This window comes from Malania oleifera, chromosome 8, assembly GCF_029873635.1.
Source record: "Malania oleifera isolate guangnan ecotype guangnan chromosome 8, ASM2987363v1, whole genome shotgun sequence".
In the NCBI taxonomy this organism is placed as follows: domain Eukaryota; kingdom Viridiplantae; phylum Streptophyta; class Magnoliopsida; order Santalales; family Ximeniaceae; genus Malania; species Malania oleifera.
Window position 1 is genome coordinate 102,448,295 of NC_080424.1, and position 72,089 is coordinate 102,520,383.

Below are 72,089 nucleotides of genomic sequence, written 5' to 3' on the forward strand. Positions count from 1 at the left end.
TTCTTAAATACAACAAAAAGGAGTGAACATCATATACTTCTGAAAATTTTTATCTCCATCCAACACCGTCAAGAGCTCTTGCCTTTCTCTGGAGAAAGAAGATACGATGTTAGTCTGAAATGCTGGACACATCCAACTACTGAATACCAATGCACATCTGCTCCAAGTCTTAGTTTACCAACCTTATGCAATCATCAAGCCTGCATTCTTCGGCACATAAACGTTCAACTTCAGCCTGTCATGAAACAATAACACTGTAGGCAGTTGAAGAACTAAAATAAATATTACTCTGTTAGGCACAAGTTTCCTGCCCTCTAGTCCAACAAATTCTAGATATAAGAACGCAGTTACATAATTTAACATGCCAAAATGGTGTAGAGCAGGACAATCATACGCTGACCATATAACCTATTGACAGGGAACAGATACAACAGTGAATTTAATCTTGTTAAATAGTAAAGTTATATGGTGAAATTGAGCTTTGAATCGTGGATTGAAATCCAATTTCAGGAATTGAATCTAAGATTTGATGCAAATTTGAAAATGAATAATAATAAATTTGAACTTTATGATGTTTAATAAAAAAATTCATGTTTCGTGCACAGCCTTTTTCTAACTAAAAAATAAGAAGTGTACGAAAAACATAAACAAGGCTGATAAAACTCAAAAAAACTAATAAAAACTAGCATTTGAATCTTGAGAAGAGAACCACAAGCTAACCAATAAATTATCTGCCGCTTCTTCTCAATGGCAGAAGAGTGCGGAACACTATACATTGGGTTTTCTTCTCCCAAAACTCAGGTTTTCCTTTTAATGGCAGAAATGCAAAACAGCAGAAGGCCAAAGAACTGGAATTAGTACTTCATTCTTTCATGCAGGACAAGTTACAGAGCGAGGCAAAAGTCGGTAACTGTGCAAACAAGAATTTTAAAAGTTTTTTCTTTTGGATTTTAAATTATTCAGGTCTGACTGAATCTGAAAGTGACCAAATAGAACAATTGTGCGATCCAGTTCGATTCTGACTTCAGAGATTTGGGTGGTAAATAATTTGATTCACCTGCAATTCAAGCAATTTCTGATTCTCTCATGCGATTAGAATCTATTTTGGAGCAGAATTGATTCATCATATGATTTGTATGGCCAATTGTATGATTCTAACGACTCTTCTGCATAGCCAGCTCAATGCATACATCATAATCCATATGATAACAACATGGCTGATGGTGCACAAAATATACCACAAGGTGAAAAATTCTGATAAACATTTTATGTACTGTAAATGTTCTCTAGAAATGCCAGCTGTCAACAAAATATGAGTAAATAATATGTAAACAAAATTCATCAGACAAGGCCAATACCAGCCTTTCATTGCTATTTTTCACACGCACCTTCAATCTAGTAACTTGTTCATCAAGCTCCCTTGACCCTAACAAGTCAAATCCCCTGTCCAAAAGAAATGGCTTATTGAACATTAGCAACCAGTGAAATGCAAGAAAGTACTCAAGAAGAGATCAGTACTTTACGTCCAGTGTATATGGTTCTTTGAAGTTTTCTCTATTAATCCTATTCCTTCAAGAACATTTGTTATATCATATATTCTCCTTTTTTGAACCTGTATAACAATGAAAAGTAAATAAATATCAATGTGATAGTGACTCAACAAAAATACAAGTATATGCAGTAAGATCAAATACATGACAGAAAAATTCAGGATAAACAGACCCACTGGAGAAGTTCAAAGTAGGCATTTTTATGGGACAACCTTGCAGCTCTGATGTTCAATCTCATTTAAAGTTCTTAGATTAAGCTACAACTGCAAGGAACTTATTTGGTCCAAATCCTTTTAAGCATTCTTGAAGAGATGCAATTTCTACACTGGAAAACTGAAAAATTTTCAGAGAATTTTCAGACCTTCAACACAGCTGCTGTATTGTTTAGATTAAGGCTACCATCCTTAGATATGTGGATCAAATCAATAAACTTCTTTGTTAACAAGCCTGCCAGAAACAGATCAAAAAATTTTATCACCTCAACAGAAAAGTAAAATATTCGAAAGGAAGCTGCCATATAAAAAACATAAATCAAATGCATGCATGCACATACACCTACAGTTGTGTGTGCACACCAGGGGGGATGGTGGCGTTAGATAGTAAATTAAATTTCTCACCTAAGGAACTGTCATAACGACAACTGCTGGCTTCACCCATATTGTTAGGAGACTCTGCAAGCGAACATCAGTCAACATAAAAAAAGGCAATGGCTTAACAAAAATGGCTCAATGCAAAGAGTAGAAACAATGTTGTATGTGCAAAGGAGTAAAAGAACATACCAGCATTTGATCTCTGAGCACCAAATTTGACATGTTTTGAAGCCTTCAGTTTATTGTAATGCTTACCACTTGGGCAATATTCTGGTCCAACTGAATGGTCATCAATTGCTTCGCCATTCCCATTGATGATTCCCTGTCTAGCAGTCTGACTCTCAAAGTTTTTTATTTCATGCGTTTGCTTCAACTGCAAAGTTAACTTTTAGCATTTACAGATGTGACAGAAGTGCAAAATAATTGACTTTATGTTTGACCAAAGCCACCTAAGAACTGGTTGGTAATAATCTCAGAAATTGAGTTTTGGAAATTTAAAACTGTGGGAAAAAAAATCTTAAGAATAATAATAATTTTAATTTTAATATTATTTTCCAATCACAAGTCAAACAGTACATGTACAGTCTCACACTCTGAAACCAAGTGTGAGTGTTTTTGGGGGGGGAGGAGTGCAATCTATTGAACTTTAAAGCCAGACTCCTGCCAATAATTTTCGTTAGGTTTTAGTGATTGAATATGCATGTCTACAATTCTATACCTACAGTTTAAAACAACATTTACAATTCTCAATTGATATTTTTGAAAACAACATCAATGTACAGACACAGCCAGTTTGCCAAGTTAGAGTGAGTTACAAGAAGAAGAAGAAGAAGAAAACCAAGCTTGAAGTTCCACTGGGTGGGGTCGGCTACATGAATCCTTGTTTGCCAATTCACACAGTTGAGGTTGTTTTCTTTAGACAGCTTAAGAGCTATTAATCTTCTTAAAAGATAAATAACTTTTGTAGTCAATCTCCCAGGATTAAAACCAAATTGACTCTCTAAGATCTTCATTTTTAACCTTATTCTTCGTCCAATACCCTTTCCCACAGTTTCAATGTATGACTCATAAGTTTAATTTTGCGATAGTTATTACAATTTTAAATATCAGCTTTGTTTTTGTATATAGGTATTGATGAGTGTTTCCTCTTCATCTGGCCTTTTCTTGGCTTTTATATTTGTGTTGAATAAATTAGTTAACCATATATATCCAAACCTCAATTGGGATGTCATCTAGTCCTATAGGTTTCCAGCTTTTCACCTTTTTTAAAGTCATCTTAACTTCAATGACTCTAATTTTGCAAATAAATCTCAAATTTTTATCCTTTTCCTCATTTGTCATTTTTAAGTTCAGCTTTTACTTTGGTTTTCATTAAACAACCTTTTTTTTTTAAATATATAAATAAAAGAGGGTGTCACCTCCTTTCTTTTCAGAAAACCCCTCACTTATGGTGGAGGAATACCATGGTTCCAGAAAATCAAGCTACAAATAGATGAAATGAAACGTAACGAAAACGAAACAAAGACAAAACAACACATTAGACTCTTAAATTAGGAAGACCAATTTTTTCAAAAGAAAGAATTGGAAAACAGCTTATTAAAGTAGATTCGCCACCCTTCTTTTTTATATCTTCTTCATTAACCAAGACATATCATCCTCATTTTTATACATTTTACATTACATAAATCCTTGCACATTGTTGCTCCAGCTCTAGCAAATTTATAAATGTCTTTTCTCCCTTTTTTGTATCTAGTCTAGCATAGAAATTATCATGAGCTCTATGTATAGCTTCACTCATGAATTTTTTTGCATCTTTTCTTGCCTCTATGTTTTTCAAAGTTTTCAATATTTCTACAATTTTGCCGTGTTTTATACCCAATTTTTTTTTGTCTTTATGGCTTTTTGTACATCTTGATCTTACCATCAACTTCCTTTATTGGCTGAGAATTTTCCTCTAGATTTTGCTATCCTTCTAATAGAGTTAGCCATCTTACCCCCAAATCCAATGTGCCCGTTTAGATAAGATCCTATGAATATTCTCTCAAACGCTAGTATCCTTGTATTATACTATCCATATCTTCCCAAATTTGTTTAGAATGAATTACAAAACAAATAAAAAACCAAACCATAACAACAACAATAACAAACCAAACTTAAAGTTCCACTAGATGGGATCGGCTACTTAACCCTTTTCTGCCAACTTAAATGATCGAAATAAACAAAACAAAAGACAAAAAAACAAAAAATGTGTTTTACACTAAAACTAGAAACCTTCATATAAAAAACTATTCAACTGAGAATCAATTACCTACTTTGAGTTTTCTAAGCACTCATGAATTTCACAGCTTAACTATTTATTACAAATTTGAGATTTATTGATGGTTTGCTAGTCTCCAAAAGATCAAATGCTCTCTCAACAAATATTGCCCTTTTATGAGTGGAATAATGGGGGTAGATGAGCCTAAATTAGTGGGCGACTTCAACATTCATGCAAGATGCTTCCTACAGCAGACTTCCTTTTGGCTGGACCAATGCATAAAATTTATGGGCTGAGAAAATTTCACATGAACCCAAAGAAAATAACACAATGATAGTCTAAAAACAAGTTAACAACGCAGCTCGGTGAGCTCAGCAGTATCTCTCAAGAATCTGCATAGTGTTGAAAGATTGAATCTTTGAACATGCACTCTTTATCTTTGCGCACAAGAAGGAAATTTGAAGACTCACTGATGGGATAGTAAAAAAAGGAGCTATGGGACTCCATTTATAGGCTTGCAAAGAGCCATTGAATTTAATAATAAAATAATAAATAAAATGGAAATAAAATATGAAAATTAAAACAATGCAATGGACTTTTTTTTAAAAAAAAAAAAAAACATTGCAGAATACTTGAAAAGAATTAAGAAGAAAAACAAAAATACTAGACACAGTTGAACCTTCCATATAGCCGCCATATGCATCCTAACTTGTGAAGCATAATAAAAAACTTTAATGTTATTTGCGCGCATCATGCATAGGTGAGCAACATTAGAAATTCAAATAGTCAGAATTCACCAGTTAGTTATGCATTGAACATTTCATTGTACACATTCTCATCTAAAAGCCTTTAGGAGCCCTTGCGCCATAACCAATGAATATCACAATTAATTTTCATCTCACACTGGCCTGTGTAAAATGAAAAAAAATAAAAAAACAAAAATTGGAAGACTAAATGCCTTCTAAAAAGATAAGAAAAATGTGAACCAGATGCAGAATTTCAGCTATTTCAAATTTTAATATTGCATACCATGTGGATAAAGCACAAAAATACCAATAAATAGAATGAAATGTTCCAAAGATTAATGGCACATTCTAAATTCACACTGTTTTGCTATCTAGTTATCAAAGATCATCTAACGACAATATAGTTGCAGTAGAAGGCTTTGGAGCTTTTTTTTCAGTCCATTGGGAGGTTTAGTGGGCCTAAGCTATGCAAAAGGAAAGTTTCCCATCCCTGTATAAAACTACTCCCAACACCTTTCTGTGGTTCAAATATGGGACCTTGATCTCCAACATGGATGTCTATAGCACGAGAAATTTTATTGGTAGCTAGGTATGCCTATATCAACTTGAAATCAAAGAAAATTAGGGGAGAGTAAATGCCTGAAAGATGACGAACCCAAAGAAATTAAGATAATGAACCAGAAAGTTTGAAAAACTACATCCTTATAAATAATTATAGAAGAACATGCAAATTTAAAACTTACTTTCCCATTGTCCTTTTAATTCCTTAATTTTCTCCAAGATAACGCAAAAATAACTCCAACTTGAAATATTTTCTATATCAAACAGTTCCCAAACATTAAGCTGTCAATTGTCAATGCAATGTAGATCGTAGAAGTCCATAACGACCAAAATTTTGCAGAATTTTCCCATATTTTCCATATGCCACCAGCTGCTGCACTTTCATGGCAAGAGTTGTTTTCATTTAACGATCACTTAAGGCATCTGGCTTAGTTTACCAAAATACTAATGACCAAGGAACTCATTGATACGATCCAAACTAACAAATTATACAGTCTCTAGTGGTTCCTATCAATAGAACTAAACCTCAGCTCCTAAGTCCCAACCCATTCCAGAAAAGAGAATTTGACTCCAAAAACATGAATCGATCAAATGCTCAACCCCGAATATTAATACTATGATACACTTTCCATAAAATGCCCCATATTATAACAATTTATGAGCTGTCTTCATGGACAATAAAGGCTGTTACTTTAAAAATGGAATGCTACAATTGAAAACACATATAATGTGCTCTTTATAAAATACTATATTTGCAATCTAGTGGGCATTTGGTCAATTTCAAATGCTGACCAGGGGGGATCTGCGCACAACGGACAAGTCAGAGTGGTAAGGCATGTTTGAAATTGCACACTGGTACAACTTATGAGGAACTTCAAAATCCATCTTAATTCAAACAATTTCACAAACTCGTCATGTGTCTGGCCTATTCATGACTGAGTAAGGCTCGTGCCACATTAACCAAAACAAATTTCATAAAACTTTAGGACGTACAATTTCACAAATAGATTATCAACATTGAACAATAAAGCTACATAATAATGAAAAGGTATGTAGCAGCGCACAAGCACACATCAAACAACCCCAAAAAGGAACCATCAATTTTTTGTAATATACTACAGCTCAAGACAAAATTTAGGGCCTGTTGAGTAATGGAAAAAAATTTTCATTTTTATTTAAAAATTTTCAAAGGAAGGCAGAAATATCACCTTAAATATCCCCTAATTTTCCAGTTTCTCTTATATGAAAAACTTAAGAATAATAAAAAGATGTTTTCTAAGTTTATTGTACAAATATGGAAAAATTAGAAAATCGGGTAATATTTTCTTAATTCCTTAAAGGTCCATTTGGAACTTGGAAAATATTGAGGAAAAGAAATGAAAATAAGAAGGATTCCACTTTTTCATGTTTGGTTATCAAGGAAAGTGAGAAAGAAAATAAAAAATATTTGGCATGCTATGTTAACACCTTCTAGTGAGCATATTCGATCAGCTCTTAGTGCTCAGCCCCAGTCCCAGCGGCGCAGTAGTGATTCTCACATATGTACCCATTGTCACAAGAGTGGTCATGTGCGTGATACTTGCTGGGTACTTCATAATTGTCCTCAACAACATGGTCTGGGCCGTGGAAGTAGTTGTGGTAATCACAATGGGAGTTGTGGTGGTTGACTAGACAGACAAATTTGACTAAGTTGTCAAGTAATGATGCATCTACTGAGGTACCTTTAGCCACTGGACCACTTTCTGCAGAAGAAATGCAAAACCTACGGCAGTAACTGGCTTGAGTAGATGATAACTCGAGTATAGCTCCTTCTACAGCCTCAACTGACTCGATGCCCGATTCCACTATCATTCATTATGGTAACAATGCACAGTCAGGCATTAGACATCATGCACTTAACTGTAGTAGTGTGTCTGCTGCATCTCCTTTGGTTATTGATTCAGGTGCCTCAAATGACATGACAGGCCAGTCTAATAATTTTGTGTCCTACTCACCCTGTAATGATAGGAATGAAGTTTGTATAGCTGATGACACCTTTATCTATGTTTCTGGTAAAGGAAATATTAAATGCCCACCCAACCTCAGTCTTTCCTCCATCCATGTCCCAAGTTTTCCCACTAATTTGTTGTCTATCAGTTCTATTACTAAAGATCTTAATTGTCAAGCTGACTTTCATCCAAATCATTGTTATTTTCAAGAGCTAACCACAGGATGGATATTTGGGGTTGGTGAAGTGCATGATGGCCTCTACTTCCTGGAAAATAAACCATTGAAGAATGGTCCCACGTTGGCTGGTCTGACAGCGTCATCTTCCTCTGATATGGCTCTTCAAGAATTGCAACTGCAATTATAGAAGAACATGCCCATTTAAAACTTACTTTCCCCTTGTCCTTTTAATTCCTTAATTTTCTCCAATATAATGCAAAAATAACTCCAACTTGAAATATTTTCTATATCAAACAGTTCCCAAACATTAACTTGTCAATTTTCAATGCAATGTAGATCGCAGAAGTCCATAGCGACCAAAATTTTGCAGAATTTTCCCATATTTTCCATATGCCACCAGCTGCTGCACTTTCGTGGCAAGAGTTGTTTTCATTTAACGATACTTAAGGCATCTGGCTTAGTTTACCAAAATACTTATGACCAAGGAACTCATTGATACAATCCAACTAACAAATTGTACAGTCTCTAGTGCTTCCTATCAAAAGAACTACGTCTCCCAAGTTCCAATCCTTTCCAAAAAAGAGTACAACTCCAACAACATGAATCTATCAAATGCTCAATCGCCAATATTAATACTATGATACACTTTCCATAAAATGCCCCATATTTTAATAATTTAAGAGCTGTCTTCATGGACAATAAAGGCTGTTACTTTTAAAAATGCAATGCTACAATTGAAAACAAATCTAATGCGTTCTTTATAAAATACTACATTCACAATCTAGGGGGCAAATGGTCAATTTCAAATGCCGATCAGGGGGGGGTCTTGAAATTGCACGTTGGTACAATATATGAGGAACTTCAAAATCCATCTTAATTCAATCAATTTCACAAACTGATCATGTTTCTGGCCTATTCATGTCTGAGTAAGGCTAGTGCCATATTATCCAAAAAAAATTTCATAAAACTTTAGAGCATACAGTTTCACAAATAGATTATCAACATTGAACCATAAAGCTGCATAATAATGACAAGGTATGTAGCAGCACACGAGCAGAAATCAAACCACTCTAAAAGGAACCATCAGTCTTTTATGATGTAATACAGCTCAACAGGGCCTGTTAGTTATGGAAAAAGTTTTTCATTTCTATCTAAAATTTTCAAAAAAAGGCAGAAATATCACCTTAAGTATTGCCTAATTTTCCTGTTTCTCTTATATGAAAAACTTAAGAATAATAAAAAAGACGTTTTCTAAGTTTATTGTACAAATATTGAAAAATTAGAAAATCAGGTGACATTTACTTAATTCCTTAACGGTCCATTTGTAACTTTGAAAATATTGGGGAAAGGAAATGAGAATAAGAAGGATTCCACTTTTTCATATTTAATTATCAAGGAAAGTGAGAAATAAAATAAAAAATATACCTAATCAATAAACAAAATTTTAATTTTACACATCCTAAACATTTTATTTTTCTTAATTTTTACTCATGTTAGAACAATTGTTCATTTTAAATGATGTTTAATATAGAGAGAAAATTTAGCAGAAAATTAATTTCGTTCTTATTTCTCTCTTTTTTTTTTTTCCTTTCCACAAGCAAAATCATTGATTCAAACTGACCCTAAAAAATAAAAAATAAAAAATAAAAATTGTTTTCCACTACTAAATGTGTCCCTTATTTCCTTATGCAGAAACCCTCGCATACATAGAAAGTTAGAAACTAAGCTCACTTAGAATCAAAATGCCGTAAATACATTCAAGCCTTGAGAACTGAAAACCTAAAACCGAAAATTTTGAAACGGGGAACTAAAAAAATTTTTTTTTTTTAAAAAAACACAAATAAATAACATGCGGAGAAGATTAGCTTCAAATCGTCCAGTAAATTAAAGCTCATCGGAATCTTAGGGAGAGCTGAATGTACCTCGCTAATGTTGCTGAAGTCCGCGCGAGGACAGGAGGAATGATTGAAGCCGTTGGAAGGAAGAGGAAGAGAAGGACAAGGACAAGGAGAAGGAGAAGGAGAAGGAGAAGAAGACAAAGGAAAAGCGGGAAGAAGTCCCCCAAAAGAGGAAGGGAAGGGTTGATTCCCCGGCGATAAAGATTGATTCAGAGTGTGAGAGTGCGAGGATGAGCGTAAATGAGTGCGACGGTTAGGATGACGAGGAGGACCACTCTGATCTTTGCCGGAGTTCGGCATGAGAGAGAGTGGAAGAGAGACCAAAACCAGAGAAGAAACAGAAAGTGAAGAGTGGAGCAAGGCGTCACGGAACAGCGGGAAGGAGGAGGACATGCAGGGAGTTCGAATCCGCAGGCCCGCCTCGCCTTTTTGCGGTTCGGTAGATTGTTTTGGTGTCTTCATATGGGCCTCACTCGGAGTTGCTGTCCATTGGCAACGTCCGTCGGCCGGGCCTGAGCCAGGGCCTGGGCCTGGACCCGGTTCCGTGAAGGAGGAGGATATGCAGGGCCGCCTCGCCTTTTTGCGGTTCGGTAGATTGTTTTGGTGTCTTCAAATGGGCCTAGACTCACTCAGAGTTGCTGTCCATTGGCAACGTCCGTCGGCCGGGCCTGGGCCAGGGCCCGGGCCGAGTTCCGAGGATGAAATCTGAAAATATGTAAGCAATTTTTTTTTTTTTTTTATGTTTAGTTATTAAGAAATGTAAATAAATAAATAAATAAAATATGTATCTGATTAATAAACATACTTTAATTTTAAATATTATTAATATTTAAATTTTAAATTATATTAAAGTAAAAAATTTTTTTTAATATTAAACAGAAATACAATAAAAAATAAATTTTTTTCTTAAGTATAAATTGTTCATCAATTAAAACTAATAATTTTGTTCATCAATTAAAACTAATAATTAAGTAAAATTAAATATTAGTGATGTGTAAAATTAATTTTTTATTTACTAATTTGGTAATTTTTTCTCACTTGATAACCAAGCGCAAAAAATTTCATTTCCTTATATTTTTATTTTCTTTTCTAATATTTTAGGAGTTCCAAACAAAATCTAAGTTTTACTCTCTCTTTCTTCTTTTTTTATTTTCATTTTTTTTAAATCAATTAGCATGACAAGTGCAATACGAGTTATTGATAATTATGTGTAAAATATTTTATTCATTATAAGAAATAATATGTGCTAATAGAAACATGAATTTGTGCAATTGTCTATAAATTCGTCAATTTGTCGATTTATTGTCTATTTTGAAAGCTTATTCTAATTAAAAATTTGTGTGAAAGGGCTTTTTAAAAATAATATAGAGTTGAAAGACAACTTTTTTAGTTGTCGACAATTTTACAAAATGTTCGAACAATTTTTTGAAAATTATGAGTAGAAAAAGACAAACTAAAAAAGTGCCTCTACATTTCTAAGGTATAGTTAGAGATATTTTAGTTCAAGAATGCATCAAAATTTTATCTTCTTGGAAGCATAAATTTCATGAAACGAGTAAGAATTTGTTAGAGTTTGCATGAAATATAATATAATTTTTAAAAATTTTGATCAAATTATATATAATAATAATAATAATAATTTCTCTATGGCCTCCATAATCCTAAATATTATATTTTTTCTGATTTTTTTTTTAAAATATTTTCTTTATTTTTATTTGATTTTTTTATTTTTAAAAATTTAAAAATAATTTAAAAATAAAATAAATAAACCATCGATTCAAAGATTGGACAGTTTCAACTAGTCTGAATCGGGTTTAATCAGTTGGGTTAAGTAGGTCACATGTCCACCCACAGTGGTGACACGTGGTTCATTTTTTTTTTTTTTTCCATTTTTCTTTCAGATCACACACTCTATGTTTCTTTTCTTTTCCTTTGTTTCTCACTCCATTTTCTTTCTTGCAAGTCCACACCAAGAAGATGAACAAGGAACCTCAATTTTTTTTTTCTTACCACCATATCTGAGATCAAAGATAAGTTCCCTATATTTATTTGGTTTTCTATTCTGGCTTACCTAGGTTTTCTCGAGAAAATTTTTCATATTTTCTTGTGAAACAAACAGTCAGTAGATTAGATTTTAGGCTTGAATTGGTTGTGCTTGATTAGTTGGGCTAGATAACATTCAGTTTGGGCATTAGTTCTGGACTTAATTAATTAGGTCATACCAAAGTTGATTTGGGGACTAGGTTTGGACCAATCAATTGGTGAATTTGGGTTTTAATTAATTAGATCTAGCCTAATAAACTTATCCTGCAGAATGGGTTACTTATCATATGGATTGGATTCTCCCAAACTCAATTGGGCTACGAGCTATGTTTAGGTTCCACAGCTAATGGGCCTAGGTCCAAATTGGACCTGGGTCTTGGATCCTGGTCTTTGGGTCTGCTGGTCGGATCTTGGTCAACGGGTAAGTGATAATCCTAATATATATATATATATATATAAACGTTAACCGGTTATTTTTTTCCATGCACTACCCTAGTATAATAATAAAATAATAAGGACATAGCCAAAAATTACCAAACCATGTAAATACTGTCTTGTGCGTGTCATTATTTTTTTTAACGTGTGTTTTTCTCTATTTTGTTTCTCACAAGTTTTTGGGAATTTCGTGATAATTTCCCTACAATTGGTATCAGAACCTAGGGTTAGGTTTGAGTGGAAGCAATGGCAAAGGAGGTAGGAAAGGTGCCTAGAATAGAAAAGTTCGATGGCACAAACTTTGAATTCTGGAGGATGCAAATTGAGGATTAACTATTTATGGAAAGAAGTTGCATCTACAGCTTCTAGGGGAAAAACCTGTGACTATGAAATATGAGGAATGAACTCTTCTTGACAAACAGGTATTGGGAGTTATCAGGTTAACTCTGTTAAGGTCTGTTGCACACAATGTTGTAAATGAGAAGACCACAACAGATCTTATGAAAGTTTTGTCTGGTATGTATGAAAAGCCATAAGCAAACAGTAAGGTGCATTTGATGAAGAAACTGTTCAATTTGAAGATGGCAGAGAATGCATCAATAGCACAACATCTGAATAAGTTTAACACTATCACAAATCAATTGTCATCTGCAGAAATTGATTTTGATGATGAGATCCGTGCTCTAATCGTTTTGGCTTCTTTGCTAGACAGTTGGGAGGCAATAAGGGTGGTAGTAAGCAATTCTATAGGAAAAGAAAAATTGAACTACAATGACAAACGAGATTTAATTATGGCTGAGGAGATTCGCATAAAAGATGCAGGTAAAACCTCAAGATCTAGTTTGCCCTAAACCTTGAGACAAGAGGCAGAGGTAATGACAAAAATTCAAATTGAGGCAGATCAAAATCCAGAAATTCTAATTGGAACATAAGTAAATCTAGATTAGGCCAACAAGTACAATGCTAGAACTGTGGGAAAACGAGTCACTTTAGGATGCAATGCAAACGTCTTAAGAAGAAGAATGAAGATGATTCTGCTATACTGTAACAAAAGAGGTACAAGATGCATTACTTCTTGCAATAGATAGTCCACTTGATGATTGGGTTTTGGACTCAGGAGCTTCGTTTCATACCACTCCACACCAAAAAATCATATAGAACTATATTGTAGGTGGTTTTGGTAAGGTGTATTTGGCTGATGGTACATCCTTGGATGTTGTGGGTATGGGAAACGTCTGGATATTGTTGCCTAATGGGTTTGTTTGGTTGTTGGAGAAGGTTCGACATATTCCTGACCTAAGGAGGAATTTGATTTTTGTTGGACAACTTGATGATGAAAGACATGCAATGTTGTTTGTTGGTGGTACTTGGAAGGTTACAAAGGGAACCAGATCTAATATTGGCTCGTGAAAAGAAGACTAATACTCTATATATGACCTCAAGTCCAAGAGACACAATTGCAGTTGCTAAAGCAAGTACTGATACAAGATTATAGCGCCGCAAACTTTGTCACATGAGTGAGAAAGGGATAAAGATGCTACTGTCAAAAGGGAAACTACCAAAATTGAAGTTCGTTGATTTTGACATGTGTGAAAGTTGCATTTTAGGAAAGCAGGAAAATGTGAGCTTCTTGAAAATTGGTAGGACACCGAAGGCTAAAAAATTGGAGTTAATACACACTGATTTGTGGGGGCCTTCTCCGGTTGCATCCCTTGGAGGTTCAGGGTATTACATCACTTTTATTGATGACTCAAGGAGAAAGGTATGAGTTTATTTTCTGAAAAATAAATCTGATGTATTTGATAATTTTAAGAAGTGGAAGGCTATAGTTGAGATAGAAACATGTTTGAAAGTAAAATGTTTGAGGTCAGACAATGGAGGAGAGTACATAGATGGAGGGTTCAGTGAGTATTGTGTTGCACATGGAATTAGGATGAAGAAGACCATTCCTAAGACACCACAGCAAAATGGTGTGGCTGAGCACATGAACAAAACTCGCAATGAGTGTACTAGGAGTATGAGGTTGCATGCTGGACAACCAAAAAATTTCTAGGTTGATGTTGTTAGTACTGCAACTTACTTGATAAACTGAGGACCTTCAGTTCCCATGAAGTTCAGACTCCCTGAAGAGGTTTGGAGCAATAAAGAAGTAAAGTTTTCCCATTTAAAATTTTTTGGTCGTGTTTCTTATATTAATATTGATTCCGATGCTCGTAATAAACTTGATGCAAAGTCTAAAATATGTTTTTTCATTAGCTATGGTGATGAGAAATTCGGCTATCGGTTTTGGGATGAACAAAAGAGAAAAATCATCAGAAGTATAAATGTGATATTTAATGAACATGATATGTACAAGGATAGATCAACTATAGTGTCAGATGTCACAAAGATAGATCAGAAGAAATATGAGTTTATCAACTTAGATGAATTGATTGAAATTATTGTCCAGAAAAGGGGTAAAGAGGATAAGGAGAATGTAGAATCGCAAGTAAATCAGAGTACACCTCTAGTTGAATTCCATAGATTTTCGAGGACTATTAGACCTCCACAATGTTATTCACCCGCTCTAAATTATCTCTTGTTGACTGATAGTGGTAAGCCAGAGTGTTATGATGGAGCCTTGCAGGATGAAAATTCAAGCAAGTGGGAGTTAGCCATGAAGGATGAGATGGATTCCTTGTTGGGGAATCAGAAATGGGAACTAACTGAATTGCTAGTAGGGAAGAAGGCTTTGCACAACAAGTGGGTATATATAATAAAGAATGAGCATGATGGTAGCAAGCGTTATAAGACCAAATTAGTGGTCAAAGGGTTCCAGCAGAAGAAGGGCATTGACTACTCAGAAATATGTTCTCCAGTTGTGAAGATGTCAACAATTAGATTGATACTGGGAATGGTGGCTGCAGAAAACCTACATTTTGAGCAGTTAGATGTGAAGACAACATTCCTTTATAGTGACTAAATTATTTACTTCGATGGAGTTCCCAACTATGTTTGTACCAAGGAGAAGAGGACCTCATCAGCATTTATAATTAAATAGTTCAGTTTTAAGTCTTCGGTCTTCGGTCTTCAGTCTTCAGTCTTCACTTTTTGTGCATGCATCAGTCTTTTCTTAGTCTTTCCACTACTTAATTTTGTTTTTTTTTTTTTTTTCATGTCCGGCGTGTACGTTGGGAATGAATGAATCTAAAGGTACGCTTTCTTCATCTCTAATTTCCACCTTCACACTATTTTAATTATAGGAAAAGTCTTCTTAATATTTTATTTAATTTTCACTATTTGTTAGTTTTTGTTCAATCCTAAGAGGGGGGGTGAATTGGATATTTAAAATTTATCTCCTAAGTCTACTGGTTTTAACAACAGTATAACACAGCCTAGGGTCAATTTATGCAATTTAGAAATAAATATACACGTGCAGAAAAGTAAGGTGCGGAAAAGTAAACAATACACGTGATATGTTATTGGGGTTCGGTCAAATTGCCTACGTCCTCACCTTAGCTACACCAGCACAAGGATTCCACTACGGCTCACTTAACAGGTGGAGCGGCATCGATTACAACCAGGTCAATTCAAGGGGCTGACCTCAACGAACATGTCTTACCAGGATGACGTACCTAACTTTCCTAACCGGGTCTAAGCCAATCTAGAACTATTCAACAGGGTTAGTCTCCCTCTTCAGGCCCACGTTTGGAATACAACAAATGATATTAAATTTTTTTTTATACATGGAAATACGCTTCTTCAGAAGCAGATATGTACACCAATATAGCTCAAGCAATATTGCAAGCACGTATAATATGTAATATGCTCAGTGCTCTAATGTGTGCTAAATACTCAAATAAGTATAGATTATCAGTCCAGATCTAGATCGTATATCAAAGTAAGATTTGAAACACAATATGTGAAAATCACAAAATCATATCATGGTTTCAAATATGCTATACTCAAATAAGTATAGATTATCAGTCCAGATCTAGATTGTATATCAAAGTAAGATTTGAAACACAGTATGTGAAAATCACAAAATCATATCATGGTTTCAAATATGCTAACTAGTTGATTCAAACAAACTCAACAAGATATTCTCAATGAACTAAGCACAAGGAGTGTTTGAATACAAGTTTTGAAAATGATTTTGCACACAAAAAATATAGGTTTAGGTGTCTTACAATGACAATGCAAGAACCACAATCTTCTAAGTCTTTCCATACAAGATTTAGCAAATAAAATCGATGGAAGAACTTAAGGCTATACACTCAAATAAATTCAATCAAATAATATAACAAATAAGAGTACTAGCTAGTGAGATTAAGCACAAGTACTTTAGAAATACTCACAACACTTGAAGGATCAAGAAGAATTAAGTGTGTAAGTGTTTGGGAGTAGTATAGGCTAAAAAATGATTTTTGAATTTGAGAAAATTTTGGCCTTAATGATCTTGCTAATATGTTCTTAATTTTGCAAAAGAAAAAAAAAAAATATATATATATATATATATATATATATATATATATATATATATATAGGCATAGGAAAAATTATGACCGTTGGGGACATCAAGGGTTTTATTAATATTGTTTTAAAATGTTTTAGTATAACTAACCCTGTTGAAAAAAATTTAACTGCGGTGAAAAAATTTTCCAACCTGAGAGCACTAGTCGACCAGGTGACCAAGTTCGGTCGATCGGGAGAAATTTGAACTGAGAGTTCGGTTGATTGGACTAAGGGTTCCAAGGCGATTTTTCCATTTCCGCGCAGTTCGGTCAACCAGGTGATTTTGAACTAAGTGGTTCGGTCGACCGGGCAGTTGTGGCATCTCCCGAGGATGTTCGGTCGACCAGGACGTTAAAGTACTTTCTTGGTCGGTCGACCGAAAGGTCAAAGTGTTGACCAGGGAAGGTTTGGTCGGCTAGCATAATTGAACTGGTTTGGTTCAGTCGACTGAGCCATGGTCAAACTGTTGACCCAGGCCGGTTCAGTTGACCGTGAGAAATTATGCTTTTAAGTTTGGTCGAGCGAGCATGTATTTTTCATACATTTCGGTTCTAAGTCCCTTATTATATTAACCCTATTCATATAATAATTAATGTTTAAGACTATAGGGTATATTTTTATGAAATATGGGGAGTCCTAAGGTCAGTCTAGGTCTTTTAAGGACACCGAAAAAATCCGGCATCGGTCGACCGAAGGGTGATCTCTAAGGTCTTTCTATGGTTTGTGTAAGTACCTAAAGTCTAACTATGGTCGATTTGAGCATACCTACCTAATATTACAGGCCATAGGGTGTATAGTTCATAATAAATATTACATTCTAGAATGAAGAAAATGAAAGATAAATACAAATATAACACAAAAAACTTCATTCTTTGACATGAACACTGCACGTCATCATTGTATATCTTTCAGTCTGAATACATGTGCATAGTGAACCTGCATGCAAGCCTTAGTACAACCATCAGTACCAAGAGTATTTGTCATGATCAAACTGGGTGTACCCAATCAGGTCAACACAATTCTTAAAGTTTCAATTGCAAGTATTTAAATGTAGAGTTTGAATAAATTATAATACTATATTAAATTCCATTTAAATTCATCTAAATTCAATTTCAAATCTCAGAATTTATGTTCTAAAAAAATAGCATTAATGTCAACATCCACAACTTATGTTTTTCTATTTTTTTTCGTCTATAAAATGGTATTGATCATGTATCTAAATTACAATTTCACGTATCATTTTTCAAAATGAACTAAATGGTTGAGTAAATCTTGACGCTAGGAGAAATAGAGTATGAAGCTATCAACTTTGAGGAATGATGTCATTACCTTTTGGTGTTGAAAATAATGTTATGGAAAGCAAATGAAAGAAAACATGGAAAAAAATATCACAAGGGCTACATTCCCAGAGTTAGATCAAGTCACCAATTCCATTATTCAGCAATAAGTATGCGTAAATGTCCCAATTGCCTCGGTCCTTTCATATTAAACAGTTTTTTTTTTAGTTGAAGGAGAACTAGCTTTTGTCACTTAAACAAGTCAATTGACTTCTTATTAAGCATTTATTCATTTAGTGGGCTGATAATATTACTGCCATTAGAAATTTCCCTTACAAGTCTTCCAATGGAGAGGCTAATGGCCTGAACAATATACATTATAATCAAATGTATACAATAGCAAAGACCACTAGCATTTGTTAAATCATTTTTGTAACAATAAAATAAATTTTCATGCTAGTTTAAACAACTCATATTGTAATTTATATTTATTAAATTATACTGATTATTGTTTGATTATTTGTAGTCATATAATATTAATTATAATATTTAAATAACAATAGTAATTTAAAAATCCTCATTTAATATTTAATTTTGCACTTAAGTTGTCCATTGGAAATTTCAATAATTTTATTTTAGATTTTTGAAAACTCCAAAGTTGTAGTATTGTTTTGCAACTATAATTCTTCCGAATTAAAAAATAAAATGCAGTCAAATTCTAATTATTGCGCATTCGCAGCTTATTAAAAGAAGTGTTAGAGAAGTGTTCAATGGATGTTTGTGTGAAAATAAAGTGATTAATGAAAAGTAATATAATAACATTATCGATTGCTTAAGATATGTAACTAGTTTAATTAGATGTCACATTGCATATGCAATATTATTTTATAAATTTTTCTAATAAGTTAGGAACATTAGCATGCCCTTGAATATACATGACCCCAAGGGTCAATCCAATAGTTCGACCAGAGTTTAATCTAAAGGGAGGGAAGAAAGCATAATGGTATATAAAATAAAAAAAATGGACTACCTAAATGTAAATAAACAACAGCTAGTATATAGGCCAATCATGATGGCAATTACTACTACTGGAGCGGTGATTCAGTGTCACAGATCTTAATCCCGCTCAGAATGTAGCCACCAAATCCGCTCATCTGCATGCATGGGTGCGTTCTTGACGGAAGAACCTGCACAAAGTATGAAACCAAGAAGACTCAGTCATGGATGTCACCACCTCGCTTTGTGTTGTGTTTGGATGGAAAAAGTTTTTAAGGTGCGTTAAGCCATCAGTTCTTGAAAAGATGGGGGTGCAAGCATCGATACAAACAAACAGTACAAAGTAAAGAAGTTTTCTTTTTCCTCTTTCTTTCTTTGTTTTTCCTTTCAAACAAACAACAGGCAATGAATGCATCTAATAAGGTCACAGAATCAATTTGCACTGAAATAATAGAGGAACAGACGATTGACAATCAGCATTACCCATGACCACACAAAAAAAGTACCTGCTGACCAATACTAGATATCTGCGTTCTATTTATAACTGCCTAGTACAAAATCCCCCAAACGTTCTAAATCATAACTCTACTAGCTGTGGTGGACAGACAGATAAACATGGAAACAGAATTTACGCTCCAGTGTTGCTGGACTATGGATGCATTGATATATTTGTCACGATAGTATCTTTATCTTTTTTTTTTATGTTTTTATGTTCTTATGATTTGAGATACTTGGATAAATGCAAAACAAACAAGAAATCGTACTCAAGTCATTAACAAAATGAGTTTTAAGGGTTTTCCGCATGAAACAAATCAAGAGAAGTAGAGGAGAGGTGAGGGGAGAAGGAAGGAGAGAAGAAAGGAATACACACTAATTTATAGGAAAGATTATAATAAAATACCTTAGTAATAAACCCCTAAAAGACGCGCTCTATGCAACAAACCTGCCCCACATGCACATAAACCTGACCTACAAAATCAACTAAACAAACATAACAACAACAAAAAAAAAAAAACCAAGCCTCAAGTCCCACTAGGAGAGGTCAGCTAAATGAATCCTTTTTCACCAATTTATGCAATCATGAATAATTTCCTTTAACAAATTCAGAGCTATTAAATTTATAAACTGAACACACATAATAATTACTAATTAACTAAACACCTCTGCGTTTAAGACCCAACAGTTCCTTGATTTTATTACCTAAAATGGGTCTTCAAATTGAGTCGAAGTGATCCATCCAGTTCCCACTTCTCATCCTACATCCCTTCCCAAAAAAAGCCCAACTCCATTGACTTGAGCAATTTATTATTTTGATTGGTACCAGTGTACCAATCAGCATGCTAGGTAGTATATCTGGTGTACCTAATATTTTGTCAAGAGAGGAGAATAGAGAGAACAGGGTGGAAGATAGGACTGGGACAGAACAGAGAGTAGAACAGAAGATTAGAATCAGTGAAAAATAGAAGCAGAGCAGAAAAGAAAAAGAGAAAAGGAAGTAGAAGAAGTGGGAGAAGGCTGCATAAGATAGAGAGGAGGGGGGGGGGGGGAATAAAGAAACAGTTCTGGAAATCAGATTTCAAAGTGATTAACTGTTTCCTACGTAATACGTTACAAGTACTTATACATTGCAACTGAAACAAAAGTTCCCAAAATACTCCCCAGTAAATGAAATTACAAAATAACCTTGAAGTACTTAAAATGCACAAAATAACCCTAAATTAAGTAAAATTCTAAAATAATCAAAAATTTTCCCAAACTAAAACAAAAATCCTAGCTACAACAAATCCATCTAAAGTTCCCCTTTTTCACATCTTCACCCGGATCCTTAATACTTTTTCATGTTATCCAATTTTTACATTGCTTTGGTTATATGTTAGTCCACCTTTTTATTTTGCTTGATTTTGGATGTCCATGTTCCACTGCCAACTCTCTTTACCAAACACCAAATATATTTGTTTCATTAGCTTCTCCTATCACTTTTCTTGCCATTCTCTTAATATGAGCAATCATCTTATTCTGCAAAGAGCGTGTCTTGGAGATCTCAACAGCCTTCTTTCATTATCATATCTTCTTCTTTTTTCCCTGTTGCCTTCTTTCACCGTCATCTCTCTCTTTTTTTCCTTGCCATACAGCCCCACAGATGTTCCATGAATAAATTTCAACAATAGGATCCAATACGGTCTTAGCTCAGCATGAAAAGAAATAACACAAGTATGCGGGACCAGCTTTGATTCCCATTTGATGTGGGACCTAGGCTATTGTATAAACTTCTTTGTGCTTGCTGGTGCTGCAAAATCTATAAATCTAGATTCAACTCCCACCTATATGTGGGTTCTTCTTCCAACTATATGCTGGCACTGAACCCAGTGTCACTCCGCCACATCTTATGATTCAATCCAAATTTAAAAAAGAAATACGCACACACACAAACCAGTGTTGCCCAAAACTCCTCAAGGCACAATCGACAACACCAAATCTTAAATAAAAAATAAAAAATAAAAAATAAAAAAAAAAACTTATTAAACTGAAGCCTTACACTTTTTTCTGTTGAAGGCTAATGCATTTAGGGTACTTAAATTTTAAGTTCATTTTGGTTAGGAAATTTTACTCAAGTATTTAATTGTTTATATGAAAGGAATGCCCTAATTTGAGTTGATCTCAAAAACTCTTAAACAATTGAGGGTTGCATCTTAGATTTTAAAAGTAATTTGAATTTTGTAATGTTACAGTTCTCACTAGGTATGATTTATTTAGGTTGTGTTTTGGAAGTACAGAATTCAGGCCTCAGAATGGAATTTATATACATTTGGACAATATTCACTACAATTGTATTGCATCTTATCCAAATCCACAAAATCCAAATCCATAGCCCAAATCTCCCAAACATGGGGTAAATGGATTTAAGTTGGTATTCTTAGAAAAGCCTACTAGTAGTCTATTCAAGAATTTTTTTTAAAATTTTTTTAATATATATATATATATATATATATGTAACTTATTATATATTTTTATCCAAAATAATAATATTATCCCAAAAAGGCTTATGCCCCAACTCATTGAGGCTTACACCTCTCATAACTCATAAGGGTTAAAACACCTTATTTAATGCCTTCGCCTTTCAAAACAGGGTTAAAACACTTAACTTGTCCGCAGAAAAGTTGATTTCTCCTTTTAAGTTCTAACATGCTATTCTATGTCTATCTCTACTATTCCACTTACCAATGCAAATGTCTAACATTAGAATCCTATATTGTGCGGTTGAACATTCTCCTAGAGAACTAGGATGAAGTTACAATTATTAGATGATAAATAAACATATTCCCCAACTTAAGGGGAGAAAACCATTTGACTTCTCTTTATTTAAAAAAAAAAAAAAAACTCCCTTGGCACTTGTGAGATAATTCAAGGCATGTGGTAAATGCATAACCCCTCCCCCAACCAAAGAGAGAGAGAAGGAAAAGTAGGTGCAATAATTGAACACAAAGCTCTTCACAGTGGATCAGGATACAGCAGCTTCAAAAGCATCAAACAGTGGGTTACTCCAATGTAACTTCCATGAATGTCCCTAAATATAAGCAAATAAATCTCGAACAATACGAGGGAACATCAATGCTAAATTACCAATTGGGCTAAAAGCTTAAAGTGTTACATTGTGGGTCAACAATGTATATCTAGTAGTAACCCCCCTTTTGCATGCGCATCCAAAATGGATGTGAAGAGGTAAACAAATCATGAATAACACCTATTCTGGGGAATAAGATAATTTAACAAATTGACAATAAATGGGCTAGCAAGACTAGAATCCAAGAAGTTTCAGCAAAGCATAAGCTGTTAGGTTGTGGGCCAAGAATGTATACCAAGCCTTAAAAATCCATGTCAAATATTTACAGAGAATATTTTTCAAAAAAAAACCTGATATTCACGCAACCAAGGCTCTGAAATTTGCATGCCAATTGCCATTTTCCCAATTTGTAGATTATGCATGCATGTTGCCAAAGGCTGCATTAAAGAAGAAATTAAAATATCAATTGAAGTACTCTCACAATTTTAAGCATATATAAACAAAAAAGCGCCCACGATGCATATAAATATCTGCAAGTGTTAGAATACACCAGCCCAAGTAGTGAAAAAAGAATCTGTGTCACAAACCTATATTTCCAATAAATGTATAATGATAAAGTATTTATTGCATCTACCAACACAGCAATCACTTAGAGTTTAATTTAGTTAAACTGGTGTGAAGAACTATGCTTGGATGTCTAGAGGGTAAAATGAAAGAGGGCGACGCTTGAATACAAATCTTGAAATTTTAAAAATCCATAAAAACTCATAAACAAATGACCTGAAGATACTGGTGATAAATGGTGAAAGGAGCTGAATATGATAGAAGGGGCAGAAGTTCTCGAATGATATTCCATGCATCCATGTCTGGTGCAGCAACAATTAAGCTGCACAAAGAATTATAAATAGAAGGTATTAATTAAATGCCTTCTATTAGTTTGTAAACAAGATAGCAACTGTTTGGGAGGAAAAAAAATTAATATTGACCAAGAATACAAGAAGTTACGAACCTTGAAAATCCATTTTTCTTCCATGATGAAATGGTCTCTTTTGAGGCACTCTCTCCAGCTTTTGCAGATTTCCAGGGTTTTGCCACCGCAGAAGCAATTGTATATGTAGTAAGGTCTGGCATCCCATTTCCAGATGAGAGAGATATTTGTTCAATGCCGCTTGCATGTGCAGGTGAATCATGAGAAGACAAGTGTTCCTGCACAAATTGTTCAATTATATAATTAAGAGGCAGAAAAATGAAAAACATGCAAGCTAGTAAGGAAGGACTACCTACATTTGACTGTGTTTCCATGCCACATACACCTTTATGTTTTCCAATTTGCTCAGCAGTTCCATTTGGAGCTGAACAGAGATCTGTGAGAGGACATTGCACAATCCTGGACCAAAAGACTAATAAATACCAGAAAAAACTAACTGTTGAAGAAAATAAGCAAAAGAATCAAAAGAAACTCCTAAAAACAAAACATAGGGAAAAGGCAACCAGTCATTACCATCAAGAGATTCAAAGTAAACATCAGCGGAGGATATTGCAGTTCTGACAGATAACTTCAGAAACAATTCATTAAAATTCAGCCAAACCACATGTTTTTACACAGAACACAAGCAATAAAGTGCTCCCCACAAGTTTTCTCCCTCTCTCTCTACCCAAACAACTAAGCAACAATTTGACAAACCAGAATTAAAATTAAAAAAAAAAAAATCTACAATGGACTCTGGTACAGTCAATCACAAAGATAGCAGTGATCAAATTGTACTGAAGGGTCATTGAAAAGTCTATTTGATATCAAGAACTGGATTAAAGTCTATATACCCAAGCCTGAACCACATTCATCAATTAAAACCAACAAGCGGTACTCTACTTTATTCCCTGCTTTTCCAAACTAGGGGATCAATTAGATGTGACTTTAGTATATAGGCAAAGCAACAGAATCCTTGTATTCCCTGGGCACAAAACAAGACAGGAACAAATTTCTCTCTCTTAATAGAAAAAACATGTGGTATTCTTCCAATTAGCAAGGTAAAAATAATTCACAACCAATCCCACAACTATATATCATTCCACTGTTTTTGTTTATAGCAAAAGACTTTTCCACTAAATTTTCTAAAGTACAATTATATAACAGTATTTATGTTACAACAATGCATGCAATAATTCATATACGCATTGCTCATAAATAAAAACAACATTTTCAAATAAGCAATTTTAACAAGAATATTTCTCAAAACTTTCCCCCAAGTAATGAGTAATTTGCATCTATAAAACCAGTAATGAGTCGGCAATTAATGCATATTGTAAGGCTGATGAATAATGTGTTCCAACATAATTCCAACTAAGGCTAAAGAATAATTTACCTTTCACAAATTTTATCACTTAAGTTGAATATTCTCACAATATCCATAGAGTACGGTGCAGCTCCAAAATATGCATTGCACGTGTAACCAGAACCTGTAAAACATCTACCATATTCAACCATCATGACAGTACAAGCAACCACTGCACTTATTTACATGCCCTGGTGCACAGAGAATAGCAAAAATACTAAATTGCATGCAAAATACAATTACGGATGTTGGTGTCACTGTATGGAATTCTTCACAAGCATCTGTAGCCAACAGTGACACATCCAATTGCATGAAAAATGCAGACTTCAATTAGCTATTGGGGTAAATTACACAACAATTCTATTAAGTTCACTAAGTCGCACTTCACTGTCAAAATTTTAAATTGTTACAATTTGATCCTTGAAGTTTCAACTTCTACTTTGATGAGCTCTTTGGGAAGAGACTTGAACTAGCCCAAATATGAAATTTTAAGGATCAAAATGTCACAAATCTCAATTTGAACTTCTTGGAGTGAAGCAAATTCAGTGAAACTTCAGGAGCGTGTGGTATAGTTTACCCTAACTATTACAATTAATTGTGAATACTGCTCCAGTATAATCTCTTCGCCAACAGTCACGCTGAAGTGAGGCAGATCTAATCATGCGAAATTGCAAACCTTGAGTATCATCACAATTACTCGTAAAAACTGCTTCTTCAGTATCATTAAGATTTACTGGAACATCTTAGCTGCACCAATTTTGTTGTCCAACTATAAAATATAAATAGTCATTTGCAGCATTTATCAGGAAATAAATCCATGCCCCCTGACAAAGTCAATGTTTTAAACAAAACCAGAAACTTATTACATTAATATTTTTTATTTGAACTCACTCCATAACAAAACTCTATGAATTTTAAAAAGTCCAAATAAAAAGAGATTATTTTCTGCAACTATTGTAAAGACCAACATTTCCATAGTATAAGTCCATACAGAAGACAGCTCCAGTGCTTTTAGACGCCACTCTCTCTTTGGAAAATGAAGTGCAAGGTTTAACGAAATCATTTCGTTACATAGAATTGGTGGAGGGCCCATAAATCAAATCATGAAAAATTGTAATTTCTCACAAACTACATTGAATAACTTTTAAAATTATTTATGTACCAATAGGAAGTCAAAAGTAAAAATTTCAAAGAATATAGTCTTGAAAGGAATTATGGAAAAAAATAAAGAGAATAATATTATTTTTCAACTCTCTTCTTTTTTTAAATTTCTTCCTCTTTATTTTTTCTTTTTTCCTCTTTTGTCTTTAATTAGTTCTTTGGATAAAAAAAAGAAGAAGAAAATCCCCTTCTTTTCCTTGGAATAATGTCATTTTGGAAGAAGTAGGTTCCTTTTAAGACAACCAGCCCAAAAAGTTGTATGATGTATTTAAGAGTCTGATGAGACCAATGCACATATCTTCCTACTTTATCGGGTGGCACAACAGCTATGGTCTACCCTGTTCTCTATTTTTGGTGAATTTTGTGGGTACCTCACAAAATGTGCCTGAATTCTTGTCGGTGGATTTTGGAAAGAGCAAAAAATGGATGGCCTTATGGAAGTGTGCAGTATGCTATTCTTTGGGCCTTGTGGACTGAGAGAAATATGAGAATTTTTAATGCTAATCTAAAACTACTTCTTTGTACTTGATACGGGATAGAGTGGCCACTATTTGGGTATTTTTTTGGGAATTTTCGTTGTCTAACCTTCCAAAGGGTAGAAGAGCAGCAGTTTTGTAATTGTTTTTTGCTGAATAGTGAATATTCGGGATGTCTTGTCCTCAAAAGCTTGTATTTTTTTTCTCTAACGAATCAATTTTTTTTATTAAAAAAAGGAATAAAAAATATAATATTGTTAACACAACCATTTCCAAGAATGCAAGGGAGGCACAACTGATATCAAATGATACAATCAAGAGATTAAGAACACAGGATTGAAAAATTAATAAAAACCACATACATTTTAGAAGTTATGAGTGAGGTCCATTCAAATAATTGCCCCATTTTATGAACGCTTATGTAGTTCTTTGGACCTTAGGAACCAATTAAAATAAAAGGTCCAATAAAATAACTCAGAAATTTTAAGCAAAAGTCAGCTCCTAGCAGAAATTTAATCCTCATTTAGTATGATTCTACCTAAATTTATAATCCAACCTTTCAATCTCATGATCCAACCTTTAGATCATATTGCAAACCCAGCTCAGCAATTTTTTGTTTAATCTAGATCATTAAGCAGTTCTAGCATTGTAGGATCATGTGTACAATACTACAATCCTATGTTCCAGGACAATGGTGATTGTGAATATTAGAATGATCCACATAATTTCAAAACACTTCTCTTCAGCTACTAAACAGTAATCATTTTGCAAAATCAATATTTGAATAGAATGTCACCATACAGCATTTATAATAGGATTTATAATAACATTAGGTTATTAAAGTACTAAACTAAGATCTAAATTGAGACATCTTACTTATTAAACAATATTAACAATTAATAAAAATTTTAAAATAACAAAAAAAAAAAAAGGATTTAGTTTCAGCACATCCTCCACTTTTCAAAATTATGTAAAAAAAAATATGTGAAGCAGCAGAACTCAATGTACCATCACGAAATTTCATCACAAATTCCTCCCCCCTTCTTCCTGACTCCTTGTTGCAGCATTACATACAACAAATTTAAAATTTATAACAGGCACCACGTAAAGATTCATGTTCATGATGCAAAACAACAAACCTCCCAAACGTTCCGCTACAGCACCAGTGAGAAGACCACCAACCATATCGACAACAAGGACATCTGAATGAGCACTAACATTAGCCATGGAAAGTAGAAGAGATAAAGCATCCACTCGCAAGTACCTGAAAAATCATAGGACACTGAGTCTCAAATAAACTTCAACCACATTACAAAAAATTTATAGAAAGTATGCATTTGCATGAATGAACCACCAACTTCTTGGACCCATTAACTCATATGAAAAGTTGAAAACATAATAATGGCAATCGTCAACCACAATAGACATTTCATTTTAGAGAATACCCAGTTGTGTTTTTACTTTTTCAGTCACTACCACTGGTAGAATCTTAAAACCAAAGTTCTGTATACAGGTGTGCATGTGTGGACCACTGCTAAAAGCAACACCTAATGCACAAGGCCCTCACGCAGTCACAGACTCACAGAAGATTGGGAAGGGTACATGAACACTACCTTACCTCCAAACTTTGGAGAGGCTGTTTTGATGACTTGAAACTATGACTTTAAATATGTGATATGTGAACCAATGATGCGTTCTTTATTTTTATTTTTTTTTCAGAAATATATGATGATGCCTGCCTAACATAGATGAAAAATGAGCAATAATAACTCTAGATTTGAGAAAATATGAAGTATTTTGGCAGTCATTTTATAGCAACCTCATAGTTCAAGTAGTGCTTTCAGATGCAATACTTATAGCAATTGGGTACATCAATACCTAAAATAAATGCAGAAATTGAAGAAAATTCTATAATTCACAAAAAAAGTTCGAAATTTGGAAAAGGAAAAAGAATAATAAAACCTTGAAATGCAGGTAGACCGAAAGCGCCAAGAAGGGGCACAAAAACCTAAGTGACATCTATATACATCATGCTCTTCAAGAGGTGCCAAAGGGTCACTCCCACCCCCACCAAAAGAATTACATTACAAATTTGAAATTTTAAAATTGGTCGTCCTGAAAGAGTCTAAAAAGCTCACAAAACTAGAAAACTGTAAGAAACTGAATTGAATCTGAAAATTGACTGAAAAACAACAAGCCGCTCTGAGTGCACTAGAGAGGCTGAATAAACCCCAAAATCACTGGGACCATCTTGAAAGGACCATATGAGACCTCGGACAGACAACATGAGCAACTTAGAGATCATGAGAATGCCATGATAGACAAAGATGCACGAGAACAAGGACCACGTAACACCAGCAACTTAAAAACCAAAAGGACAACATAAGACCTAGGAAGCACCGATATGGATGTGACACAATGCCAACACAGCAATATGGCGATTTTAGAAAAATAGGGACACAACAAGGCTGGGCTACATTAGTTACTTAATAAAAAATATATATATTCAGGCATGTTTTTCCTTTTAAATGAAAAATATTGAGGAAATTTTAATTTAAAAATGAAACAGGAATCATCCTTGCTCAATCATGTATTGAATAGTCTTGGTTATTTTTGAATAAAACCCTTACTTGAGCAAATATGGGGCTTCAAACCCTTTGACAAACTGACACAGGGCAAACCAGCAAAGAAAGCTGGGAGGCTGGTTCAAAGGCAAGATGGGGGAGGATGGGGTCGTGAGTCAAGCCAGGGCTCCAAAGAAGCTTCTTTCATCTCTTCTATCTACCTCTTTTTTTTTCTTTTCTTTTTTTCTTTTTTTTTGTGGTTTTGTAAAAGTGGCCGAAGGAAGCAAAATGATTTGACCTAAACAAACATGCCCCAGGGGTGTCCATCCATGTCCAAAAATTATTTTTTTAAGAAAAAAACACACAACAACAAAATTAATTTCCAACACGTGTCATACATTTATCCAGCTGTGTCAAGAGTATGTCAGGGCCCTTTTCAAGTGTCCGTGTTTCCTACCACGAGAACCAAATGCCATCTTGAGCAAAAATAACCAATTTTCTTGAAATCCAATGATATTTGATTAATTCTTAAGCGTTCCTACTTGTTGTGCAAAACTCATCACAAGTAAATAATGAGACAGTGTCTCTCCAATAGTGTCACAGTGGCGGCCCAAGTGATATTCCTGAGATGAATCTTATTCAATAATGAGTGTTGAAGGCTGTAATATTATAGAATGAATACAAGGTTTGGCAAATTTAAAATTGACTCCTGGTTGCATTCTTTAATAAATGATTTGCATATTTAGTGCAATGGTAACTTTAATTAATCTGATAAACATGCCTCTTTGACGGCGTAAAGGTGACATCCAAGAAGATGCTCCTGATGAGGGGATCTTCATTCATTTGGCCAAGAGTGTTGGTTGGGTGGTGGAATGAACCAAAATTAAAATACTTGGGAAACACTTTATCAATTTCACATCTCAAAGGAGTCATGTTCATTTCAAGAACCACCTTATCAACGTTGAAAGGATAGTTTGCAAGTTAAATGGTACTATTCATGAAACAGTTGCTTCGAGGATGCTATTGACTCAATACCTTCCTCTGAGGGTGCTATTGACTCAATACCTTCCTTGAACGTAAACATACTCCTAGACCAACCCCTATCCTTACGATTTAGGTTAGACTTTAACCTTTATTAATCAGTTGACTGATTGGCTGGCCAATCACATCTACTGTAAAAAAAATTATTGATGGCAATTCTAGTCGTCTTTCAAGTAAATCCCATTCACAGCCAATGTGGGATGGGGACTATAGTAACGCAAGTCAACAATCTCCTCTTGCTCAAACACACAATGTCCTCGTCATGCTACACTATAAGGCACATCACAAGCTCAAGATCTCACTGGGCAATGTGGAAAGAGGTGGCTTATACAGATTCTAAAGGTGGCTACCACCATTTGAGGTGGCATGCAGCTCCTTAAAACACTCTACTCCCACATTTCTGATCAATGGATATCCTAATACCATTGACTAGAACTGTCACTCGAATATTATCTTCTAGTTGTCTAAAGTTCTCTATTTTTAACCCAACTTTGCCAAACTATTTAAAGGCCCTTAACTACCAAAATACTCAACTAAACTTGACGAAATATAGCCTTGTTAGAATCCTTGTAGAAAAGGAATCCTCTAAGGTCAATTTGGTCATTGGAAATTAGTGAAGGAATTCTGTAGTGTGTATCTAGATAATTAGGATTGCTGAATGCATTGATGAGTATTTTTAGGAAAGAATTGGGCTTAGTAACTCCAATAGAAAAGATTGTGGATAATTTGTATATTGTGCTTGAGCTCTCACTTATAAGCAAAAATTGGATCCACAGAAATATAAGAGGATAATGGAAATGGATTAATAAAGCAAACAACCCTAATCGAATCCCCAAAGCTTTGCTCTACTGATTCCTAACTACTCCCAAACAGTTATATTGCAATTTGCAACCTCAACATCAACTACTCATTACAGCTCCAAATTTTGAAGTCAAGCACTAGAATCTCTAGAAAAGCTTAAAGTGTGTGTCCCCAACATGTATTCAACACATGTCGAAAACTAATTATTTTATTTTTATTTGTTTAACACAGCTGAGACACTTCCAATGTTTCTCAACATGACAAGGACACCTCTGTGACACTTCTTGTGCCGGAAAGCTGTGTCTTGTTTCCCTCTTAAATTTTGTTAAACAAAACCTTTAAAAAAAATTATAATTGAGGAGAAATTGAGAGATTTGAGACTCAAGAGGTTATTGACATTGGAATGGTTGGACTTTGGAGCCAAGTGCCACTGCACCAACCATGTAGAGCAATGTTGGACCTTCCAGCCCCCAGAATTACCCCCTCTTTCTGAAGCCATCATAGTTGACCACTCTATGTTAATCTTCTTCTTTTTTCTTTTTCTTGATAAGCCATGTTAGTTGCCCACCATCAACCATGCCCTAGAGTTGTTTTTTTGTTGTTAGACAAATATTCTATAACATGAATGCAATTGATGATTGTACAAATGTAATTCGTAAAATGTGTAATTGATAATTTTGCATGCTTAATGGTGTTTATATTTCATTTTAAATCAAAATTACCACAATACTTGTCATCTAAAAGGAAAAACATGCATACACACGCACACACAAAATTAATTTATCAACATATCCCTGCCATGTCATATCCTCATTTTTAAAAAAGCGTGGAAATATTATGTCATATCTGCGTCTCATGTTGGTATCAGTGCTTCCTAGCATATGCCCATGGCAGGCCACAGATATCCAGAAGACTTGTTCACAACATAAACAGTGCATCCAGAGTTATGAGTTCTTCAGAATACAGACAAGATACATGTATTACCACATAGCTATCTACGCAAGCATCAAAGCAGTATGGTTTGAAAGCAAAAAAACATTGGTCATCCCATTGCTGTATTTCACTAATAATACATGGTAAGTACGCATCTTAACCTGATGACAATGTAACAAACAAGCTTTATTGATTGCTTTCACTTCACAAATCAGTTGCTCAAGCTCTTGAAAAAGACTTAAGTAAACCAAGTAGCACATAAAAAATACTAAAATAACAAGTGCAATCTTATTACCCAATTCTAGCAGGATATTTCTTGAAGTACGCCTCACATATACTGAAAAAATAACATGAGCAAATCAGCAAATTGAAAACACAGACTATTATGAAACGCACATTAAGAACATGTAAATGATTAAAGGGGCAATAGAAGCATATGTCACATCTAGTTTATGAGGAAAATGGCATAACACAAATTTTGACATGAAAAACAAACATTATTATTAAACAAGCATCAGGACGCATTGTAAACAATTAGGGCAATAACAGCTAAAAAGCACAAGCTTGTGCTAACTAATAATTTTGTCACATTTACAGTTGATTGATGCAGTCAAGAAAATAAAACAAAAGGAGGCAAATTTATCATCACAAACATTGATTTGGTGGGATGATGGTAACATAGATTTGCCTTGGAGTCAAATATAAGGCCGCTGGGGGGGAGAGGGGGGGATTTTCTATTCAAATTATAGTAGCAGTACCACTCATGGTTTTTTTTTTTTGGGGGGGGGGGGGGGGGGGGGGGTGTTTATTTTTACACGCGGTAAGGCTTACACCTCATCTAATGCCTTTGCCTTGTAAAAAACATTGATTTTATCCTTCCCAATCTTGCCAATCAACTACCAAACCATCCTCATCTTAGCTGTAAAGGAGTGTTTGAAGAAAAATTCTTGCATTTTATGCAATAAATCACATATCACGCTTGAAATCACTTCCACTTTAATTGCATAGCTCAAACCCTGTGATCAACATCCTTTTAAGCCCACTATTTAGGCTTACTAAAAAAGTTAAAAAGGACTCAATCAGTGCTTCAACTCACTTCAGCATTTCTAAAAACAAGTGTATAACAACAATAATAAAACAGCAAATACTGTAACTTGATGAAGTCTGTATTGATGTTGGCATGTAGCATGCTAACCTTAAAGGTTCGAGATAGAGTTTGAATTACAAAATAAAATGCCTCAAATAAATTCTTGACATCAGAGTATATATGAAAGGAAGAGACCAACAGCCAAAAGCAAAAGATAATCAAAATTGAATCAGAACAGAAACACAAAATAATGCAACTAACAAACCTTAACTAAAAACAAGCCTTCACTATCACAAAACATTTAGCAGATACATTACTAGATAATTCCATCAAGACTCAAAAAATTAAAAACTTGAAGGTTACCTTCGAGCAAAAGGACGCCTCAAAAGCACTTTGGGAGCATATTTTTTTTGTTTCTTAAGCTTATATTTCTCCTGGAGACAGGCAAAAGATCAGGATATATTCCTTCCAGGACAATTCCACTGCATCTCATAGTTCACTCTGTCAGACCCATAGAGGTGATTTGATGCAGGGGAAGTCAACCATATGGGGAAAAAAAAAAAAAAAAAAACTTAAAGGCAAGGATCCTGACCCTTCAAAACAAACAGTATTCAACATTTTACAACTGAAAGACAAACTCACTTGTGAAAACAATGTTTTCTTCTCAAATGTTGAACTATTAGCAATAAGAGCATCAATTATTTCATCACCACTTGCACCCTGTCTGCATCAAGCAGAAAAATATTAGTGAAAAAAAAGAGAGTAAAAAATAGGCAACAGCTGCATACTACTGCATACTAGTTAACAGATTTAAAATCTTAAAATTGACACGATCTAAACTAAACAAATATATAAGAGTTTCTATATCTGGCTCACATAATGAGGAGATTAAAAAATGGATTTACAAAGATTAAATTTTTAAAAAAAATACAAACAAACAAACATCCAGGTTCTGACTGCAACAGCATGAGAGAGAGAGAGAGAGAGAGAGAGTGATTCATCAATATAAACAAGAATTTTCCTCTTTCAAGATAAGAAAAAATGATAAAATACATAGTAAATAAAGCAATGCTCTTTATTTTTATTTTTTTTTCCTTTCTATTGATTGCTACATGGTTAATATAAATTTCTAAGCCTTCAGCCTTAAATCACCCGATCAAGAGTGTTTCCCTCTTTTCCTTTATTAGATTAAGGGCTAATAAATCCTTCCTCACTACCTCATTTCAAGTTATTTTAGGCCTACCCCTAACCTTACCCCTTTTCATGTTAGACGCAATAATTAACTCACTCCTCCTTACAAGTGCTCTACAAGCCCTGCGTTTCAAATGCCTTCAAACCATCTAAGCCACCCCTCCCTTATCTTGTTTTCAACTGGTGCTATGCATAATTCTTGCGTATATATTCATTTCTTACTTTATCTTTTAATGTTAAACCACTCATCCACCTTAACATTTGTATCTTAGCAACTTTTATTTTTTATACATGTTTCTTAGTTGTCCAACATTTTGAACCATAAAGCATAGCTGGCCTTATAGCCGTCTTATAAAATTTTCCTTTTAATCTTAAGGGTATTCTACAATCACACAACACACTTGACGCATTCCTCCATTTTACCTGAACTTTTTTAATTCTATTTACTACATATTCTTCAATTTCCCCTTCAACTTGCATAATAGATCCAAGATATATAAATCTAACAATGCTATTAATCTCTTGATTATCAAGTTTAATCTTCTCTCTATTGCTATTCCTTACATTACTGAAATTACATTTCATATATTTTGTCTTATCCCTACTTTTTGAACCCTTTAGACTCTAATGTGATTCTCCAAAGTTCTAACTTAGATTTCACTCCGCTCCTACAATCATCAATCAACACGATATCATGTACAAACAACATACACCAAGGGATCTCATTTTAGATATTCTAAATTAGTTCATCAATTACTAAAGTAAAAATATAAGGACTCAAAGTAGAATCTTGATGTACACATATTGTGATTGAAAAATCTCCAAATTCACCTCCTACAGTCCTAACATTAGTCACTACTCTATCATACATATCCTTAACAAGTTCCACATATCTATTACAAACTCCCTTATTTTCTACACCAAAGGACTTCCCTAGATACTCTTTCATAAGCTTTCTCTAGGTCAATAAAAACCATATGCAAGTCTCTCTTCTTTTCCCTAAACTTTTTCATTAAAATTCTTAAAAGATAAATAGCTTATGTTTTTTATCTTTTAGACATAAAACCAAATTGATTTTATGAAATCCTCATTTCTAATTTTATCCTATGTTCAATTACCCTTTTCCATAATTTCATCATATGACTCAATCTTAATTCCACAATAGTTATTACAATTTTGAATATTGCCTTTGTTTTTGTACACAGGTACTAATGTACATTTCCTTCCTTCTTCTGGCATTTCCTTTTGTTTTTATAATAGTGTTGAATAGATTCGTTAACCAAACAATTCCTTTATCTCCTAAACATTTCCAAACTTCAATTGGTATTTTATCTGGTCCTACAGATTTCCCAATTTTCATCTTTTTTAATGTCATCTCAATTTCAAGGACTCTAATTTTGCGAATATATCTTCTATTTTTAGTCTTCTCATTTGTCAATTCCAAGTTCAATCTTTCATTTGATTTTTGTTAAACAATTTATTAAAGTATCTTCGTCACCTCTCTTTTATGTCTTCTTCTCTAATCAAGACATTATCATTCTCATATTTTATACATTTAACATCACCTAAATCTTTACATTTTATTTCCCTATCTCTAACAAGTATATAAATATTTTTTTTCTCCTTCTTTTGCATCTATTTTAATATATAAAGTATCATAAGCCCTATATTTAGTTTCACTAATAGTCTTTTTTGTATTTTTTCTTGCTTCTTTATATTTTTCAACATTTTCTATATTTCTACAATTTTACCATATTTTATACCAATTTCTTTTTGTCTTAATGGCTTTTTGGACTTCTTGATCCCACCACCAACTTTCTTTACTACCTGAGTATCTTCCTTTGGAATCACCTAAAATCTCTTTTGCTATCCTTACAATAAATTTTGTCATTCCCAACAGTATTTGCATCAACCTTATCCCTTATTGTCCAATCACACTCTTTGTTCATTTTATCTTTAAATTTTACTATATTATCTCTCTTCAAGTTCTACCATCTAATTCTCTTACATTGATTTATGCTACTCCTCATCCATTTTTTAATATATATATATATATATCTAATATTAAGACTCTATGTTATATAACCAAACTTTCACCAGGAATAACTTTACAATCCTTGCAAGATATAAGATCTCTGTTCTTAGTTAAGAAGAAATCTATTTGGCTTTTATTATACCCACTCTTGAAGGTTATTAAGTGTTCTCTTATAAAGCAAGTATTCAATAAAATCGAATAATAAGACATGGCAAAATCTAAGATTGTATCACCGGTTTCATTTTTATTTCCATATATGTGGCCTCCATGTATTTTCTTATATCCTATATTATCATTTCCAATGTGACCATTCAAATCAGCTCCTATGAATGTTTTTTCAGAAATAGATATCCCTTGTAAAATACTATCCATATCTTCCCAAAATTGTCTTTTAAGATTTTCTACTAATCCTATTTGGGGAGCATACACACTAATGACGTTCACTATCTCCAAGCCTAAAACTATCCTTATTTTAATGATCCTATTCCCATTCTTTTAACATCTACTGTGTTATCTTTTAGGTTTTTGTCTACAATAATACCCACCCCATTTTTATGTTTCTTTATACCAGTGTACCAAAGTTTAAATTCTGATTTTTCAATTTCTCTAACTTCCTCTCCTATCCATTTCATCTCTTGGAGGTAGATTTAAGTTAATTTTCCTCCTAAACATTATTTCCCACTATTTTCATACATTTTTCCAATAAGAGTTCCTATATTCCAATTTGCTAATCTAATCTTAGTTTCTTGTGCTCACTTATTTATCCTCTCCCCTTTATATTGACCCAGTCTATTCCCTTGACCTAGGTGAATTTGGTAAGTTCAATGAATGGACTGAACATGTAAAATCCATAAGATGGTAGCATGCTCACCAAACAACATATTGTGACAATTATATATGTTCCCTGAAAATTTGGATAGTGTAGAACAAAGGAGAGTTGTATGACGCTTGAAAAGGAATACAAAATTTACAATCAACAGAGATTTTTTTCTAAATTTTTGGCTAATTATTTAATCAGTCTGAAATAAGTTATAAGATGTAAAATATATAAAATTATTTCTGCCATAAGCCTTCAACTAGTTGAAGCAGCATGTGATCTCACCTCCGCATTGCGTCAATATCTTCTCCAGTAAGATTTTGTGCTTTATTATCATCTACTAGTGCCCGATTGTCTTTTGACTCATCTTTTACTGTACAAGCTTCTTGAACATTATTACCTGAAAAAGAATGATCCAGCTGAAATATTTTTTAAATTTGAGAGAAGAGGAGAACAAAAATGTTATGAAAAAATTGACTAAAAAAGTAATTTCATGTCTACAAGGAAGACCTCAATATAAAATCAACAAGGAAAAAAAAAGAGCTTCTAGAAGCTGCAGAAAACCAAAACCTCTAAACAATAACCTATAAGGTAATGTTTGAGAACATGGATTTTGGACCTTGGATTTGGATTTGGGTAGATTTGGACAAATTTTAATATAATTTTATACACCATCTTATTCAAATCCAATACAACTCTAAATCCAAACCCTCTCCAAACATAGGGTAAAAGCATTATGATAGACCAACAGACCAAGAATTCTGAATGACCAAACAAAGAATAAAAAAAATCGTTTTTTAAAATTGAAAATATGATTGTTGCAATGAAACACAAGATTGGAGGTGAGGTAAGTTGCTCCAATATTGTCACACCATAGGATTGGAGCTTGTCTTAGAGAAAAACCAAGTTCAAATACAACTTATTTGATCCATGTAATTTCGGCTGCTGTATTTGCTAGCGCCTTGTATTCAGCCTCAGTACTGCTTTGAGCTACCATAGGCTGCTGTTTGCAACTCCACGAGACCAAGTTGGATCCCATATATATGCAATAAGCACCCACTGATCGTCGAACATCCCTATCAGCTGCCTGCAATCTGAAATCCATAGCGTGATTAGTAAACCTGTAGAAATTGAATGTTTAAGATAGCGGAATATTCGCTTGACTGCAAGCCAGTGGGAATCAAGAGGCCTATGCATGTTACTGACTTTGTGTACAGAAAATGCTAAATCAGGCCTTGTAAATGCAAGATATTGCATGCTGCCGACAATACTTTGATAGAGACTTGCATCCTCAAAAGGTTTCATCTGTAGAATTAAGGTGACAATTAGAGGCCATAGGACTGCTGCAAAGTTTGGCCTTATCCATGTTGCTCCGTTTAAGCAAGTCAACAATATACTTGTGCTGAGTTAGATAAAGGCCATCAGAACATCAAAGTGCCTCTACACCAAGGAAAAATTCAGAGAACCCAAGTCTTTGACAGCAAATGTTACCTTTAAGCAATTAATCACTCTGTTGATTGCAGCTGAACTTGAACACGTTATCAAGATTTTGTCAACATAAATGAGAATATAAACAACAGTTGTTGTTGATCTAAAACAAAAAATGATGTATCAACTTTACTTTCATGGAAATCTAAGGACTAGAGCTTGTCTGAAAGTTTAGAAAACCAAGTTCTTGGAGCTTGCCGCAAACCATAAAGCGATTTATGTAACTTACAAACATGATTTGGATATTGTGGATGAATATAACGCTGTGGTTGAGACATGAATACTTCTTCTTGCAAATCACCATGCCAAAATGCATTTTGCACATCTAGTTGCTTTATAAGCCAATTATAAGAAATTGTAATGGAAAGCACTAACCGAATAGTAGCATGTTTGATGAGTGGACTAAAGGTCTCAGAGAAGTCGATTCCTTCTTGTTGGTGGAATCCTTTGGCAACTAGTCGAGCTTTGTAACGCTTAGTACTCCCGTTTGATTTTTTTTAACTTTGTAGACCCAATGACATCCCACAATGTTGGCTTCAGCTGAAGGTGAAACCAAAGATCAAGTGCCATTTTGCAGCAAAGCAAAAAACTCTTTATTCATTACTTCTCGCCTTGATGCCTCAGTATAAGACGTAAGTTCCATGGCTATATTACTACTTCCTGCTAACAATGTTCGAGGTAGTGGATACCGAATGCAGCCATCACTTGGTTGCCAAGGTTTATGAATGTTATTCGTTGATCTTGTTGTTATAGAGTAAAGTGACTGTTTGTTACTCGGTTGGGAGAGGCACGTATCAACTGTGAAGCAGGCAATGTGTTAACTAGTTGGGTTGGAATAATAGCAGACTGGAATTCTGCAGTAACATGCCGTGTAGATGTGTCTTGATCAGTTCTTGCAAGAAGAGACAAACAAGGTATAGATTGTGTGCTCGTGGAAATACGGTTATTCTGCAAACCTCTCGAACTCATAGATTTCGAAACATTGATATGAAGTGGAAAAGAAACAGAATGTGATGACTGCTCAATAGGGGAGCTGAGATTGGTTTCTTTGATGTAAGGAAAAAGTGTTTCATCAAATATGACATGTCTAGAAACATAAACCTTACCAATAGAAAGATTGAGGCACTTGTACCTTGATAACAAAGACAATAACCAATGAATATGCATGTTTTTGAGCGAAAATTGAGTTTATTTTTATTGTAAGGTCTCAAGTTAGGCCAGCATGCACAGGCGAAAGCACGCATGAATGAATAGTCTACACACGGTGATAAAGAATTTCATAAGGTGATTTTTGCTTTAAAATTGGTGTAGGAAGCTTGTTTATAACATACGCAGTAGTTTGAAAGGCATCTTCCCAGTAAAGCATTGATAAATTCGAGTGTGCCAACATGCCTAAACCTACTTCGACAATATGTTAATGTTTACACTCAATTGAAACGTTTTGTTGATGAGCATGAGGGCAAGCTAGCCGATGGTTAATTCCAATGTTTTTAAAATAAGTGTTTAAGCGCCAAAATTCACCACCCCAGTCAGACTGGATGGCTTTTATTTTTCTTTCAAAATGTTTTTCAACATATGCTTGAAACTTACGAAAAATTTGTTCGACATTTGACTTGTGTTTAATAGGGAATAACCAAAGAAACTTGGAATCATCATCTAAAAAGCTTACATAATATTTGGCACCAGTGGTAGAAACCATAGATGTGGGTTCCCATACATCACTGAAAATTAAATCCAAAGGTTTGGAAGAAACAAATGAGAAGATTGAAAAGGCAAGTAATGACTCTTAGCCATTTGACATTCATTGCACACAGAGTGCATCTTATTTTTCTCTACTGCAAAGAACTTTGTTGACGACAAGAGCTTATGTGTGTCCAAGTCTACAATGCCACTCACGAAGAGAGACACGAACACTGGAAAAGGCTTGAGGGAGACTCGATTTGGTGGAGAACCAATAGAGGCCATCATTGAGATGTCCTAGATGAAGGACCTTCCCCGAGTAGTCCTTCACAAGAAAGAAATGAGAATGAAACTCAAAATAAACACTATTATCAACACAAAATTGCTGCACATATATTAAATTTTTTCGAATCTCAGGGACGAGAAGAACTTGGTTAAGAACAAAGGTAGAAGTAGCAGTTGAAAATTTAGAGGATCCAGTTTTAAAGATTTGCAAACCTTGACCATTATCTAAACCATTGTAGTCATCATTCGTTAGGTTCATACTTGCTACTTCATTGGTAAGATGATGGGTTGCACCTGTATCAGCGTGCCACTCAAGTCTCCCAATTGTCATTATTCACAGCTACCATAGCCTGCTTGGGTGCTGGTTTTGGAGAGTCCTGATAAGAAAGATCAAATCTATGATAACATTTTCGAGTAGAATGTCATGGTTTACCACAAACCTGGCAAATAAGGGGAGACTGATCATTGCTTCGGTTAGCAGAATTGAAGCCACCACGATTTCCACACCCCCTTCCTCGAGGACCATCGCATCCACTTCGCTCAAAAGATTGGGATTGACGTTGAGCAACATTTGCAGATGCTTGCTGGACCATAGGAGCAAATTGGTGTCGAGAAAGGCGAGCTTCAGTGGTTAGTAATAGAGAATAAATTTCTTCTAGTGTCATAGTGTCAGTGCAGGCAGAGATGGAGGCCACAAAGTTGTCATATTCATGGCCTAATCCTGCAAGCACGTAAGTGATAATATCATCACAAGTCATAGGTTAACCTGCAATAGCTAACTCATTTGTAAGTCTCTTGATGAAGAGAAAATACTCGGTGGCAAATTGGCTGCCCTTAGTTGCAGTGGCCAATTGTGTGCGTATTTGAACAATTCGCGCACGAGATATGGAAGAGAAAATTTCATCGAAAGCACGCTAGACAACGCTGGATGTTGTATAGTTGACTACCTGAGCAAGCACCCCTTCAGTGAGGGAAGACATGAGCATGCTAAGAATGAGGTTGTCCTAACGCACCCATTGCGTGTAGGCAGGATTTAGTATTTCATAAATAACCTCGATTTCAGAGTCAGATACAGAAATGGTTTTGGTTGGTTTTGTTGTGGTACCATTAATGTACCCGGAGAGATCCTGACCTCTGAAATAAGGCACCATCTGTGCTTTTCAGAGAAGATAATTGTCTTGGTTAAGTTTGACAGTAACAACATTAGACATGGAGATAAATAATAGAGGGATGATTGGGAACTTGAGTTTCAGTACTGGTAGAGGAGGAAGGAGATCAAAAAGACATAGGTAGACGTTGGTCTTTTCAAAATACCATGCCTATCATTTCTCTCACATGGTATCATTCGAGCCGTGAAAAGACCAACGTCTACCTATGTCTTCCTCATCTCCTTCCTCCTCTACCAGTACTGAAACTCAAGTTCCCAACCATTCCTCTATTATCTCCATGTCTAATGTTGTTACTGTCAAACTTAATCAAGACAATTATCTTCTCTGGAAAGCATAGATGGTGCCTTCTTTCAGAGGTCAAGATCTCTTCGGGTACATTGATGGTACCACAACAAAACCAACCAAAACCATTTCTGTCTCTAACTCTGAAACCGGGGTTATTTCTGAAATACTAAATCTTGCTTACACGTAGTGGATGCGTCAGAACAACCTCATTCTTAGCACGCTCATATCTTCCCTCACTGAAGGGGTGCTTGCTCAAGTAGTCAACTATACAACATCCAACGTTGTATGACGTGCTCTCAATGAAACTTTCTCTTCCAGATCTCATGTGCAAAATTGTCCAAGCCAATCTGCCACCAAGTATTTTCTCTTCATCAAGAGACTTACAAACAAGTTAGCCATTGTAGGACAACCTATGACTCGTGATGATATTACCACCTACGTGCTTACAGGATTAGGCCATGAAAATGACAGCTTCGTGGCCTCCATCCCTGCCTGCACTAGCACCGTGACACTCAAAGATAATAGTGTTTATTTTGAGTTTCATACTCATTTCTTTCTTGTGAAGGACTACTCGGGGAAGGTCCTTCATCAAGGACATCTTAGTGATGGCCTCTATTGGTTCTCCACCAAATCGAGTCTCCCTCAAGCCTTTTCCAGTGTTCGTGTCTCTCTTCATGAGTGGCATCGTAGACTTGGACACACATCAGCTCCTATCGTCAACGAAGTTCTTTCTAGCATTTCCTTTGCTATAAAGAAAAATAAGATGCACTCTGTGTGCACTAAATATCAAATGGCTAAGAGTCATGACTTGCCTTTTCAATCTTCTGCATTTGTTTCTTCCAAACCTTTGGATTTAATTTTCAGTGATGTATGGGGACCGTATCTATGGTTTCTACCACTAGTGCCAAATATTATGTAAGCTTTATAGATGATTATTCCAAGTTTCTTTGGTTATTCACTATTAAACTCAAGTTAGATGTCCAACAAATTTTTCTTAAGTTTCAGGCATATGTTGAAAAACATTTTGAAAGAAAAATAAAAGCCATCCAATCTGACTGGGGTGGCGAATTTCGGTGCTTGAACACTTATTTTAAAAACACTGGAATTAACCATCAACTAGCTTCCCCTCATACTCATCATGGTTCAATTGAGCGTAAACATCGACATATTGTCGAATTAGGATTAAGCATGGCACACTCGAATTTATCAATGCTTTACTAGGAAGAAGCCTTTCAAACTGCTGTGTATGTTATAAACAGGCTTCCCACACCAATTTTAAAGCAAAAATCACCTTATGAAATTCTTTATCACTGTGTGCCAGACTATTCTTTTATGCGTGTTTTCGGTTGTGCATGCTAGCCTAAGTTGAGACCTTACAATAAAAATAAATTCAATTTTCACTCAAAAACATGCATATTCAAGGGTTATTGTCTTTGTCATCAAGGGTACAAGTGCCTCAATCTTTCTACTGGTAAGGTTTATGTTTCCAGACATGTCATATTTGATAAAACACTTTTTCCTTACATCAAAGAAACCAATCCCAGCTTCCCTACTGAGCAGTCATCATAATCTGTTTCTCTTCCACTTTAGATCAATGTTTCAAAATCTAGGGGTTCGAGAGATTTGCAGAATAACCATATTTCCATGAGCGCACAATTTGCACCTTGTTCGTCTCTTCCTGCAAGAACAGATCAACACACATCTACACAGCATGTTACCACAGAATTCCAATCTGCTATTATTCCAGCCCAACCTATTAACACACTGCCTACTTCACAGTTGATACCTGCCTCTCCCAACCGAGTAATAAACAGTCACTCTATGACAACAAGATCAAAGAATAACATTCATAAACCTCTGCAACCAAGTGATGGTTGTATTTGGTATCCACTACCTCAAGCATTACTAGCAAGTAGTAATATAGGCATGGAACCTACGTCTTATACTGAGGCATCAAAGTTTGCTCACTGGCAAGGTGCATAGTAGTCAGAGGCGCGAGGCAAACCGACACGAAGGTGAGGCGCACAACTATTAAAATGCTGTAAAATGCCTATTTGGGGTAATTGATATATGAACATATGAACATCTAGTAATATTAGAATTTAAAATGCCAAAAACAATGTAGTTCATACAATGCATTTCCAAACAAATTACAAAACAGTAGCTAAATTCAGTAAAAAAGGTATTATGTAGTAGTTATAAACTTGTATTAAACTACATATTTAATTACATATAATATTATAAGAAGAAGCAGCAGGCAGCAGATACATATAATATTATAAGAAGAAGCAACAGGAAGCAGAAGGAAGAAAAAGAAGAAGAAGAAGAAGAAGAAGAAGTGAAAAAGAAGAAGAAGAAGAAGCAGCAGGCAGCAGGCAGCAGAAATAAGAAGAAAAAGAAGAAGAAGAACTGAAGAAGAAGAAAAAGAAGAATATGACTTACTAAGGTTCAAAGGCTCGAAGATGAGCTCACTGCTGGTTCGAAATGTCGAAGACAAACTCAAGTTGCTGGTTTGAAGGCTCATAGATGAACTCGCGAAGGCTCCTGCTCTTCAAAATGTGGAAGACACACTCGCAAAGGGTCGTCGTGGTTCAAAATGTCGTAGACGAACTCATGCTCTTGGTTCGAAGACGAGCTCGCGAAGGTTCCTACTAGTTCGACGGCTCGAAGACAAACTCGCGCTGCTGGTTCGAAGGCTTGCGATGGCTCCTGCTAGTTCGAAATGTGCAACAGTGCAAGACTAACTCACAAAGGTTCATGGGGCTTTGAAGAGTCAAAAAGGGCAAGGGCTCTGTTGGTTTGAATCGAATGAAGGTTAGGGCTCAAGCTTTTCTTTATTTAAACATGCTCAAAAATTTTCAAGGCGAACCTCACGTCGCTTGACGCCCCTCTATGCCTCATCGCACCTCTTACAGGTCGCCTTGCCTCGCATGGTATAAGGCGCTGGCCTCCTCGCCTGTCTACGCCTCGCACCTTGGCGCGCCTCAAGCGTGCTTTTAACAACTATGGCGAGAAGCAATGAATAAAGAGTTTTCTGCTTTGCTGCAAAATGGCACTTGGTCTTTCATTTCACCTTCAACTGAAGCCAACATTGTGGGATGTTGTTGGTTCTACAAAGTTAAAAAGAAAGCAAACGGAACTATTAAGCGGTACAAAGCTCGACTAGTCGCCAAAGGATTCCGCCGACAAGAAGGAATCGAATTCTCTGAGACCTTTAATCCATTCATCAAACATGCAACTATTCGGTTAGTGTTTTCCATTGCAATTTCTTACAATTGGCCTATAAAGCAACTAGATGTGCAAAATGCATTTTTGCATGGTGATTTGCAAAAAGAAGTATTCATGTCTCAACCACAGGGTTATATTCATCCGCTTACATAAATCGCTCTATGGTTTGCAGCAAGCTCCAAGAACTTGGTTTTCTAAACTTTCATACAAGCTCAAGTCCTTAGATTTCCATTGAAGTAAAGCTAATACATTACTTTTTGTTTTTAGAACAACAACAACTGTTGTTTATATTCTCATTTATGTTGTCGATATCTTGATAACGAGTTCAAGTTCAATTGCAATCAACAAAGTGACTAATTGTTTAAAGGAAACATTTGCTGTCAAAGACTTGGGTTCTCTAAATTTCTTTGTTTGTATAGAGGCACTTCGATGTTCTGATGGCCTTTATCTAATTCAAGGCAAGTATATTGTTGACTTAAACGGAGCAACATGGATAAGGCCAAACCTTGCAGCAGTCCTATGGCCTCTAATTGTCACCTTAATTCTACAAATGGAAAACCTTTCGAGGATGCAAGTCTCTATCGAAGTATTGTCGGCAGCATGCAATATCTTGCATTTACAAGGCCCGATTTAGCATTTGCTGTACACCAAGTCCATAAATGCATGCATAGGCCTCTTGATTCCCACTGGCTTGCAGTCAAGGGTATATTGTGCTTTCTTAACCATTCAATTTCTATAGGTTTACTAATCACCAAAGCTATGGATTTCATATTGCAGAAATATTCCAACTCAGATTAGGCAGCTGATAGGGATGATCGATGATCAGTGGGTGCTTCTTGCATATACATGGGATCCAACTTGGTCTCTTGGAGTTGCAAATAGCAGCCTACGGTAGCTCGAAGCAGTATTGACGCTGAATACAAGGCACTAGCAAATACAGCAGCCGAAATTACATGGATCAAGTCAGTTTTATCTGAACTTGGTTTTCCTCCAAGACAAGCTCCAATCCTATGGTGTGACAATATTGGAGTAACTTACCTCACCTCCAATCCTATGTTTCACGCAAAAACAAAACACATTGATATTGATTTTCACTTTGTTAGAGTTCAAGTTTGCAACAAACAATTGGTGGTTCAATTCATTTCCAGTAGAGATCAGTTGGCCAATGCTCTTACCAAACCATTACCACCAATAAAATTCAAACAAGTGCAAAACAATCTAAATGTTTGTGATCTACCCTCCAGATTGAGAGAGCGTGTAGAGGATCAAGTAATTGTAGCTGAAGTCAAGACTGAAGATGAGGAAGATAAGGATCCTGAGTCATTGAAAAATATACAAACACATGAAGTGTCGAGATCATAGCAGCAAATCAGGAGGATAACCATGAGGAGATACAATCCCGAGTAACTGAAGTAATTGTAGCTGAAGTTAAGGCTGAAGATCAAGAAGATAAGGATCCTGAGTTATTGAAAAATATACAAGTCACATGAAGTGCCGAGTTCATAGCAGCAAATCAGGAGATCATATCAGCAAATCAAGTACATAACAATGAGGAGATAAGATCCTGAGTAACTGAAATTGTACAGTTGTAGGAGTTTGAATTGTTCAACATAAAAGTAGGAAATCAATTGTAATTACGTTAGTATAAATTGCTATGTATGCTACACAAAACTATACACAGAAATACAAATATTTTCAAAATACTCTGCCTATCATTTCTCTCACAATAAGCATTGGAATGACAAGCCAATATTTAAAAGTATGAATTTTCCAGCGAGAACATTAAATGGGAAACCACTTGATACATTAAGATTTGTTACTAAAAAGATTAAGAAGGGAACTCATATCTCTTAACATTATTACCCAGTGTTTGCATAACTGAGTACATTAACTCCTCACACAATTACAAACCCCAAAGAAAACGTAAGCTCGGAGAAATTTGAATCCAACGAGAAAAAATTATACATTAGAATTAAACCTTGTGTGGCTGAAAGAACGCGAGATAAATATGGTCCACTCGATTTATGTTCAACTTGAAACAAAGAACCGAACGGACAACCGATCAAGGGCTGCAGAGAGCACTTATTGTTCCCAATTTTCAAAGTCCTGCGTATGTAAACCATCCATTACAAATCCACCATTATCGAGTATTAAAGAAACAAAAGCATGCGCATGTTGGATAATGCAGAGAAGTACTGCGCAATGACGATTCAAATTGTATAAGGACTTACGAGCCGGCGGAGAGACGAGCAAACACTAGGCGGTCGCCGTCGTTGATGTCGAGCAAGACGCTACAGCCTTCCCATGTAACTCTAGGATCTTGAATCGTTGCTTCTTGCGACATAGTTGATTTATTCAGGAATGGGTGAAGATATGTGATGGTGATGGTGATGGGAGAAACAAATAAGCATAAATAAACAACAAACAATATTCGGAGTTGGGGTTTTGGGGTTTTGAATTTTGCCTCAATGGAAGAGTCTCTGAACTTGTATACCGTAAATTGATTCTATGAACATGGTACCTAAGGCATAAACCCCGACTAGGGTTTTATACAGCCAATCGTTGAATTTCACTTTCCAGCTCCGGCCGCTTGGTTTTAGTCTGTAGGAGCGGGGAGGGGAAATAGAGAGATTTGCCTAAGTTTAAAAGTTCGGGCTATTTTCTGAAGTGGAGCATTAAAATTAATTCATTCAATTATTTGCTTAATCTACGTGAATAATATGATCTTATTTACTTTATTTATTTATAATGCACGATTTGATGTGACAAATCCAAGTAACTATAAGTACTTTCATAATTTAAAATTACTCATAAATTTATTTATCAATTTGTTTAAGAATTTAAATTTAAATTATTTATATTTTTGTATTTAAATTTATACGGAATATACATTTTTGATTGTTAGGTTTATGTCAACTTTCATAAATTACATCTTAAGAATAATTATGTTTTTTATTTAAGTTTAGATGAATTTTATATTTATAATTGTTGTGTTAAGAATAGTTTTATTTTCTATTTAATAAATGTTTTGTAATTATCAAATTATCAATTCAAATACAATATCAACTATAATGTTACCAAATAAGTTATTGGCCAAATTAGAAAAAAAAAAAATTTATTCCAAGGAATGAAGAATCATTTGCCAAACACCGTATCCAATTTTAACCATCACTAATTGAATTAAATATGAATTGTAATTTGCTCACTTGGTAATTTGTCTAATTTGTCAATCCGGACTATCTAATTTAATCAAGTCAACTTTATCAAGTTTGAGCTTAGTGAGAGTTGGAAAGATATTGATCTACGTTGTTGTGAAAGAGAGACACATATGGACCCATGTGTCATTGTTTCTCATTTTGAAGCGTGAACCCATAATAGTCGTGGTAAGTTAAAAAAGACAATTGATAGTTGATTAAAACTCTAAGAGTCTAAGAGGCCATGTTTGGATCATAAAAACTAGTCCACTATGATGGAAAATCGAAACAAATTTTATCCTATGTTTGACAATTTGGCTACCTTATCTTTGTTTGGAAGGTTAGAATTTAGATCGCAGATTTTATTTTAGATAAATTAGAAAAATATTATACTCTGAATAAACTCAAACCCACCCACCCACCCCCCACCCCCAAATTAATAATCTACAAAAAAAAATTATGTTTAGATTTTTTATAAAATATAGTACAAAAATTGTACAAAATTATGTCAAACTCGTTACCTGAAATATATGCTTTTAATTAAGTACAAGATTCTTTTTTTGGCACTTACTACATGTTTTGGAATTTGAAACTTTAAATCTAAATTTATATAAATTTAAATAAAATACGATGCAAAATTTTATTAAATTATATAAAACTATACTGAATTTCTTCGAAATTAAAGCAATTCCAAACTTGAGGTCTCAAATCTATCCAGCATAATCTTAAATCAACATCTATTATCAGATCTATTAGTTTCACAAATTCGCTAATTTTTTTATATTATTTGATTTATAATTCTTTGTTATGTTATTTTAGTAAATTACAATTTACTTTTATTTTTGAGTTTACAGTTAGCATGGTAATATATTTGCATTTTCATCTGTGCAAACAAATTAATTACCAAAGAACTTAAATTATTTAGTGTTTCACAGTTGAAAATAGTTTTAAACTGGTTCATAAAATTGCGATCAATAAATGTTTATTTTACCAAATACATTATCGCTATTTGCTTAGAATTATAAGGTTAAGAAGTTAAAACTTAAATTACATAAATTTGAAAAAAAAAATTACAACATTAAATTTGCACAAATTCAAACATACCACTTAAAATAATACTCCCGAACATTAATTTGAAACAAGCTTGTTACAAATATTTGTGAGTTCTCAATTAAAAAATAAGAAACTCATACAAGAACTAAGATCTCCTGTCCCCATACAGCTTCTCGACTCATTTTCTTCTCTTTCTATGCCAAAATGCATAAATTATATGAAATTTCATAATCTAAATAACAAAGTAGGAAGCGAAGAAAGAGAAATATTTCATTGAATGGATGCGAAAATGGCAAGCAGTGGTAGGTATTTTACGTCTCAAAATTTTCATATTGTTAATTTATTTTGACACAAACAATAAAAACATTGCAAGTATTTTAACGACGCATTTGGGAGTATGGATTTTGGACCTCAAATTTGAGTGAATTTGGAAAAATTTTAATATAATTTTATATTACATTTTACATAAATCTGATACGAATCCAAATGTAAGGCGTTTTTAAATATAAGAAACTTTAATTTGTTTTTATTTTTATTTAAATGAAAGGAGTTAACCAAATGAAAGAGTAGCTTCCTGGAAATGGAGCAGATGTGCCACCCCACCAGTAGTGTCTTTTAAAAAGGAGAAGTTGTGGATTTGTTTCTTTTAGTTGAGATTTAGACATTATTAATTAGTATAGTAAATATTGTTAATTAGATGTGTGTGTATCATCGTCAGATATATAAAGAGCAGTGTGGTCTCACCAAATGGGAACTGCAAGGGGACACTGATGTCTCTTCTTTTGTTATGCCAATGGTTGGCCAAACCCATTTCTTACTTCTTCTTTTTTTTTAAAAAAAAATATATATAATTGTTTGTTTTATTAACTCATGGAGAGAGAAATAAGAGAGAAGAGAGGGAGATTTTTTTTTTTTTTTTTCCCGAGTTAGATCCCAAAAAAATTAAATTTTTTTTCATATTTGATTATAAAAAATGAGAAACAAAATAAAAATAAAATTTAATTTTTTTTATGACTCGTAAACTTTTGATTTTTTTTTTGTTTTTAATTATATTAGGGTAATTATTTTTTCTTGATAGTATTTGATATAAAAAAAATATAATGTAGAGTGAATTATTATTATTATTATTATTATTATTATTATTATTATTGTTCATTTCCTCAATTAAAATCTATCATTGAAGCGAAATCTTGAAATTCCTGAAATATTAGACAAAGTTAGGAAATAAAAGTATTTCTTTTTTATGCTTAGTCATCAAGAAAAATGAGAAAGAAAGTAATAAATAAATAAAAACATTATAATTTTACATATTATTAATATTCAATATTTCTTAATTTTTAGATACATTAGAACAAAAGTTTTATGTTTAATAGCATATGAGAGAGGAAAAAAGTAAAATAGAAATAAATTTCTTTAACTTTTTCCCTTTCATATTTTAAAATAAAATTTCAATTTCGAATGGATCAAGTATAAGTCTATGTTTGGAAAGTTTTTGAATTTATATTTGTATTGGATTTAAATAGAATGTGATATAAAATTGTATTGAATTTTATTCAAATCCGTCCAAATCAAAATCTAACTTTTGAATTTCTTATTTCCAAACACAACATAGATGTTTTATGAAAAAAACATTCACTTCATGTTTAGAGAGGTTTCGGATTTTGATTTGAAATTTTTGTTCCCAAACACAACATAAATGTTTTTAAAAAAACATTCACTTCATGTTTACAAAGGCTTCGGATTTCGATTTGAAATTTTTGTTCCCAAAATCAACATAAATATATTTTAAAAAAAACATTCACTTCATGTTTAGAGAGGCTACAAATTTTGATTTGAAATTCTTGTTTCCAAACACTATATAAATGTTTTTTTAAAAAACATTCACTTCATGCTTATAGAGGCTTCAGATTTTGATTTGAAATTTTTCTTCCCAAACACAGCACAAATGTTTTTTTTTTTTTTTTTTTTTTTTAAAACATTCACTTCATGTTTAGAGAGGTTTCGGATTTTATTTTTAAATTCTTGTTCCCAAACACAATATAAATGTTTTTAAAAATACACTCACTCCATGCTTAGAGAGGTTTTGAATTTTGATTTGTATTACATTTAGATAAGATGTACTACAAAACTGTATTGAAATTTATTTAAATCCACCTATATTCAAATTTAAAGTTCGAAATTCATCCTCCAAAATACAATGTCAAATGATTACATTAAATTTGTGATTTTTATTTAAGCTTTATAAATTAGATTAAAAGTTAAAAAGGATAAAGATACCTTTTTTTCATTGTATAATTTATATTTGATATCATATGATAAAGGAAAATAGTAAAATAGAAATAAATTTCTTTAATTTTTTTCCTTTCATATTTTAAAATAAAATATTAATTTTGAACATATCGAATCTAATTTTTTGTTTGGAAAGGTCTTGAATTTAGATTTACATTGAATTCGAATAAAATATAATATAAAATTACATTGAATTTTGTTCAAATCCACCCAAATCAAAATTTAACATTCAAAATTTTTGCTCATAGACACAACATAAATGTTTTTTTAAAAAACATTTACTACATGTTTACAAAGGTTTTGGATTTTGATTTGTATTGTATTTGGTTAAGATGTACTACAAAATTGTATTGAAATGACTTTTCCAAAGTAAATGTTTGAGTTTAAGAAGCGGTGAATCTATAAAATTCACTAGGATAAGTAGAATTATTGAGCAAGACAAAATAATAAGCAATGAAACCAAAGACAGATAAAACACCTAAATTATAAGTTTTAAATCCTTACAAATTCAAATTTAAGATTCGAAATTCATCATCTAAAACACAATGTCAAATGATTATATTAAAATTTGAGATTTTTATTTAAGCTTTATAAATTAGATAAAAAGTGAAAAGAATTAAATAATTTTTCTTTCATTGTATAATTTAACTTGAAAAAAAAAAAGAAAAAGAAAAATACTCATCCGTGCACATTTACAATAATAAAGTATAATATACAAATTAACATAATTCACTACAGCACAAACCAATCACACTGTCACCATTGTGATCTTTTTATTGACCCATAAGTCAACACTCTCACGTAATCCCAAAAAGAGAGAGAATAAATAAATAAAGGTGGTTACTCTGCAATTATTCTCTACACTTGGTACGCTTTTACCTTAGAGTGTCCTTGCAGCATTTAAAGATTTTAACAACGTACAATTAACGGTCATACATATAAAATTAATTTTGAAAATTTCACTTACGCTTATTTATAAAAAAAGGTTTAAAAAAATAAAAAATATTTATATATATAGTGTTGGAAATAAAATTAGTATGCTTAATATCCAATCTCATATAGTTTAAACATATTTTTTATCTACAGTTTTGATTAATAAAATGATAGTGGTAGTTTTATTATTTAGTTATTTAATTAACTAAATAAAGATCTTTGATTAAATGTATAGGCTTGTCATTATGATAAAGATTGTGATAATGAGAATTAAGCATTTTACTATTTAATCTAAATTATTATTGGTTATATGACTATTAATATTATGACATTAATGATCTAATTAGATCAATATATATGTGGTGGTCTCTATAAAATAGAGATTAGTTGATTTTATTAATTAAATTACATATATAGATGATGCATGTGAAGATATGATCATTGAACTGATTCAATTGAAAATTCATAATGGTTAGAATTACCATCAAACTATTAATAGGATATTTTCTTGAAGAATAATGTAAAAATTTTCTTTGACTTGAGATCTTTATAATAATTAACATGTTATTTATCGTACTTTGATTCTAGACACCTATTACCTTGGGGTGATAATTAAAAGGATATGTGTTATGAATTAATATTTGTAAAATTAATGATTGATCAAGATGAAATCCGTCAACTTTTGGTAATGAGTTTGAACTATGTGTTGTCATTAATTGTAACAACTAAATTAAGACATTGGCCAAGGCAATTAAATGAAAGAAGAAAAAGAGTTTCTTATGTCGTTCATTAGTCAATTATAATAGGCATGGAACATAATAGGTTACCTATTGAAATTTGATAGTTGGACCACATCCTAAGGTACTTAGAGTTGTAATGATGGAAGAAAATACTACATTATTCTTTTACGGGTTCTTGAACGTAATTGTGCACTTCATGCTATTTGGTTAATAAGGTGTAACGATCTGCTTAATTAACTAATTTTTTTTTTCCACTGTAATAATTATCATACTTTGATACCATAACATTATCCTAAGCAGCGAGAAGCATAATCATATAAACAAAACCTAAACCATTGCATACAATACCAGAGTTCTGAAATGTTTTGCAAAATATACAACATAACTGTATCCCCAAAAATTGCCCTCAACTAGCTGGGGTAATACAAAAATGCTCCCAAAAATGATACTCACTCTCTGTCGGGGCACTACTGAAGCCCTTCTATTTGCAAGCCTGATCTGCTCGCCTACCTGGATCACCTGAAAAATATATCAACACTAGGATGAGCCAACGCTCAGTAAGAGAAAATATGTTATTATTAGCGTGTGGCAAATGAGCTACTACATATCATGAAATCTGTTTCATATAAACATGAATAACTGAGTACAAAAGTACAGTACAAATAATAAAACACACCACCCCTTTTCCCTATTGCTTAACATATCATTATTGTGGTTATAATTCAAAATACTTCTAGTGTATATAGTAGGATCCCTATTTCTGTAAATCACGTAAGTAATAGTAACTGAAATTGTTCCCTGTGACTATCTGTGTCATGACATGCCCCTCATGATGAGGTTGTACGACCCGTAAGCTAGATTTACCCTGGCTGGCCAATCAGGAATAAATCACTGAACTCCGTCAGTCGACCTGCCCACCTCAACCCATATCTGGATGGGGAGCCTAACCTCTTTAAGGGCATAGGTGGTTGACCGTACCACGTATATTTGAATAGGTGGTTGCACTCATATAGTAACATAGTATCTGTAGCAACGGTACCGTGCTCTGTAGCTGCAAGTCCAACAAGGTTTGATATCGTATAATATATTTTCTATATACATGTCTATCTGATTTACCATGATTCTAAAGTACTGAAATAACCATGATACTGCATAACGTACTGAAATCTGAATAATCATAACATGGAACTGCATTTTCGTAATACTGGAATTCGTGTTATCATGGTACTGAAATTCATAAGATCATAGTACTGAAATATTGTAAAATCATGGTATTGAAATTCGTATAATCATGGTATTGAAATGCGTATAATAATAATACTGAAATTCGTAAAATCATGAAACTAAATTCATAAACATATCCCCGTACCATATACATAATCATAAGCCACACCATACTAAAACACATAATTTTCGTAAATAAATAAACTACATAGTATTCTAAACTTTCATAACATAGCATATTTCCTTTACCTTATCTCTGAAAAGCCCTTACTGTACTCTAGCTTGATACCCTCAGGACCTCCTACAAAACACCCTGAACCAATATTTACTAGAACTAAAACATCAGTATTTTTCTACTTGTATCATTTCCTATAACTACCACAAGGCCAAAAGGAGACTAAAAGGCCTTACCCTGAATTTGGGATGATTTCCAACTCTGATTTCTCGACGATCCGCTCTGATAGATGGGTAGAGAACTCCGCCAGGAGCGTCATAGTAGCTTTGGATCGTCGATCCGGCGACTGGTGGGGCCGGAAATGAAGAGAGAAGGGAGAGAGAGTCGCAGGAGAGAGAGAGGAGAGAGAGAGTGGCGAGAGAAAATGAGAAAAAACTCGTCTTTCCACTATTTATATAGCCAGGCTCGTCGATGAGTTCTTCATTAAATTCGTCGACGAAGCCCTGTGTTTGTCGACGAAATTCAGGCTATCACAAACTCCCTCTCGGTACTTTCTTGTCGATGAAACCCTGTGTTCGTCGACGAAGTCTACGGCCTCCTTCTGTTTCTGTATCTATTTTCTCTCTTATTATTAAAATACTATTATTCTTCGGGTTACTACATAAGGAGTGTTGCTAGACGCGGTGTTGCTAGATACCAACATTAATTAATATATTGGTTTGACCAACTTACTACTGACTTAGTATTGAACCTATGGAGTCATACACTAACGAGTGTTCTGATATTTGTTAGTAAATTATCTATTTTATTATTTGATAATTAAATTAAAGAATTTAATTTAGTTAAATAAATAAAATTTTTAGTCCAAATTGAATATTATTATATTTTTGGTTAGCACCAAGAATATAAATAATATTATAGGCAAATTGATGATTTCCTATTTAGAATAAAAAATTGATAACATCTCTTGACTATTTTATGACAAATAATATAGAAAATCCGACACCCACCTACTCTATTAATGGTCGAGTGTGCTACATGTGAATGCATGCTGACACCACCACATTATTGCAATATGATGGCTATAAAAATCCCTCCCCACATGGATATACTTAGAAAAATGAAAAGACTTCTCCTGCTAGAGAATGAGGAGGCGTAGAGAAATAGGGAAAGGATAAGAGATTAGAGAAGGTAGTTACACTTACAAGAAGTAATTCTATTAAAAAGCCAATAAGAGATGTAACACATAGATATTTTCACATTGTCTACTATTTTCATTGATTAAATAATTGATTATCAAATGTCAGTTTCAGTGTAAATACGCATAAAATCTTCGTACTATTGAAGAATTTTTATATCCAATATTCGTTTCCAGATATATTGTTTCAACATTTTGAATAATTTTTAAACCCAAATAGATCTATCTTGATTTGTTTTAATCTTCCACTGTGTGCTTTGAGCACTAAACTATCCAACATATAGTTGAACTCAAAATTTAACTGACTTATTCACCTATATATATCAATCCCACCGAAAAAGATTCAGGAAAGATTTCAAGACCGAGGAGTAAGACTCATTTGACCAATTATTAGGTAACTGAATTTACTCTCATAAGAGAGACAGTTTTCACGGTTTCCACTTAACGAGGAGAGTAAAATGTGCTTAAGTATTTATGTAGGAACATGTTTATGCATGCATTTGTTTCTACAAATGTATATGTGGAAGAGAAACAATATTAGAAGATAAAAAAAAGTGGGTGATGGGTGTTTATATAACCTAGGCTCGATAAGTTTAAACTTTTGGGTAAAATTGGTGCTCACCTATATATATCAATCTTGGTCGTACAAATTTTCCTGATTTTAGTAATTAAAAATAGAAAAATTATATTAATGTGACGACCTGCTTAATTTTCACATATAATTAATTTTTTTTCCTTTCCATATTATAAATAAAATCATAATAACAAATTCAGCAAATCATAATCAACTTGTACCCGTGGGTAACAGGAATACATCAGAAACACATCACGGAAGCCTATGCACTAGGAAACATAAATCATAAACGCCTCATTATACCATACATCACAATACCAAAGTTATTACAACCACTGTATTTATATATACACAATACACAACCCAAAAAAAATGTCGCAGGGCCATTTCCACAAAAATACATTTGACCCTATCAAAATACTTACCCTTCTGGAAGGGCAAACCAGTTGTACTATCTTAACGGAGCTTTATCCGCTCTCCTATTAAGGGCTCCTAAAATGTTTATAAAGTTCGGGATGAGACACCTCTCAGTAAGGGAAATAAACTAACACTAGTGCGTGACAACATGAGCATTTCAGTGATATATATATAATCATGAACATAACCAGTAAAAATGTTTGTATATATATATATATATATATATATATATATATATATATATATATGGGAAAAACATGTATAATCACAACATGACAGAACATATGGTATTCTTATAGCATAACTCATCTCATATAAAAATAATACAAAAACATCCCTAGTAGGTTAGCTGGCTATTGTCATATATTACCCCCACATGATTGGACTGTGTGGCCCGAAGGCGGGACCTGACAATGGTTGGCCGACCACTGCAAAGTCAAAAGTACAGTATGTAAGTTTGATGGGTCTGCTAGACCTGGTCCGTACACCAGGGGCTCTCACACTTCTTAAAAACCATATCGACCATTCAATCTCACACCACTTCGTACAATGGCGTTAATACAAATATCATGATAAATCATGAACACATAACATCGGTACTTTGCAAGTGCTAGCCTAGATCAAGCCAACCAGGTTCTGATATTATATAACATATACTGAAATTGTGATACATGAATATTTCATACCATTAATTATCAAATCAATCGTATCATTTTGCATATATACGTATATCATAAAAATCATCGGCCCATATGCCAATATTTCACATTTTACCATAACTCGACTCGTATACCAGTAAATCATAACCATAGCTTGGCCTGTACGCCATCAAACATATCCATAGCTCGGTCCGTACGCTGGCAAATCATATCCATAACTCAGCCCGTAAGCTGACAAATCATATATATAACACGACCCGTACGCCAGCAAATCATATACATAGCACAGCCTATACGTCGATTTTTCATTATAAAAATCCATATCTTAATCATATTCATAGAAAACGGTATTTCATAATAAAATCTACTCATGTCATACAAAATGGGTATTTTGTATAATTAGAACATAGTATCGTTTTCAACAGTATTTCCCAACATAATGCATATATATATATATATATATATATATATATCAAATGCTATAAAATCATACTTATAATTTTCATAAAAACATCTAGTTTAGTTTATTCTCTTACTTGAATCCTGAAAAGCCCATAAAACAAACAGCCCCACACCCGCGGGGTTCCCCGTTCAACACCCTAAAAATGATATTCTCTAAAACTAAAGTTTAATATTTTTATGCGTACTAAACTTCCTACAACTGTTAAGAAACCAAATACTGAGTAGAAAGTCTTATCTTGGATTTGTGATGGTTTTCAACTAAGCCCCACCGACGATCTGCTCCGGCAGACTTGTAGAGAACTTTCCTAAGAACGTCGTGGTGGCCTTAGATCGTCGATTCAGCGACTAATGGGGCCGAAATTCGAAGAGAGAGAAGGGAGAGACTGCAGAGAGAGAAAAGAAAGGGTTTTAGTGATTTTCCTGCGCAAGAAAATGAGTTTAGCACTATTTATACTGCGGGATTCGTCGACGAGCCACGTCACATCGTCGATGAGTCCTGTAGAAAGTTTGTCGACGAACTTGAACTCTTGTTGATAAATTTTAGATTTAAAAAAATTCTCTCTTGGTATCTTCTTGTCGACGAAACGGAATTTCGTTGACGAGATCCCGAAAAACTCTCGTCAACGAAATTCTTGTGTTCATCGACGGTGAAGTCGGTTGCCTCATTCTGTTTCTATTTCCATTTTTCTTTCTTTTTATTATTTAAATATCATTATTTTTTGGGTCGTTACAATTAAACATTGTCAATCACTTATGGTTAGAGTGAGTGACTTTTTTAAAATAATATAATATTTTAGACAAGTGACTTTTTTTAAAAAATTACTGTATTTCTATATAATTTTTATTATATGTTCGCCTTATTTTATTAAATTATTAGAAATAGACATTTCACAAATAAAATAGATAGCTTAAAATTATTTTTTATGCTAAGTGAAATTAATTAATTAATCAAACGGGTAGGAGGAAACATTGGGAGACCAAAATGGCAGTGGGATGGCCACTGTTCCTCGTGGGTACTGTGTCATATTGGTATCTGTTTGGACTATGCACTTTTTTCTTTTGCATTCATTTGGAATCCATACCCCACCCCATTGCATCAAAGAGCTGTTACGTATATGTCAACCAAAAAATGTAAATTATCAAAAATTAATAATGAAAAATGACCAGTGAATTTAACTATTTAATAAATACAATTTTTATATATAAATTAAAAACTCAAACTAAACGTACGTTATAAAGCGAGAGTTAGTCTTATAGAGAACGCATAATATGTTAGGACAGGAGGAGCCCATGGATGGGCTTGATACACATGGGTGAACACCAACTTGACCTAAAACCTTAAGCCTATTGGACTTGGACCCAACCATACATATAAGCACCCATCATCTACTCTAATTTTTCTAATATAGGACAAGCTCACAAGTGAAATTCTCAACAATCTCTCTCTCACTTGTGAGTTTCAACTGCTTCCCCTTGAACGAAAATCGTTTTCTTTCTAGGAGTAAGCCTAATTCTCCAACAGTTGCTCAAGTGGACCTTACCACTGGCACCTTACGTGCGTCAGATTGTATTCCACGTGTCTCCAAACCAATCCTATCTCTCACGTCTTGACCCTATTCGGATCCATCCATAGCATAGATGAACCTTATTGGCCTCAGCCACACATTTGATCTTCCAACTGTTAGCAAGTCAAGAGAATTAACTTCATGTCTCGACTTTTTACAATGTCGCTCACCCAGAGTTACGAACCATCGGTTCTGATACCACTTGTTAGGACCGGAGGAGCCCATAGGTGGACTTGATACACATGGGTGAACACCAACTTGACCCAAAAGTTTAAGCCTATTGGGTTTTGGGCCCAACCATGTATATAAGCACCCATCATCCACTCTAATTTTTCAATGTGGGATAAACTCACAAGTGGAATTCTCAACATAATACTTCATTGATATGGAGATGCCGTATATATAAAACTTGTACATGGTATAATTGTTACAAATTCAAAAGTATTTAAATACCAAATCAAAAACATCCTAAACTATCAAATATAAATAAATATTCAAGTGATACAACTGAAGAATCCTAGATTATTACAGATTATCAAATATCAACTAATTTTCAACTGTAAGGATTCTTAGTAATTTAGCAACCGGCGGAACCGTTGACAGTTTTCTTCTAGAAAACTTTTTGTCTGAAACTATCAAAACAACCGTTGACGGTTCGTTGGAAAACTACACAATTTCCTTTATAAGTCTATCTTCGATTCCATATCCCTTCTTGTCCCTCTCGGGGTGTAAGTCTGACTATTCCAATAAGGATATCTCAAGTTTTGACCATTGAAATATTTCTTAGATGACAATATATATAATACACACACACACACACACACACATATATATATATATATATATATATATGTATCGCTAATGTTGTATTATGCAAATAATTAATTGGAAAAAAAAGAAATAAAATATGTCATATGTGCATGCCCTCTTGACATATTGAATTGCCATTTTTAAAAAACGCTAATAAAAATATACATATGCTGATGAGTGTAGGTTTTCTTAATTTCAACTCTTGGAATTTTCAACTCTTGGTGTCTTTTCAACTTTTCAACCATATTTCACATAGAAGGAAAAATTGATCTTTGCCGTGTTATTATTGACTATATTAATGACTACAATTTATCTTTTGATCACACCTAATACATTCAATGATTGATTATTAGTGTGATAATAACTTTGTATTATTAATTATCTTAAACTTTTACTTTAATTGACCATGTACATGATCAGAAGACGTCTTTTCATCGCATTTAGAAAATGGAAATAATCAATTGACTATTAGTGCACTAATAATTTTTTATAATTATATATTCTAATTAATTAGGCTTTTGGCTTTATTTGTTGAGAATTGAGGACAATTTATTATTATTATTATTTACTTTTTAAGGTACCATACATTAACGTTGGAAAAATAAACATAAACCATTTTAGAAGAAACACATGAAAAAAGTCAAATATAAATAGCCTAAGGAGGAAGCAAAGGCCAACTACATAGTCGACCATTAAGCTATGTTTGGAACTTAGAAAATATTAAGAAAAGGAAAGAAAAATATCAAGAAATCTATATTTTTATGTTTGATTATCAAGGAAAATGAGAAAAAAATGAAAAATATACCAAATTTATAAACAAAAATTTGATTTTACGCATCATTGATATTTAATTTTTCCTAATTTTTAGTCATACTAAAATAAACATTTATTTTCGATAATATTGTATATAAAAAGTAAATATAAGGGAAAATGAGTTTCCTCTTTATTTTTCTTTCATTTCTTATTTCCAAATAAAATTTTTGATCCAGACGAACTCTAAATTTATTTAGGTTTGAACTTTTTTTTTTGGTTCACTGGAGTTTCGTTTGACCTAATTATAAGGTGTTTGGCAACTTGATTAACAATTAAACATGAAAATACTTTAGAAGTCTTAAATTCAAATCCTGAGACGAAAAAGTATATTTGATAGAAAAGCAATTGCATCTGTTGTATAAAATTCAATGGGTTTGTAACTAAGCCTATATGTATATGTATGTATATTTATTAAGATACTAGGCCATGAATATGTGTAATACAGTTGTAACTAAGAATAGTAATAAAAAAATGTGGATTATATGTGAAAATTTTTAAAAGGCCCATGAGTATAATTGATAGTCATAAGTACTTATAAACAAGTATGATTTATATTTACTAAAATACCTAATAAATATGAATTTATTTTTAATAAAAAATTACAAAAAAGTGTATTGTCAAGATATAATAGGTAAAATATACACATTAAATTTATTTTGTCCTCCTCTAATTAACAACACGGATACACACACATATATATACATTCATAATTTGATTAATTTCACTATAAATTACTTAAAATTATTGATAGACTAAATATTTCATACACACAAACACATAAACTATTTAAAATTATCCATAAATTAAATATTTCACACACACAAACAGACATAGAGACACAAATATTTGTATATATTGTATGATTCCAAACTAACTTGGACAACATACAAACATGTAATCCACATTAGGTAGGGTAATCAGCTGTCCAAACACATGACATGTCTATTTATATTTTATATACATATCATAATCATAATCACATCTAAGTAATATATATATATATATATATATATATATATATATATATAGCTAGCTAGCTAGTGGGCTTCGTGGATCATTATGAGCTTCGTACCCATTCCATCTTTGACCCAATCCCCAAAATGGTCAAGAGCGTGAGATTGGAACAACATCATACCCATTCCATCTTTGAGCTCAATCGCGCCAAGACAGACCACAGAGGTTTAACCCAAAAGCCAAAAGTGACGAAGCAAAACCAAAACCAAAACCAAAACCAAAACCAAAACAGAATATTAATCAACACCCACAGACCCACCATGCCACCCACACCCATAATATAAGTACGACTACTCCCTCGCCTCCATCCTAAACCTACCCTCTCTCCCTTTCTCTCTCTCAATGGCTCTTTTCACTTTCTTGCCGGAAAGTTCAGAGGCGGCCAAAAAGCAGCACCGCCCCAGTTCCAAGCGGAAGCGGAAACAGCCGTCGTCGTGGGACCAAATCAAGAACATCCTCACCTGCAAGCAGATCGAAGGGTCCAGGGTCCACGACCCTTCCAAATCCTACGGTGGGTATTCCAAGTTGGGCTCCTCCTGCAGCTCCATACGCGACGTCGTTCATGGGAAGACCGCCAGCAGCAGAGTGGTCCACAGAGCCGATAATTCCCCCGAGAGCAGCAGTCTGGGTCAGGACGCCGGGCTCCTTACCCGCAAGAATGCGGGTGGGTCGTCGTCGGGTCGGTCCTTGTCTGCTTCGTCGTCGACGAGGTCCAACGGCGGCGCAATCTTCACGTCGTCATCGTCGTTTTCCTCCAGAGGAATGCCCCTGAGAAAGCTCTCTGGGTGTTACGAGTGTCACATGATCGTCGATCCCAGCAGCAGGTTCCATTAATTAATTAATTAATTACATGCCCATTTTAATTTCTCTTTGTAAGGAGATTTCGCTGGATTAATTAGAGGAATTAATTAATATGGATGAGAATTAATTAATTAATTAATTAATTAAACAGGATTCCATCTTCGAGGAGTAGCATAAATGCGTGCTCCGACTGTGGAGAGGTCTTCCCGAAGATGGAGAGCTTGGAGATTCATCAAGCAGTTCGACATGCCGGTATTTATTTATTTATTCTTTTGCTTTTGGAAATTTCCTTTTTGCTCTTTAATGTTTGGAATATATAGTTATCTGTAGTTAAATTAAACTTTTCTACTTTATCACATGGACCGTTGAATTTTGGAAGAATTATTCAAAATTTTTTTTGTTTATTTTTTATATTTTTATTTGCTTTTATATTAATGAAGTCAGTCTATTTAATATTACACAGTAAATAATTAAAAGAATAACATTTAAAAGGTGAATATAGTATTTCTATTTAAGTATTTAATGTGACTGTTGGTCTACTTAAATAAAAATTTAAATTTATTTTTAAAAATTAGAAGTTTTATTTTAGAGATTATTTTAAAATTTAAATTATGAATTTTATTTGAGAAAATCAAGAGAAAATAAAATAATAAAATAATTCTTTATTTTATTTTCCCTTAGAATCACGTTACTGAAATAAATTTTTTTATATTTTTCCTATTATTGCATTGTACAAATTCTAAAATAGAATAGAAGTACACACATCCTTCTAATTTTGCCTTATGCACATTGGATGACTTTTCAATTTTTAATAAACTAAAGATTTAAATTTTTAAATTTTTTAAAATTTTAGATTTAAAACATTTTATAAAATAAAAGCTGATTTTTTTTGGTAAGGAAATGTTCTACGCAATAATTTGCTTCAAATATTATGAAAATATCCAAATATTTTTTATGCATTTTAAAATGAAATAATAATATTCTTTCATTTTAATAATTCAATCAACTCATAACTCTCTTTTCCAGAAATCCTAATTTTCGTGGTAACATAAATTATTTTCATGTGCAAATAATAGTTTAAAAAAAAAAGCAAAAGAAAAAGCAAAAGCAAAATTTCAGCACTGTAAATTAGGAAACAGCGTCGTTTTCCCATGAATAGTAATAGAGTACCCTCCCGTAAATCCTGCTGTGGCAACGTCACATTTTTCTAGGCAATGCCCACATCACTTTTTCTTCCCCTGCTTTCGGGCACAGCCCCATTTTAAGGAAAAATCCACTCCCCTATTCTCAGGACCACTTGGTTCACCGAAGACAGCTGTCGGAAGACAGATGCCCCCATGTTTTGTGGGCCCACCACCGTGAGGTGGCACCATCTGATTGGGGACTAACGGAAGAAAACCTTGATGATCCATATCCCACCGACGAATCAAAGCATCCAAAGCTATCACACAAGAATTTAATACCACAAATATTTGTACGAAATTGTTTCTCCTTTAAAATTTTATAAATTATAAAATATATATATATATATATATATATACATACATAGTTAGTTCTAGAAAATAATTTTTTAATAATATTCAAAATTTATTAATTATAAAATATTATATTAAATAGTGTGTATTGTTCGGAGTAAATGCAAATGTAAAAACTTGCAGATTATGAATTCTATGTTCTATAGAAAAAATGGGAAGATTTTAAAATTTTATTTTCAAAATATATTGTACAACCTAAAAAATTTTCAGTTAAAGTCTTAAAAGTCATAAAGTAGTAGCTAAGATGGTCTTGCAGTTTATTGTGGTAATTAAAAATTATTTTATTGCCTATAGTAGATGCTATTTATTGCATGTACGGGAAATTTGTTAAAACATGGTTGACCAATATAACATTTATTAGTTGACAGAATTAGTAATTAGTTAATAAATAAATTAATTATTTGGTTTTAGAGATCCACGAATCAAAAAACTAATATAGGGTAGTGGTACAGTATCGGAGCTCGGACCCGAAGATTCCGGGCGCAACATCGTGGAGATAATCTTCAAATCGAGCTGGATGAAGAAGGACAACTCCATCTGCAAGATCGAACGGATCTTAAAGGTCCACAACACCCAGCGCACGATCCAACGGTTCGAGGACTACCGAGACAACGTGAAGGCGCGCGCCAGCGGCAACACCAAGAAAAACCCCGCCAGGTGCGCGGCCGACGGCAACGAGCTCCTCCGCTTCCACTGCGCCACCGTATCGTGCACCCTCGGGGCCCGCGGCTCCGCCAGTCTGTGCGCCGCCGTCCCCGGATGCGGAGTGTGCACCATCATAAGGCACGGGTTCCAAGGCAAGGCGGTGACCACGGCGAGCAGCGGTAGGGCCCACGACTGCCTGGTGGGCGCCGCGGAGGGGCGGAGGGCCATGCTGGTTTGCCGCGTGATCGCGGGGAGGGTGAGGTGCGTGGCGGATGATGCGGCGCCGGAGGAGGACTGGGCACAAGGCGGATCTGGATCCGGATCCGGGTCGTACGATTCGGTGGCCCGGAACGTGGGGCCGTACTCGAATATGGAGGAGCTGTGGGTTTTTAATCCAAGGGCTGTCCTTCCTTGTTTCGTGGTGATCTACAAGGCCGGTCAGCTTCCGCTCTGATTTTGACTTTTTTGTTTTTTGGATAAAGGGTTAACGTGAGTTTTGTTTGTTAGTAATGTATTGCCGCCAATAACATCTATCCACCGATGGTTAGCTCATGCTGGAATTAGCTCACCTGTCTCCATCTTGTACATATTAAGATAATCCAAAAAAACGAAAAAAAAAAATACAAATCTGTCTGATATATATATATACACACACACACATATATTGTCTGATTAAACTGAACTGCTGATGCTGATAGTGATCAGTAAGATACATTTATATGATAAATTTTTTAAATTTAATATAAGTTAAAATTAAGATTTATATTAATTTTCAGAAGCATGCATAAAAAATGATTAATTTATTACCTTAGAGATAAAAATTAACATGCATGGACTATTTATAAGCGGAAATAAAATGTAATTGAATGAATTTATTATTTGATTTTTTTAAAATTTAAATTTTCATTTTAAATTATTATTATTTATTACATGATATAGGTTGGGAATATTATTGAATACTTGCCACTCTGTCTTGCGAGATGTCAAACCCTACCGAGAGAGAGAGAGAGAGAGAGAGGCATTAAAGTGGGGAGGGACATTGTCATGGAAGTGTCATATTCGAAGGACAGAGGAAGCATTCAGAAGGGATAGAGAGGCATCAAAAACTCTTTAATCGAATTCGTGGTGGGGCCTGCAATCCATGGTGGGATCGATGTACGTGGGAGAATGAATATATATATATATATATATATATGTGTGTGTGTGTGTATGGATGTTAACGTTGCTCCTGCAAAGCCAAACACATAGTTGATTATGATCCAAGTTGGGCACATGGTTATAATTAATCTTGGAGTCATTAAGATACAAGGTTTTCATTTTAATTCATTAATAATTAACTTTGAATATAATTATTACAGAATGCGCTTCCACTTCGTGAGACGAAGAATCCAAGAAACAAATTAAAGATGAGGTTAACTACGGATTAATAATAATTACTTTCGCATGCGTCACCATGTGCAAGTTCATTGCTTCCCATTACTTTAGTTAAGTATTATTCAGACTTCTTAATTTTTTATTTATTTATTAATTAATTTATTTATTTGGAAGGAAAATGTTGGGAACATAGCTTGCCTTAATTTTGAGAGGGTCCAAGAAATATTATTGCAAAAATTAATAAAAATAACTTTCATGTAAAAACTTGATTATTTTAAATTTAATTTTAATTTTAAAAAGAAACTCCTGTAATTAATTATATTTTTCAGTACAATTATTATTATGGGAAGTGATGGTGGCCCCTGGTTTTATGAGAAGCTTCGCTTTGGTCATTGACCGAAGCTTTTGATAACGAGAGCAGCGAACCGTAGAGAGCACGCATGCGTCCGTGCTGACAGCGTTGTGATTGGTCCACCATTGCAGCTTTGTTCATCATCTGCCATGACGCTCGTTGGAATTGTGTGTATAATTACGTGTAGGGATAATAATAATAATAATAATAATAATAATAATAATAAAATTATATGAAAAATCTTGCACAATTTCAAGCAATTCCGGGTATGAATTGAAGTTTAATGATTTGTTTTCAAAATCATCTGATGATTATAGTACATATGCATGGCAAACTTGCTTTAATTTTATGTCTAATTCGGGACGATTTAATTAGTTTAAAAGAAAATTTGAAAGCTTGTGCGAGCAATAAAATGTTTGGACTTATAATAATTAACATATTATTTTCATAGATAACTTTTTTATTGTGTTATAGTCGATATTGGTTGTATAAATAATTGATTGTCAATGGACTGATAGATGAAGATGTATATTATTGTCTTGAGTTAATTGGGAGATTAAGAAAATATTTTTTTTTCCCTTTATTTTACATCTTGAGTAACGTAAATCTAAGACTCAAAATTATACTCTTAAACTAGCATTACTAATTTAAATATCTTATACTAATTTCTTATTTGGTACATAAAAATGAAATATAATTTTTCATCCTATTCTTTCATATTTTAGGGCACATGTGTTATACAATTCGTGCAGATAAACAGTCCCTTAATAATAATATGAGAACCTCCTCTTAAATCTCAAGAATTACATTTCACTCATCGAAAAGTTTATATTTGTTATCATTCACTGGCCTTCTGTTAACTTGCCAGTTAAGCTCTTGTTATTAAGTTTAGACACTGCTAACCACAAAACCATTTTTCATAAATTACTCAATTTGTCCACTTCTAATCTCTCTACTCAAAACAATTCTTGATACATTGCTTGTTATATTCACGTGGGATTCATCAGTACCGAAATCAAACGCATATTAGATTAAGTAAATTCCCACCGACTGTTTGAAGAGTAAGGTGGGGAGGAGAACATGACAACATAGAAGTGAAGGAATGAAATGAAATTTTGAATGGAAAACATGCCTAAACTAAGTGAAAAATTTGTTCTTATTTTCCTCGGCTCCATTCCATTCCATTTCTACGCATTAAACCTGTAGAAATTGTTTGGACTTCGGGAAATTGTTTGTATTCTTTTATTCAACGGCCACCAACTTTTTGTTTATTTGTCTCTGTTAACCTGTCTACTATGAGTTTATTGTGCATTTCTTTTGCATATCCCTTTACATGATGCATTCTTTTGGGCTTCAATTTGGCATTTATCTATGCCTTGTTCTTAGTTTAGTTTGTACCCAAGCTGGATGACTTTTTTATCAATCTCTTTCTTGCTACATCTCTCTCGAATCATGTTTACAAAACACTTCCATTGGTTGGTCTATAGCTCCCATGCCAATATTGTTGGGGGTGGATCTATAAGCAATAATCGCACACGCACAAAATACACAACCACAATACAACATTAGATTTATGTGGTTCACTCCACTGTGACCTACGTCTACAAAAGCACACACAATCCACTATAACCTGAAGAATTACAAGCACTACAAAAAATAAGGTTATTAGTAACAGTTTTAAATTAGTTGTTATATCTACCCTTACTACTAATTATTAGTGACAAATTTTGAAACCGTCACTAAAACTCCAATATCGTCACTATAAATTCTATATTGGTTCGGCACAAATTCGTCACCAATAGTAGGGTATTAGTGAAGGATCAAAATCGTCACTAATAGTGGAGTATTAGTGAAGGATTAAAATCGTCACTAATACTTATTCACCTTTAATGAAGGATCATAATTTGTCACTAATAGTTGAATATTAGTGAAGGATCAAAACCGTCACTAATACTTATTAGCCTTTAGTGAAGAATCATAATTTGTCATTAATAGTTGGACTTTAGTGAAGGATCAAAACTGTCACTAATACTTGGCCTTTAGTGAATGATCAATATTCGTCATTAATAGTATAGTATTTAGTGACGATTTTGATCATTCACTAATATCTATAGAAACCGTCACTAATTAATTGAAATTTAATATTTTTTTAAATCATTAATTCCTGTGAAAATATGTAATTACATTTTTGCATAGATAACATTAAACCATAATTATTAAAAAGATTCACAAATTATTAAAAATTATAATTCAAAATCAATTACAAATACATTATACAAATTTCGAATGTTTTATACATGAATCTCATATGTTCAGATAATGAAAAAAAAAAATACAAAAAAATCAAAAACTGCATCCTTTTGTAGTGCATGAGATGGTGTTGATGGTGTGACAGCCGCAAACCCTACAAATTAATAATTATAAAAAAAAATTAGTATACAATTTTTGACCATATACGTACTATAAGTATCAATGATTTGATAAAAAAATAAATTGACATTCAGAAAAAGTTAAAAAAAAATGATACTATTTTAAATTGCTAAATTTTATCAATTTTGATAAATTTTGTCAACATTTCCCCTGTACATAGGACATTTTCCATCGTGATATGTTGGAAACCTGAGTGTTTACACAAATAGTTCACAATAATCCAATCAGTAATTAATAAATTTTATTAGTGCACAAGATCTTCATATAATTGTCATTAAATAATGTAATGTATTTATGCATCCTACAAACAATCTATATCAGACTATAGTTATACGCAAAAATAAAATGTGATGTTGAGATTTACATGACTTCTTTAGGACTCAAAAACAACTATAATAATAAAATAATGCAAATGAATCCATTATTGATAAAATTTTTATTTAACATATGCAAAAGTAAATTTAGAGATGAAGTTCACAATTTATTTGAACTTCACTCATCCTTTCAAAAATGTTTTAACATTCAGCACACTATAATCATTCTCACAAATATGATATATGACTTTGATTATTTTGGGAGAAATTTAATAAATTTTCAGAAACATGCTATCTGTAAATAGAACATTTCTCAAACCTACAAGTCATAAAAGCATGCAATTCAGAAGATTTTTGCATCATACAGATGCTCAATGTGCTCAAGACAACCTTATAACTCAAAAATAAAGACAATGATATGCATGAAAGTCCATAGGATTATGTTTTCCAAAATTATAGAAGTTTTAAAAAATTTTGGCAGTATTTCCCCTATAAATAGGACATTTTCCATAGAGATATGTTCCATAGAGATATGTTATAATTGCAACGAAGCTGGACATATAAAATCGGAATGTCCACTACTTAAGAAAGATTCTAATAAGAAAAACAAAAAGACCTTGAAAGCCACTGCTTGGGATAATTTGAGCACAAGTAGTTCGAAATATGAATCAAGTGACCAAAAGGTTCTTATACTTGCCTCATGGCTTGGGACGATGAGGGAAGCTCCCCATCCAAATCAGTTAATGGTTATAGTAGTGATGAATCCAAAGCTAGAAGTAACTTACGAAGGCACTATAGATGTTAGGGATAATATGATTGATATGCTTACAAGCCAATATGAAGCTTTTAAGATGGACCCAGATGAATCCATAACTAGCATGTACACTAGGTTCACTCACATAATAGATTCCCTAAATACCTTAAGAAAAACCTACACTACCTATGAGATGATAAGAAAAATTCTTAGAGGGCTGCCACCTATATGGGAACCAAAAGCCACTGCTATAATGGAAGGAAGAAATTTGAAAAACACCTCCTTAGATGAGCTTATAGGTTCTCTCCTCATATATGAAATATCAATGAATAAAAGGAATAGAAAAACTAAAGCCCAAGAATCTAAAACTTTTAAAACTTCAAACAAAAACTCTAATGATGAGGAAAAAGATGAAATGGATAAAGATGAATTAGCCTATATATCCAAGAAGCTAGCAAGAATTCTTAGAAGAAATAACAAGTTCAAAAGAAGAATCCAAAACTCCGAATCAGATGAAGAAGAAACCAATATAAAGAAATCAAAGAATAAAATTCCCACATGTTATAATTGCAACAAAACTGGACATATAAAATCAGAATGTCCACTACTTAAAAAAGATTCTAAAAAGAAAAACAAAAAGGCCATGAAAGTCACTACTTGGGATAATTTGAGCACAAGTAGTTTGGAATATGAATCAAGTGACCAAAAGGTTGCTTATACTTGCCTCATGGCTTGGGACAATGAGGGAAGCTCCTCATCCAAATCAGTTAATTGTTATAGTAGTGATGAATCCAATGATGAAAGCATGTCATCTTATGGAAAACTTTAAAATGATTTATTCAAGGTGCATAAGATGTTAGTTAATGTAATTAAACGATATACTTTGAAAAATAAAAATAAAGGTATAATGAAAGAGTTAGAATCCCTTAAAATTGCTGAAAGAGAAAAGGATTCAAAAATCAAGAAAATAGAAAATATGAATGAAGCTATAACAAAGGAATTAGAATCTAAAGATCTTACTAAAAATGAAAGAGAATTGAAAATTAAGAAATTAGAAAGCAAAAATGAAAAGATGATGAATGAAATAGAAAACCTTCAATCCCTATTCATTATGGAATATGAGAAAGACAAATATATTTCTGAATTAAAGGATAAGATTAGAAAAATGTCTCAAGAATTAGAGAAATCTCAAGAGAATGTTGATGACAAGAAAGATATTGAGATAAATGATCTTAAAAATCAAATTAAAGACAAATAAAAAATCATTTACAACTTCACAAAAGGTGAGGAAAACTTTGACAAAATGATGGGCTGACAAAAGATGACCTTAAACAAAGAAGTCATTGGATTTAATAGGGTTGAAAATTAAAAGAAAAAGAATCTTTACATGGGTTATTTTTCAAAAGCATCCAAAGATTATGCTCGTACATCATCTAATGTCTACACTAACATCATATGCTATCAATGTAAGAAAAAAGGACATATAAAGTTTGAATGTCCATTTAAAAGAAAGGGTATGAAAACTAAACAAATATGGAGAATAAAAGAAACATCACTTATGAAACCTATCGGACCCAAACAAAAATCTCAAAGTGTTTATTGGAACATATAAAAA

At 33.6% G+C, this 72,089-nt stretch overlaps 3 protein-coding genes across 3 annotated transcripts in view; 1 reads left to right on the forward strand and 2 right to left on the reverse strand.

The window, feature by feature from the left end:
* The window catches only part of LOC131161406 (transcription factor E2FC), an 11,776-nt gene extending 1,595 nt beyond the window's left edge, over positions 1-10,181 (reverse strand). Inside the window, exons 1-8 of the mRNA XM_058117151.1 lie at positions 9,793-10,181; positions 2,330-2,513; positions 2,168-2,221; positions 1,912-1,997; positions 1,524-1,612; positions 1,389-1,443; positions 183-235; positions 38-88 (exon numbers count right to left, since the gene is read on the reverse strand). Of these exons, the coding sequence (XP_057973134.1) occupies positions 38-88; positions 183-235; positions 1,389-1,443; positions 1,524-1,612; positions 1,912-1,997; positions 2,168-2,221; positions 2,330-2,513; positions 9,793-10,161 (941 nt within the window). The 5' untranslated portion in view covers positions 10,162-10,181. The remainder of the gene's footprint in view (positions 1-37; positions 89-182; positions 236-1,388; positions 1,444-1,523; positions 1,613-1,911; positions 1,998-2,167; positions 2,222-2,329; positions 2,514-9,792) is intronic.
* An 8,690-nt stretch (positions 10,182-18,871) lies between these two features.
* Positions 18,872-47,823, reverse strand: LOC131161407 (uncharacterized). The gene is made up of 13 exons (XM_058117152.1): positions 47,381-47,823; positions 47,128-47,255; positions 37,300-37,414; positions 33,614-33,695; positions 33,335-33,405; positions 32,180-32,221; positions 27,685-27,809; positions 24,939-25,032; positions 23,860-23,962; positions 23,585-23,781; positions 23,356-23,461; positions 22,926-23,012; positions 18,872-19,204 (listed from the first exon to the last, which is right to left on the reverse strand). The coding sequence occupies exons 1-13, from the start codon at positions 47,491-47,493 to the stop codon at positions 19,103-19,105; spliced, it is 1,365 nt and encodes a 454-aa protein (XP_057973135.1). The 5' UTR covers positions 47,494-47,823; the 3' UTR covers positions 18,872-19,102.
* Positions 47,824-62,584: 14,761 nt separating this feature from the next.
* LOC131161408 (uncharacterized) lies at positions 62,585-65,883 on the forward strand. Its single transcript, XM_058117153.1, has 3 exons — positions 62,585-63,093; positions 63,222-63,322; positions 65,058-65,883. Exons 1-3 carry the CDS (start codon positions 62,612-62,614, stop codon positions 65,702-65,704), a joined length of 1,230 nt encoding a protein of 409 aa, XP_057973136.1. The 5' UTR covers positions 62,585-62,611; the 3' UTR covers positions 65,705-65,883.
* The last annotated feature ends 6,206 nt before the right edge of the window (positions 65,884-72,089 follow it).

Coding starts and splice junctions, on each gene's coding strand:
- LOC131161408 (XM_058117153.1), top strand. CDS start 62,612: ATGGCTCTTTTCACTTTCTTGCCGGAAAGTTCAGAGGCGGCCAAAAAG. Junction 63,094..63,221: donor ATCGTCGATCCCAGCAGCAG/GTTCCATTAATT, acceptor TTAATTAAACAG/GATTCCATCTTCGAGGAGTA. Junction 63,323..65,057: donor TCAAGCAGTTCGACATGCCG/GTATTTATTTAT, acceptor GTAGTGGTACAG/TATCGGAGCTCGGACCCGAA.
- LOC131161407 (XM_058117152.1), bottom strand. CDS start 47,493: ATGTCGCAAGAAGCAACGATTCAAGATCCTAGAGTTACATGGGAAGGC. Junction 37,415..47,127: donor CGTTCTTTCAGCCACACAAG/GTTTAATTCTAA, acceptor ATTCTTTTTCAG/GTAATAATGTTCAAGAAGCT. Junction 25,033..27,684: donor TGTAGCGGAACGTTTGGGAG/GTTTGTTGTTTT, acceptor GATGTTTTACAG/GTTCTGGTTACACGTGCAAT.